Source organism: Camellia sinensis, chromosome 5 (genome assembly GCF_055761805.1).
Source record: "Camellia sinensis isolate YWXY chromosome 5, ASM5576180v1, whole genome shotgun sequence".
In the NCBI taxonomy this organism is placed as follows: Eukaryota; Viridiplantae; Streptophyta; class Magnoliopsida; order Ericales; family Theaceae; genus Camellia; species Camellia sinensis.
In genome coordinates this window covers 151,595,407-151,656,354 of record NC_138965.1, presented here as the reverse complement: position 1 = coordinate 151,656,354, position 60,948 = coordinate 151,595,407, and the positions used below count along the sequence as shown (strand labels likewise).

Sequence of the window (60,948 nt, the reverse complement as noted above, 5' to 3'; positions counted from 1 at the left end):
TATTTTATTAAATTGACGATTTTGCCCTTAAAATTAAACAATGGTAAATTCAATTGTCTTTATTTGGAACAAAATTCAGAATTCAGGGTCAAATGTGTCATAATTGAAAAGTCAAAGATCAAAGTGACACAAATCTCAAACTACAAGGACTATTTATGTAATTTGTCCATATATTTGGTTTCTTTAGCATTTTGTGAAAGCTTCACAATTCCAATTGGTGGAAAACCAATCTGGCGGATCGCCAAAGTGTCATAAATCTCAGGCGTGCGATAACAAGACCAAATTCCCATAAACTAACCTAGATCCCACGGATCGCCAGCGTGTAAAATCTCACAGCCGCACGATCTCATCAAAACATCGCGAGGCGGGGGCTATAAATACCTCAAATTCGCAACCTCCAAAAATTCAAATCCGAAACGAAAGGCCCACTCACCAAAATCCACACTCTCTCCCTCCAAAAACGCTGCGATTTTAAAGGTTTCTTCTGAGTTTGTAGAGAGAGATCTGAGAATGGATTCAACTGCGAAGACGGCGACGGCGAGGGGTGCAGGAGGAAGGAGAGGAGGAGAGAGGAAGAAGTCGGTGACGAAGTCGATCAAGGCTGGACTTCAGTTCCCCGTTGGCCGTATCGCTCGCTATCTCAAGAAGGGGCGTTATGCTCAGCGCACGGGCATCGGAGCTCCCATCTACCTCGCCGCCGTTCTTGAATACCTCGCCGCTGAGGTACATCCCAAACTACGCCTCTCTTTCTCTGTCGATCTATGTATTGTATGCATGGAATTGTCGTTTTTTATGTAGATGTATGTGAATTTGTTTTCACGGAAGCTTGGGCATTGTTTGATGTGATGTTTTTGATCGGAGACAGAAAGCCTAAACATTTTTCATTTTTTCAATTTTTTTTTTTTTTAAGTCCAATTTTTATCAAATCCAGGAAGGAGGAAGTTTTTCACCAAATCAAGGATGAATCACTCATATTTTTACTCGACGTTTAGAAGAAAAAAAAAAGGGTTTTCTTAATAAGTTTGTAATTTTTGAAAAGATTGATGAAAAAAGTGAGTAATGATTGGGGAGTTTGATATGAGATTAAGTTTTTAATCAAAATTTTACTCTTAGATCGGAAAATCTCTCTATTTTCATGTTTTGTAAATTCGGAATCTCTCTCCTATGTATCACTGAATAAAAAATAAATAAAAATAAAATTGAAAATGTAGGTGTTGGAATTGGCTGGGAATGCAGCAAGGGACAACAAGAAGAACAGGATCAACCCTAGACACCTTTTGTTGGCGGTGAGGAATGATGAAGAATTGGGAAAATTGCTTCAGGGAGTCACCATTGCGCATGGTGGAGTACTACCCAATATTAATCCTGTCCTCTTGCCTAAGAAATCTGCTGCTGCTGATTCTGAAAAGGCCTCTAAGTCCCCCAAGTCCCCCAAGAAGGCATAAACTAGTGCTATGTGTTTTTTTGAAGTTAAATTTGTAATGACTAATGTGACTAGTGGGTTTTTGTTGTTTTGTTTTGTTTTGTTTTGGGTTTTAGGGGGTTCTACTTATTAGAACTGTTGGTAGTTTGGCATAAATTGTAGTTTGGTAAATCTTTAATAGAAAGTTTCTTTTATTTCAAAAAATCTTCTTTTGAAATGTTTTTAATCAATGTTTTCAATTGCTTTCAGTGGTCACCCAGCAAAGTTCCAAAAAGAGTTAAGGACTTCGTGAATATTGGATGATCAATTTGATACTTTCTTCATAACAAAAGCATCTATGAATTGTAAAATTAGTGTTAAAAAAAGTTGTATGTATATATATGTTAATGACTTTTGGGGTAAGAAGTTGGTATGCTTAAATGATTCATAGCCTTTATATATATATACATATATATAAATAAATAAATAAATAGGTGCTTTTATTTTTATTTTTAAAATCCATTTGATTGACTTTTATTTCTAAGAGATTACCAAAAAAGAGAATATTTTGACATTTGTTAATTTGTTGTCCTTCATTTGAATTTTTCTTCAACAAACTTGCAAGACTTTAAAGTTGAAATATTTTTATGAAGGTGGAAGTGATGATATTTGTTTGGGTGAAATATTTTTTTTTGTATTTTATGATTTTTTTAGATGGTATTTTTTGATGTTTAATGGAAAATATTTTTCATGATTAATAAAAAATAAGTTTATATAGATATAAAATGTTTTTTATTTTTAAAAGGTAAAAAGTATTTTTCAAATTACAATTTTATTAATGTCATTATACTATTACTATCATTATTATTATTACAATGGTTATTGTCACCATTATTGTACTATTATGCCACCACTTCCACTTACATTTTTGTTTTATCACCACCACCACCACTAAACATGGAAAAATATTCTCTTAAAAACATTTTTTGTATTTTTTTTTATTAAAAATATTTTCTATCTAAATAAATGTAGCATTAGCTGAAATTAATTTAAAACTTATAAATGTTAGATTTGAATACATTTTAAAATTTGTACATTTATTTTAAGTTTAAATTTTAAAACAGGTGTTGGTGTGTTAACATATCCCCATCAAATTAGCTTGCAAATGAGAGTGAGTCTCGTGCAAGTCAGATGGGCCGGGCCTCAACAGGAGCCTTGGAGTAGACTTTGAATGGGCCAGTAGATTGATCCTCAAAACAGACAGTCTAAACCCAATTTCTCAGATTGGACTTGGGCCAATAGGCCAATTTTACACCCTTGTGCACTGCCCACATCAACTCTTAAACATCTATACTGTATATTAAGTAAAATAAGATTTTTAATTCTAAATTTTGTAGGAGTTTTAATCTTTCCATCTAAATTTTTTGATTTTTTGATTTTAAATTTTTTTTTTAGCATTTATTAATTTCTCGCAATCTCCAAGTCTTACCCACATAATAACACTTTAATGCATTAAGAACAAGTATAAATTTTTTTTTTTTGAAATCCAACATATATGAATTTTTTGAAAAGTCTCAACACATATGATTATTATCCCTTATAATAACATTTTAATGTATTAAGAACAAATATAAAAAAAATTCTTATAAAGTTCAACATATATGATTATTATTAAAATATTAAACTTTAATATAATATAATTAAAAAAAAGACATTTAATTTTTGAAAAGTTCAACACATATAATTATTATCAAAATATTAAACTTTAATATAATATAAAAAAGGAAAAAAAGAAGACATTAAAAAAAAAGTCATTTAAAAATCACAATTTACATATATAGATAATTGTAAATATATTAAGAAAAAGGGGGTTTTTAACCCAAGCCTTATGGGAGTTCCAATTTCTCAATTTTAATTTTCTAAATTTTTTATTTAAAAAAAAACTTCAGTATTTATTGATTTGGTCAAAATTTCCAGATCAGCATTTATTAACTTTTTTCAAACTACATGCCTGTATTTCTTGATTTGGTCAAAATCACTGATTAGCATTTAAAATCCCTCATACAAATAATTATAGATACAGCTCGTGCATAGTTACTGTAGTAATCTTTTTAATTTCTCCTGCACACTATAGTTAGTGATAAAATTATTAAATTATTTTTTAAAAAAATCTTAAAAAATATAATTTATTTATTAAAAAAATAAATAAATATAAATATTTATAATTATTCCATGCACAGCACACAGGTGATAGACTAATTTAATAATAACCAAAATGAACTCATGTAGTTTTGATCTCCACCTGCCTACCTTCCCTCTTTCTGTTCAATTTGACCGAAAATTTATTACATGCACCTATTTTGAGAGTAGGCATGAATGAACCCCCCAAAAAATTGAAGTCGAATTACTATGCAAAAAATATAGGGTAAATTACACTGGCGCTCCTGAGGTTTATATTTATTAGTCTCTTTCTCACTTTTTGAAAATTACATCTCCCTTCTTGAACTTTAAAGTTTTATTACAGATTGTTCCTTTTACCAATTTAATTTTTTTAAATATCAATTTTACCCTCATTGGGTAAATTACATTGACACCCCTCACATTTTAAAAATTACAATCCCCTCCCCAAGATTTAAAGTAGTATTACTAATTGCCCCCTCGGTTAATATTAGTTGGAAAAAAAATTATTGAAAAAAAAAGTTAATTGAAAAATAAATTTTGTTTGTAAAATTTTTGTTTAAAAACAAACGTAAACTTATTTTTTGAATTTACTTTTTTTCCTCAAATTTACAAACTGAGACAACTATTTATAAACCAAAAAAATTATCAAACAAATTTTTATGTCAGTTTTTAAATTTTTGAAAATATAAATTGAAATCTGAAAATGAAAAGGTTACCAAAATGCATCAGATGGTAAAAATATCGTAAAATCAATAAATAATTAAATAAGTTATTAACGTAAGAAATGACTTATCAAAATATTATTAGGTTATGTATAGTTTGATTTTTAGATTTTTTTTAAAAAAATTAAAAATTAATTTGGTTAAGAAATAAAAAATAAAAAATAGTTATCATTTAAGGGTAAAAAATAATTATCATTTTAACTTTTGGGTAGGTTATATACATACGTATGGCTGTTTCAATTTAATTTGTAAAAAATTATTTCTATCCACTCGAAAGAAAGAAATTATATAAAAATGATAATTATTTTTTATTTTTTAACCAAATTAATTTTTAATTTTTTAAAAAAAAAAATCTAAAAATCAAACCATACATAGCCGAAAAATCTTTTGATAAGTCATTTCTTACGTTGGTAAATTATTTGTTAATTTTACGACATTTTTACCATCTGAAACCTGTTTGGTAACCATTTCGTTTTTAGTTTTCAATTTATATTTACAAAAATTTTAAAAACCTGTCATAAAAACTTGTTTGATAATTTTTTTTGATTTATAAATGGTTGTCTTAGTTTGTATATTTGAGGAAAAAACGTAAATTAAAAAAATGAGCTTACGTTAGTTTTTAAACTGAAATTTTAAAATTTTACTAATAATTTTTTTTTTCAACTAATTTTTTTTTTTCAAATAATTTTTTTTTCAATGAATTTTTTTTCAATGAATTTTTTTTTCCCAACCAATACTAACTGAGAGGGCAATTGGTAATGCTACTTTAAACCTTAGGGAGGGGATTGTAATTTCTAAAATGTGAGGGGTGTCAATGTAATTTACCTAGTGAAGGCAAAATTGATATTTAAAAAAATTAAATTGCTGAGAGGGAGAATCTGTAATAAAACTTTAAATCTCAAGGAGTGAGACGTAATTTCCAAAAGGTGAGGAAGAAACTGTAATAAATATAAATCTCAGAGCGTGTCAGTGTAATTTATCCAAAAATATAATTATAATCTTGCCTTCATCTACTTCCCTAACCATATATTATATATATATACATATTTTTTGAACATAAAAAAAAGTTTTGTAAAATCATCATAACATCTGTGAACCTTGATCCCGAAATAATCGATTGTTGGTTAAATTCAGCCAAATCTAAAGGAAAAGACCCACCATCAGGACAAGAGAGGAATGCACTAACTTTCAATACAAGAGGTAGAGTCACGATCGGAATATAGTGCAGTCAGCTTCACCGTTTGAAAACAAGTCACTAATTGTGCCTTCCAAGAGTCAAGTCATGCTCAACTATGTAAAAGGAAAGCACTTTTCCAACTCACCACCACCCTTGGTGGTCCCTAACCATAATTTGAAGTTAACAAAAAGAAGAGAAAGAAAATGCTAAAAGTAAGGCCGCAGACGAGCAGAGCTAAATTTTAGTATGTTTTGATTTGTTTATTAAAATTTTAACGAGTTCGAGTTCAATAAAAATTTAATAAACCGAGCTCGAGCTGAGTTAGCTTAGGCTTGACTCAAGCTCGAACTTGTTCACGAGTTAAAAAATTTATAAATTTATACTTACGTATGAGACTAAAATTACAGTTAAAACTTTAATTAAACAATTATATATACAATATATACAAACATTCTAAAAAAAAGTTAATATTTATCAAAATAATAATATTTACTACCACTATTACATAAATGTACTATCTATAGTTAACTATTATTTGCATTTATATTTTTTAAATATATAAATAAGATATTTATCTTATTTTTTTACATATTTTTACATTATTTAATATATAAATAATAAATATAAAATGAGCCAACTAACGAATTGAGTTTTAGAATATTTGGACTTATTTATTAAAAATTTAACAAGCTTGGGCTCTTGAACGCAAAAAAAATTTAACGAACTGAGTTTGAACGAACTCTTACTGAGCTAAATTCGAGCACGTTCACAGATGGCTCTATTCTTTTATAGCCCTAGCTAAAAGGAAAAAAAAGAACGTAGGGTAATAAGATAAGGGAGAGGCTTCTCTCTAAGTAGATATCTCAAGTAGAAGGTGTTGTTAGGATCCCGTGGGCTCACCACAGAACCCGTATTGATGATTTGAACCGTTGAACATGCAGAATTTATCAAGTACTTTATTCCTGTAAAAAAATCATATTGATCGAATATCGATAGTCATTTGATTAGATCACATTTGTACAAACAATTTATTTTAAAAATTATACTTACCATTGACACAAATGTGATCTGATTAAATGTCTATTGATATTCAATCAACATAATTTTTTGCAGGAATGAAATACTCAAAGAATCCTATACATTGAATGATTCAAATTATTAATATGAGCTCCGTATTAGGCCCACGAAACCCCAATAGGACTCTCCAATCCGATTTAGAATAAAGAGAAGCTGTAGCCTTAAGATAATTTTACACTGTTAACATCGGACTTCACTTCCAAATCACATGAGGTGACGGATCACTTTCAAAGTGAAATACTCCACGTCAAATTACACGGGGTAAAAATGTATGAGAAATGTTTGAGAGCTCTATGGAGAGAATTCTAGTAACTCTAATTTGTGTATGAGCCTCATTTGATGTAATATTTTGACCTTGTATATATATATATATATATATATATATTTTTATTTTCCACATCACTAGAGCTCAATTAGAGCTCTAGTTTTAGGGAGATGAATCGCCGCTGAATATATATTTTGCCCTAACGAGGTTAAAAATCTGATTTTGCAAGGGCAAGATGCAGGAGATAAAAAGCACAGGCATGAAACATATATATGCGAAGAATGAAGAACAAGTAACTGTTAATATTTAGAGCATATTACCCGAGGTAGAGGTAGAAGTAGAGGTAGAGACAGGTACACTCATAACACACATATATATATACAACAGACCATAATTATTGTAAATTCTATATTTACAACTTATTGTTCCCCCCTAGTAAATATCTAAATAATATCATTGCACTAAAATCAACCAGCATAAATTAAGGCAAATGAAAAGAAAAAAAAGCTTCCACCTTGTCTTTAGAATGTTTCTTCCGGCTTCAAGAAATCATGATATTCCAGCTGAGTCATCTCTCCCCCAGCCACTGGATTGAACTGACAGCGGTAGAAGCTGCATTATAAAAATTAACTTCTGATAGTTAATTTGGAAAAATGTTTGGGGGCCCTAATTCTGTGGCTCAAATATGGCTCAAATGGCCAAAACGACGTCGTTTTGGCCATTTTGATGTTGTTTTGTACTCAAAACGACGTTGTTTTGGCCATTTGAGCCACATTTGAGCCACAAAATTTGGGCCCTCTACCATTGCTGGTTAATTTGAGAGAAGGAGATGCCCTCATGAAGTAAACCTAAAAATTAAACCCATACTAAAGATAATACAAAACTTTGCATTTCAATCAAATAACCTCCCAATCTGACATTTATGAAAAATAATATAAATTATAAAAATAAACAAACAAATTATGTCCTACAATTACAAAGTTCAATTTATTCTCATCTATTTTCTCCCAAAGATTGGGCAGTAAGATTATTGTATCTATTGGCTAACAAATCCAAATTATTATGGGTTCACTGAGTCTTCTGTATACGACCATGGATAGACCATCGTTAATGAATTCAAAATATACTCTGCTTATAGCCCTAAACATGCACTAGAATGTTCTATTGGAAACTGTCAAGAACCCAATCAACCAAGGAGATTCACTTTAATCAAAAGTGTTTTTATAATTGAAGACCAAGATGCACCAAGACTCATTTATCAAAACAAAAAATTGAGTGCACAGCTAAAGAAAAAAACTATTTGGAATTATGACAAAATGAGGTGGCATGGCACTAAACATGATAAATCTGTAATGTCTGATGATGAGGATGCTTTGACTCGGCTGGCTTTGATGGAACAGCACACAGCATAATATATATGCAGATGATGAGGAGTCGAAGCATCTTTGTGCTGTTTTTTTGTTTTTGTTTTTTTCTTTTTAAAAATGAAAAAAGATTCAAGTCGAATGTGACTAATGTGACTCCAATGCTATACACGGCTGGTAAAGAATTTGCCTTAACCCAAATGAAAAAACCTAAATGAAAGAATTTAGATTTCTCTGGGAATATTTTGCTAGGAATATTTAATTTAACATACACTACAATCAGGAAGCTAAAAGAGCCTATGATGCCTCAATTCAGATAAGTTGCAAAATAGTCAGATTAAAATTGTGTTTTAGTTTCGTTACAAGAATTTTAACTTCTTACAAGAACCAAGAAATTGATAAAGTTGATTTTGGTTTTTTTATTTTTATTTATTTCTTCATATATTTATTTTTTGTACTTACCTCCCATCCATGCCAACAATCACCACTGTGTCCTTTTCGTGACCAAAAGCAACAATGTACTGAGAACCTTCCTGCAAGCGAAACTGAGCAACCGACCACTCTGAGCTGAAATATTTTGGCAGCACACCTGCAAAATAAGAGCCCCATAGAATTTTCAGTGCCAAAGAACTGTCCTAAATTTGTTAAAAACATCAAAGAGTGAGGAGTAATGCAAAGACATGCCACCTTTAATAAAGGAAAGAGAAGAAACAGCGGACGGAGTAGACAGATTTGGATCAGGTCCGCTGCGTGTTCTTTCAATCCCCAATGATCCTGAATCAACCTTTAAGCTGAAGACATGGACAGTTCCCTTATCACTTGAAACAGCAAGCCATTGTGCAGTTGAAGAGAAAGCAAGACTGTAAATCTCAGCCCTATCTGCTCCTCTCCTTACCTAAATTAAATATTTATAAATAAATAAAAAAGGAAAAAAGAAAAAGCGATCAACTGAGACAAAATTCAGAATGATAAATGCAAAAGTTGGCATTAAAAATCGTTGCCAAAAACTTGTACATAGAAATGAGAACCATCTAATGATCTAGAGCATTCAAAAAAATCAATTGGTGTTAAATGATAAACAATAGTGTTAAGACACGTTAGGCAAATGCTTTTTTGAGTTGAGAATGATGTTATACAAGTACTTCTGTAATTTTATGGCTCTAAAACAGTAAATTGAATTCTAAGAACAGAATCAGGAAATCCAGAACTAACCAAACCAAACTAAGCCTTGTGTCCCAATCAAGTGGGGTCAGATGTATGAATCTTTTTTTTGCCATTCTACTCTATTAAAGAATATATGCTTAGTTAAATTAAAGAAGTCCAAGTGCACTGTTTTAGGGATGAGATGGGTGATGCCATATTCAATGGAAGAACTCCTTGTTTTTTGGAGTTCTTGCTGCTCCAAAAAGTCAGATACGAAAATGTTATGTTCTACAGAATGTGTGGAGGCAGCACAATAGATCTATCAAAGTTATGTTCTAATAGGTTTTTTTTTTTTTTTTTTTTTTCTTTTAAGTTTTTCATTTATTTTGGAAATCTGTGTGTTTGGTGCAGATTCTAATTACAGCTTGCGATACAGAAAAAAATAAGCTGAAAACAAATTGATTATTGAGAAGCATAAAGAGATGTGCTTTTAGCTTTTGCTTTCTAAATAATTAACAGCTTTTAGTTTGCTAGAAGCTGCAACAAACAGGCCCAACCACCCCGTGAAATGAATTGGGCCAATAAAATTACAATTAAAAACAACAATAGAGGCTATAGAGCCTGCTTAAATCAGGCCCTTCAAAAACACTCATAACTGAAATGTTGAGGAGCTGACATGTTAATCAGAAAGTGGGTCACCAAAACAATATAAAAAACAAATTCTCCGCTTTCATCTTCTCCCAACTCATTACCGGCTTAAGAGAGGTTGCTAGTATTGCCAACTTATTCCAACTAAAACACGTCACAAGTATGGTTTATTCTTCTTTTCCTACACCGTATTTGGACAGTGTCTAAGAAAAAGAAACAGTGTTGTGAGAATGTCCAACACACGTTAGCAAACATGGTGACTTATTGCATCTTAGTTTATCTATGTAGTCCTCAATTTGCTAGATAATTATATACTAAATTTTCCCAGGTGGAAAACATACTCAATGCAATAAAGAACTAGATAACACATGACTTTCTTCGAGCATGTGGTGTGCAAATAAAGTCCACTTGGGGTACTAGTCGTTGCTTCTTAGTTTATTTATGTTGTCCTCAATTTGCTTAATGTACTTAATGTTATGAAGAATTGGATCTCACTGTGAGAATATATTAGTGCATCTTTCATACATATTCTGAGATTGTGTAAATATTCTTTGTAATTAAGAGTTATTTGTATTTCCTATTTAGGATTTAGGGTTAGAGTCCCTATATAAAATGATGCACTCTCTGTATTTGATGGATATATTGAATATACAGTTCTTATTCAGAAAAGCTTACATCAAACATGTGCACAAATAAAGATCATTGATTTTTGGGCAAAATTCACTTTACCCCAGTCTTTTAAAAAAAGCAACATACCCTAGGCATGGTTTTGCACTAAGTGCACAAAAATCCCTGTTAAAATTATACTTTCTCATTGTAACATTTATCTTCCTCCCTCTCTTCTTCCCCTGTTAACGAAAAATACAACCACCACCACCATGATTATCATATTTGTACAAGGAAAAATTCCAACTCAAATTATAATTGATAGAGCAAGCATATCTCCAAACATGTTTAGTGCATCATCAAACAACAATGAAGCATCACAACACTATAATATTAACCAAAGTCATAAAACATGAATATGAAATGGAGGTTTGGGTTCATAAAATTACCTTAACAAGGCAATGATGGAATTGCATTTCTAGGTTCTTTAACCATGGTCTCCTTGATTACATTGTGGATTATATATTCAGCGTCCAAGCATATGTTTCTGAGAAAAATCCTAACTGAAGATTGGGGAGGAGCGATGTGGTGGAGTGGTAGATTGAGGAAGGGGGAGATTGGGGAGGAGCGATGTGGTGGAGTGGTAGATTGAGGAAGGGGGAAAGAAGTAGCGGGGGAAAGAAGTAGCAGGGGAGGTCTGGGAGGGGTAGGTGAGTTGGGGTTAAGGTTAAGAGTTTGAGGGTAGAAGGTGAAGGGAAGGACGATTTTGTCTTTACAAATTGAGATTTGACTTTTGAAACAACTTTTTTTTTCCTTTCCCACTCTCCAAAAATGCACATGTAACACAACTTCTGTCGATGTAGACAAAAAATTGTAACGATAACACTTCAATTCAAAACCACACGAGGTATATGTGGCTATTTTTAAAAGATGAGGTAGGTAAAGTGTTATCGGGCTACACCACAAGGGGTAAAGTATATTTTGCCATTGATTTTTGCGTGAGAGAAACTAAAAAGCTAGTTTTTTGACTAAAATATGATGTAAAAAAAAATTAGTATGTTTGGGATGACTTTTTGATTTTTTACAAAAAAAAATGTGCAAAAAGTAGAGAGAAAATGAAATCTTTGACTTTTTGATATAGGTTGTTGGCTTTTTTTTTTTTTTTAGAGACTTTTTGGCTTTTAAGTTAAAAAGTGATGTTGCCAAACGAGACCAGCCTACAAAAAAAGCTAGTGCTAAAAAAACTAGTTTGTTTTACACATTTCTAGCTTTTTTGGCTTTTATAATGACTTTTTAGAATAGCTTAAATAGACTGTTTGGCAGGAATTTGCCTAATGAGCTAAGGTACTGGCTTTTAAGCCAGAAGGGGTAAAGTGGATTTTATCCTTGATTTTTGTGTGTAAGAGAGAAACTAAAAAGCTAGCTTATTGGCTAAAAATAAGCTTACAAAAAAGCTAACACTAAAAAAGCTGGTTTGTTTGACACATTTCTAAATTTTTTGACTTTTCTAATTGGTTTTTAGAGTAACTAAAGGCCTCGTTTGGGGACTTACTTTTTTAGCCAATTAGCCAAAAAGTTACTAAATTAGTCAAAAAACCAACAACTCATACCAAAAAGTCAAAGATTCTCTTTTCTCTCTACTTTTTGCACATCTTTTCGTAATTAGCCAAAAAGTCATCCCAAACATACAAGTTTTTTTTACCTATCTTTTTAGCCAAATAGCCAAAAAGTTACTAAATTAGTTTGTTCCCAAACGAGGGCTAAAGTACACTTTTTGGCAGAAAATGAGTTTGCCTAATGAGCTAAGGTATTATAGCAAACAGAGTTTCTTTTAGCAAATAAGTTGGCTTTTAAGCCATAGCTAAATGAAGCCACATTGGCTAAAAAATCCCATTTAGCTAAAAAGCCATTAGTCTTATTTGACAAACAATTTTCCTGCCAAAAAGCCCAAACTAGCCAGACTTGCTTATACTATAATGACAAAAAGATAGAAATGTATCAAACAAATTAATATTTTTAGCATTACCTTTTTTGTAGGCTTATTTTTAGTCAATAAGCTAGCTTTTTAGCTAACTCCCAATAGAAGCCTAAATAGAGAAGATTGTAATGGTAGTCGCATTGGGCCTCCAGCTCATAGAAGTTAAAAAAAAAGAGAATAAAAAGAGGAGAGCTCTTCCAAACATTCTTTCATCAGCCCTAAAGGCTCAAATTCTATAGTTACAATTCCTAACAGTCCTAAAAGAATGAAATAGCTGCATCCCTTATCAAACGAAAATTAACATAGCCATAAATGTAAATCACATACACATCAATTAACACATCATGTCTTAGTGACTCCTACATCAACTTCTTCTCCTTCTTTTCTTTTTTCTGAGCCCAACTATTCATACTTTCCATGATTTACCATTATTTCTCTCTATTTGGATCATGAGGTAAGAAAAGAAATGCTTGTAATTGCTCACGTTTTGTTTGGATGCACAATGATTAAAAACAGATACATGTGTCTTTGTTTTTGTATTTAGAGTAGTTTAGGTGTCATAATTTTTTTGTAAAGAGTAATATTGGTTTCTCATCAAAGCTCCCCCACTTTTGGTGAGAAACAGAACTTAAGTTCTGAGGGATTTATCTTTCTTGTCATCTCTCCTCTCTTCCTTTCTCACCATTTCTCATCTCATTAATCATTCAAATAACTGATGAGAAACCTCATTATCTCCATTTCTTTTCATTTCTCACCAAACCCATTAATCCAAACGGAGTGATATGTTCTCCAGGGGTTCAATATTATTCCATTTTAGTTCATGAAACCTAATACTTGCTCAATTCATGCTAGGTTGTGACCATAAGAATTCATAATACATATGAGAGCATACATGTGCGCATACATATCTATGTGTGTACATATAATCAGCCTACCTCTTGAAGTAAAGAGCCATCCAAAGTATTGAAAATCCGAACCAAAGTCCCCTTACTACTCGCAGTAGCTAGCAACCGCCCATCGTGAGTAAGCGCAAAGCACGCAATTCTCGAATCATGAGCCATCACAAACTTAGTCCTCTTCGACGCGTAATGCTCAACCCTAACCTGCCCTTTCTGCAACCCCGGGCACACCAACACCATTGACGCCGACAAGTGCGAAACCTCACAAAGCCCCTTCGGATTGGCAATCGTCTCAATCTGATGCAGCAACTTCAAATCCGAGAAATTATACACAAAAATCTTCTGCAACAAAACCACCACAATCCTATCTCTCCTGAGCCGAACCGACTTAACCTCCGAACGAAACGACAGCTCTCCGATACACCTCCCCTGATGATCGTCCCAAATCATCACCTTATTCAAGGGGTACTGAGGCTCGGAACCACCGCCGACCAAGGCGAGAATATTGCACCGGAAAAGCATCTGAACGACGCCGATACCGCCGCCGTTTTCGAACTCCCGCCGGAAGATCTCGCGGAAGGGGTCGCAGTTGTAGATTCGGAATCCGCGGTCGGTTCCGGCGGCGAAGCAAGCGAAGTCTTGGTTGAATGAGAGGTGGATGAGAGATGGAGCTGGAGAGAGAGAATCGGAGAGATTGGGATTGTTAGGGTTAGGGTTCGGAGCTTCGGAGAAGGATGAGATGATTGAGGAGGCATCTTCCGAGAGATCGGACTGCGATTGTTGATGCTCGCCATCGCCGTCGAGGTCTCTGTAGAGAGAAGAAGGCATGTCCGTGAGAACGGAGACTGATTGGGGTTCGTCGTCGGGGTGGTGGAGGGTTTGGGAAGGAGGAGAGGAAGAGGGAGGAGGAGGAGAGCAGTCAGCCATGGGAGGTGAGGATAAGGAATTGGAGAAATTAGGGTTAGGGTTTGGGGAAGGCAGGGGCCAAGAAGAGGAAAGAGAGGGTGGTTGTTGTCATTGGAGAGAGGAGGGAACTTCCATATCCAATTTTGTCGCCCACTGCTCTGGTGCTAGACTCCAGCTGATTTTTATTTTAGGATTAATTACAATTTTTTTTTTCTCAGTTTATTTTGACAGAAAAGAAAATCTTATTTTTTTAAAGAAAACATTATTCATTGTGTCCAATTTCAAATTTTTAAATTTAACTTTTTAAAATTTGAGTTTTTTTATTTTTTTTATTTTTTATTTTTAATGAATATTTTTTAAATTTAAATTTTTTTTTTTTACTTTTTATATGTACCTTAGATGTATTTAAAAAGTAAAATATTTATAAAAAATATTTTTAAAAAAATTAATAAATAAACAAGAATACAAAATAATGTATTGAAATTTTATATACTTTTATATATTTTTGATATTTAGTAAATTATTTAAAGATTTTTTTAGTAAATATTATCATTTTTAAATATATTTATATTAGGTATATCTAAAATTTTTAAAAATTCGCTTAAAATATTTAAAAAACTTAGTGAAAACAAAAAATAAAAAAAATTAATTTTCTGAAAAGTGAATTCACAAAATTTAAACCAAATAAGCTGATTAATGTTTGGTGACGGTGGTGTGCTGGTCGAGGTCTGTAACAAACAATACAATGATATTAGTAAGATTTTAATCTAAAAAATGTTATTTGCCTAAAAGTAAAAAACACTTTATATTCAAATATATATGTTTTCTATTGATCATAGAAAATATTTTCAGTTGATTTTCATTTTCTGTTGCACCAAACACTAGAAAATACCCAAACAAATAGAGCATAAATCTTTTATTTTATTTTTATTTTTTAAAATTTAATTTCACTTTTAATTCTTTAAATTATTATTATTTTTTATTTGATTGTTACATTTTAATTTCTATACAATGGACGCAGTTTGCTTTATAATTCAAACCTCAATTTTTATATGGATTATCATGCAAAAATTAAAATTAATCGGATATTGATATCTATATGATTAGATAACAAAATCATGCATACAAAAAAAAAAGAGATAATTTTTTTTTTATTGTCAAAATCATGTTTGCTGTCTATTTTTTTGAATAATTTTGTAATTCGAACATGTGAATACTGATATCAACTCAACTTTATTTTTTACATAATTTATAAGATAAATGATTTAAACTATCAATATGAATCTAATATAAGCCCACATAAAGCAAACTACATACAATATGCATTAGAAACTCACGATATAAAAGAGACCCATTAAATCAATATAATAATAAAGTAGCTAACAATAGGGGTGTTTGTTTCAGCTTTTCAGAGTTAACTTATGGCTTTTAGTTTTGAAAAAGTTATTTTGGACTGTTTGGTTAAACTTATTTCAAATAGCTTCTGATTCTAACAGCTTATTTTAACTCAAAAAAGCTGATTCTGACAAGCTGCTCACCCCTTACTTCTGATTATCAGCTTCTGCTGTGAACATGTTAATTTATGGTTATACTCTTAAATTTTTTTATTTTTTATTTTTTTAAAAATAGAAAAAGACTCAAATGGACTATAGATTATTATTATTATTATTTTTTATGAGAAATGTAGACAAACAAAAAATAAAAATTAATTGAAAAAACTATTTCACAGCTTATTTAACAAACACTACTCAGCAACTTAAATTTATAATCCAACAGGTACACCAAATAGATTAACAACTTCTGATTAAAGTCATAATTTATAATCTGTTAAGCTATAATCTATAAGCTGTTTTAACAGCTACACCAAACGGGGCCAATATAATACAATAACATGATCATTATAGCATTATTATCATCAAAGTCTTCTCACACTCCTATCCCATATAAATCAGTTCACTTGAACATATTTGAACTTAGAAAGGGCATTTTAAACAATCATTCTACTTGCATATAAGCCAATTACAAAATCAAACACAATCATCTTAAATTTTGTAAACCTAAACTTTTTATTTTAAAAATCAAAATCATTATTAGACATATGATTCCTAACATCCGATGCCTCCGTTTGGGAAGTGGGTTGGCTTTTTGGCTTTTTGGCTTTTTTGGCTATTTTAGCCTGGGCTTAAAAGCTTGGTTTAGGAAGGGCTTTTTGACTTTTTGGCTTTTTTGAGTTTTTTTGTGAGAGAAAAATGTAATGATTATGGGTTGAATGTGATGTTTTGTTTGTTATGGCTAAAATAGCCTATTTTGTTTTTTGTGGCTAAAATAGCCAAAAAAACCTACAAACCCACTTGCCAAACACAGGCGATATCATGTCATTTAGCAACAGCCCTCCTATCAATTGGAAATGTTTTAGAGCTCTAAAACAACTTTAATTTGTCTTTTTCCTTGCTCATTTTTTTTTTATTTTTTTTATTTTTTTTTATTTTTTGTGTTTGCGCGCGTGCATTGCCAACTCAACAGAACTGCTTTTAGAGCAGCTCCACTAGAGCTCTGTATCATATCCTCCTACCAACCTATCTCCTAACTCTAACCCTCCAACTTTTGGCAGTGGTATGTAGGCCATGGTCGCACTGGCCTATGGTAGTGTTGGTTTTTTGGCTTTCGAAGGTTATTATTGTAATTGCGAGCGTGCCAGTAAGGATCAATCAGTCATTACAGAAATTTAATTGCTAACCAATTATCAGACGATTGTGTTTTAGTTCTCTCAGCCTCAATGAAGAGAACTTTTACTGGTGGCTTGATTTAGGAGAATTATCACGACCAAAACCCGCCCCTATGGGTTTAGTACCGTAACCGGCCAGTAATCTAAGATTACCGAAGGCCTGCTTAACAGTAATACAGTAAAACAGAGTACAGGGGCAAACAGTAAATAAACAATGTCTAATGAGCTGTGACAGTCTGTATGCCAAAAAAGACTTTTCATACACATATGCATGAACAGTACAGAACAGTATGTACATATATACAATCATTCAGTTCAGGGACCTAATCCCTATTAAACAATCCAGTAACAGCCTATACAGTTATACAAACAGATACAGAGACAGACGGGGAAATTAAAATACCCCTAAGCCATAACTTGACGGGCTCAGAACCTCGCAGTGAGGCACAGTGATTGGCTTGACAAAACTGGAGCTTACCCCGACGCTTCTAACCACGGTCTGGTGCCTGTACACCTACATATATATATGAGCAGTGAGCTAAAGCCCAGTGAATAACGTAATGTGTAAAAGGGTTAAGAATGAATGTCCTTACAGTAATGAAAATAGTTCGTTAATTCAGTATATCAGTCATTCAGTCATATGTGGTACGTCCATTAGCATAACAGTACAGTAAATAGTAGGTCTTAAAAGACCGAACAGTAAATGATGGCCATCAATCAGTAAATAGTAGTGGTTCCAACAAGGGAACCGACAGAGATCTCTGTAATAGTAACGGTAAACAGTAGTTGCTAAGGAAGCCACAATACAGTTCAAAATATAGGACATACATTCATTCAATTAACAGTATCAGTTCAGAAAGCAATACAGTTCATTTGTTCAGAAGATAATCATTTTGAACATATCTTTACACAGTTGTTACTCACAGAGTTCTGGGCTACAGTAAAGCTAGAGCGCGTCCCCAGTCGCCAACCCTACACAGTTACAGATTGAACACACATTAAGCTCCACAGTTGGGAAAGATAATAACTTAATCCTTAATTTGCCTCGGTTGTGGTTCTCCATCTATATCCTCATTAAGATGCCTTAAACTAGGCCTAATAATGCCTATGATGAGATGAGGATGCAAAGATGCACTTTAAAAGCATTTTCAGAATTTTCAGAAACAGGGGTCACGCTCGAGCGTAGGTTACTCCGCTCGAGCGGACATGCAGACAAAGGTTTCCGCTCGAGCGTAGAATTACCCGCTCGAGCGTTCAGCAAAACAGTCGAAAGTGCTGGATAGGTGAAAATCACGCTCGATTGGGCGCTCGACACCCGCTTGAGCATGAGACACAATGTCCCGCTCGAGCGTCAATTATTCTGCTCGAGTGGACATCAAAACAGTGCAAAGTACTGGGAGTACGAATTTCGCGCTCAAGCGCCAGTCACCCCGCTCGAGCGTGAGTCCAAATTCTGGAAATTCCAGATTTGAACCTTAAGCTCAAAACCAAGTTTTAAAACATAAATTTCGATCCTCTTGGGCTAGTTTGCTGGAAAACACATCAAAACTCATAATTTAACATGACTCAAAGCTCAATTGTAAAATCAAAGACCTAAAGGAAGATCAATTCAACTCAATTTGAAACCAATTTTCATGAACATAAATCAAGCATAACATGCATGAATTTAAACCATTTCAAAGCTTCAATTTCATGCTCTAGTGAGCCAATTCTTCAAGGACAAGATGAAATCATGGACTTAAACACAATATGAACATGCATATAACATTTTACCATGAAATCAACTCATAACTCAACAATTCAAACATGCATGCATGGAATGAGCTCCAATTCAACATTATTAGACTAAGACATGACTTGGCTCCTCAATTAGACATGAACCATGCAAGAATCAACTTAAACACAACAATGAGAGGTTGAATTTCCTTACCTAAGTCTTCAATCACAAGACTAGAAGCTTAATTAGACAATTATCCTTCAATTCTTCAAGTTCTCTAAGCCAACTCTCAAGAACACTCACTTCTCTCCCTCTCTCCCTCTTGGTCGGCAATAACAAGGGAAATGGCTGATGAAATGTTTTGATTACATGTATAACAAGGCTCAAGTATGTTGGCTAAGCGGCCCACTCAATGGTGGCAAAATGGTAATTAAGTCTACTCATGCAATTTGGCTTAACTTAACCTAATTTAATCACACCAAATCACATTTTAACTGAATATGCCATAAAATCACATTAATTCTAAGGATCACAAATCATCAATCAATTTCAGATTCAGCCGCCGATAAGGCCTTCAATTCACAATTTAAACACAAAGGCATGAACAGATAATCAAACAGTCAACAGATAGACATACAATTAAACAGATATACTTAATCAATCCAGTCCCAGATCTCAATCAATCAGTTCAGTACTTCAATCAATTCAGTTACCAATCATAATCAGTCTCAGTTTAGCAGTAGTCAGTGGTTAATCGATAAACAGTGACGAGGGTTGTTACAAGAATTAAGCAAAATATCAATCAAATAAAGAACAACTGAAGCATTTCATCAGAATGAAAAACTTACAATGATTCAAACTCAGCCTCATAGAGGTTTACAGCGACAATCTACTTGAAACTACTCCTATGAATGAAGTGCAGTGCAGAATTTAAAGTACTGGAATGTAAAGAAGAGGAAATGTAAAACTAAGTAAAGCAGAATAAGACTGGTTTTTGGATTTGAGTCTGGGGGCTTTTCTGGGGCCTTCTCTGCTATTTATACTGCTTAAGGATGACCATCGAACTGTATTTCCAACCGTTGAACTGCTGCTCCATGATCGCTGATCATGTTGTCTCAAGATTAGCTCCATTATGCCATCACTTGTAGTTAGGCTTCCTTCCTAAATTTGAATTCAAATGTGAGTAACCGATGATGCCACATCACTTTGTATCTCTCTGCTGATCCACTGCTACTCAGATCTCGTAACAACCAATACTAACTGCCACGTGTACGATCAGGATCGAAGATTTGAATAGTCTTCCTGTACTACCCTTACTTTGCCACGCGTCGAATTGTAGTTGGCTTGTACAAAATATGTAGCCAACATGTAGTATACCCAACTTTTGGTGATAGTTTGTAGGGTGTGTACGTGCCAGCCGACAATGAAGTGTACCCAACTTTTGGTGGTGGTATATAGGTCGTGATGGCACCAGTCGGTGGTGGAATGTACCCAATTTTTGGCAGTGGTGTGTAAATCCTAATAGTACTCACTAACGGTGAAGCATACCCAACTTCTGCTGGTTGCGTGTAGGCCATGGTGGTACTAGTTAGTGGTGGAGTGTTCCCAACTTTTGACAATGGTGTGTTGGTCATAGTGGGACTAGTCGGCAGTACAGCGTACCCAACTTTTGGTGGTGGCTTGTAGGCCATGGTGGCACCAACTTGTGATAGGTGCGCTTCACCACCATACTTTTCCCCAAACTTGTAAGAGGATTTCAGGACACCTTTAAGCTAGTTAGAGGACGACGTGCAAATCTAGTATTAAACAACGAGCTTGGAGTCTCCGTGGCTACTGCCCACTATAGTAGTCTCATGGTGGTTTTTGGTTGTATTTGTTTAGGAGCTCTTTCATGGGGAGCTCTTTGATGGGGACGGTGACGGTAACAGTGCCAATGACCTTGTCGCTGAAAAGGTCTCGAGACTCGAGTATGAAGCAGAAGAATAAGGCAAAGGTAGAGTTGGCAATTGACAGCTTTGGCAGTGACGGAGAAGGTGATGCAATGGTGCTTGAGGACAGGAGTCATATGTTTGATATTGGGGTTGTTGGAGATCGACACCACCACAAACACGTTCATTTTCGTGATCAGATTCACATCTCTTAAGTCCTCGGTATAAATGACCATGACATCCAATGGAAATTACTCCATTGATAGATTGTTTCACAGACTGTTGTTGTTGTTTTATTGTTTTGTTGAGTGTTTGGTGAGAGTGGTTGTTTGGATTTGACAAAATATTATTAGATCTTATATATAGAATAAAAAATAATTAAAAAAAATTATTAGAGGGAAGAAAGGTTCTTTGAAATTTTGAGTGAAGTTGAAAACGAATAACCAACCAACCAACCAAAATAAAGGTAGCGTATCATGGGCCGTTCTTTTTTTAATGGCTTTTCGTCATATTAGAATCAGAATAGCATCTCTTTTGCTTCTCTTGTACCATAGTTTCCATTACATAACTTTTGGCACAAAATGTCATGGTGTTTTACTTGAAAATTACAAGAGGGTAAAAAGGAGGATATATCTCTATACAATGTAAATTACGCTAACACTTCCTATAAACTTTTAAAATATTACTAACACCTTTCTTATTATCTAAAATTTCACTACACTTCTTTACTTGAAAAAATTGCGCAACAATTTAAAACAATAATAATTCAAACTTTTAACCCAACAACTAGTCAATCAATTATTTGTAAGATGAAAAAACATGACATCAGCACAAATAATACTTGAAATGCCAACTTTGCCCTTCTATGCATCTCTCTTCCTATTTTCTTTATCATCTCACCCCCCACGTTGGTGCAATGAGTCACACTTTTCATACATTATGTCACTAAATAAATGACATGTAAAGTATTCGATCAAGCAAATTTAGTTATCTTAGCATTACTCAATAGAGAGAGAGAGAGAGAGATTCAAACAAACATACGACATTAATGTCTAAATAAAATGCTTCAAAATGAGAAAGGGAAAGGAAAAAAAAAAATAAAGAAAGAAGAAGAGCGGAGAGAAGAGAAGCTTTATCACTATCACCAGTACACTAGGGACTATTCCCACTTCGATACACATCCCATTCATAACAAAAATTGTTCATTGTTTATTTTTTTTTGGGTTTTCTGAAAATTAAAAAGCCCCGTTCCACCCACTTTGCAGTGAATTCTTCCCCAACTTAGCTATCATTCGACTGCCCACACGGGAAAGCACCACATGTTCGATCTTCTGACCATCCTATTTTGATACTATTCCTCATCAGAGGGGATAGTATGGCACATAGCCCAGAGAGCTCTTGATGTTGGTTACTACCTCATTACACTTTGTAAGAAGGCTAAGCATCTTCTGTGAAATGTCCATGTTGCTTGCCCTCGGCACCGGCGGAGCCGGAACCAGGGCCGGTGTAGGTGCCGGAGAGATATAGGTGTTAAAATTATGAGTATTTCTCGGAAATTGGGCCTGAATTTGAAAATTCTTACTATTAAAATCTATTCCATGAGAAGAAGTAATTGTACCACCATCACCAAAACTAACATTGTTGAAGTTGTTCTTATTACCAACCATCAAATTCTCTCCTCCACCACTACTTTCTCCCTCCACCACCGCAAATTTTACACGAGGCGTCCCTCTGCCTCCAGTGGGTCCCACCTCATCGCCCATTGGTTTCTTCAGACATGACTTGAGCTGGACTGATGGCTGCTGTGCTGGTGGCAGTCTCTGTTCGACTGAAGAATCACGGGTTTCTATAAGGGCATCTTCTCTTTGGACTTTGCTTTCTGATTCGGGTGCTACTGCCGCTCCCAATGGCCGGATGTGGCATCTCACATTCACATTGCCGAATAGAGTATTGTTTCCAGAAAGATGCCTATGTGCTGTCTCAGCATCAACTCTGTAAATGAAGACAACGCGGCATGTTGAGGATTGCCAGAAAATACGGGTAGATGAATGATCCAATGGTCCAAAACGAGCAAGCCTAGCCTTCAGCTCAGACCCAGATGGAAGCGTTGTCTCGGGAGGAAACTTCATCACCAGCATTGTTGGTTCAGGTGTCTTTCCTGGGGACTCTGTTTTCTTGGCCAAATCTGGTTTGAGAGATTTTGGATGCCTAAGAGCCACTGTTTCTTTTCCGTCTTTTTGAACAGCTTTCTTTTCTGCTGTCAGAGACTTCAAGTCATTGATTTTCTTCACCCTCTTTGCAGTTAATTCTTCTTGGCGATCAGATGGGCCACGTTTCAGGCCACCTTTTGTCAGATCACCAGGCCTTACTAGAGGTTTTGGGGGTTTTGAAGATGGCAAATTTTTTATGTTCCCATGGGGAGGATTATCAGAACCCATTTCCACTGGGATTGACAGAGCCAAGCTCTTTTGGTAAACAACAGACCGAAATTTCAAGAAGGCCCGCTGTACAATTTCAGAATCATTCCTCTCCGCACTGTCGAACGGATCAAGGGCAAGAGCTTTCAAATCACCCAGTAAACGTGGAAGCTTGAGCTCCATATTTCCCATCACAACCATTGGCTGTGTTTTGAGAGAATCAGGCAACAATGAACTACTGGCCCCATCATCTTTCCTCTGATGCTCAATTTGAAAATCTTCTCTTGGAGGCAGACCAACCTGGACTGTTTTTTCTGTTACTCTCCCCATCGATACACCAACTTTTCCAGTAGCAGTCCGCTTAGGTATACGATCAGAGCTCATTTCCGACCCCAGTTCTTTCTTTCTCTTTTTCTTCTCCACAGGGACAGATTTCTCAGCACCCAATTCCCCAGCAGGATGTTTAAGAAGCTTGGCCTTCTTTGCTCCCTTGTCAATACGTATTCTTGAATCCTGATTATGAAACTTAGCATCAATTGTTGGCAAAACACGTCCACCATTGCCACCAATGTGAACTTGTTTCTGTCCAGGCACTACTTCAACTATAGCTGGTAAAATTGGAGGTTGCTGGAAGCCTTCGTCAAATTTCAATGGACTTGCACTCGGCTGATCGTTTTCCAAGTTAATTGTCGCATCATCTTCTTGCTCTGAAGTAAGAAGCACACCGTCTATTCCACCATGGAAAGTCTCTTTCTCTGACAAACCAGAAGCACACATGACTGTGGGATCAGCTAATGATTCAACTTTCACACCAGTTGCATCTTGACTTGAAAGTGAGCCGCCATCCATCCCAATCCTTGCCATCTGCTCAAGTTTTGCAGGAATCTGATGCTTTGCAGAGACTGCTGGAGGCCTCTTTTGCAACATATAATCACCAGCTGCTAATTCTGCAGAGCCCACTACATAAGCCGGTTGCATAGAGGACATCGTTTGCCCTGTTTGCTGGAATTTCAACTCATTTGGCTCATCTCTCCGTTTAAAAAGGTATCTATCTTTGTTTGCTTGGTCCTTTGCTTTATTAGGCTTTGAAGAGTTCTTCCTCTTACCCAAAGTTTCAGCAAACACCAGTGGGCCACTCAATGGCGCTGTGAAAATGACAGATACATAATAACATGAGCAAGAAGGCAATGTTCATAAACAAGTGAGACATGATGCAAGCAGGATTTAAGAAACAAACTCAAATATTAAATGATACATAAATTACATCCGACAGCAAAAATTGGTGCTAAACTTGGGGATCTGCAGAATAAGAGTTCTACTTAAGATTATGCTACCACCATCCTGTAGTAAGACTGTATTTTTGAACTTGATAACATGTTTTGCACAAGCAGAAACCAAATGATATGAAAGCCTGATTATTAGAGAAGACGGACCAAATTACAAGCATAACAACTGAGATTTGGCTGCCTAGCTGGGGGAAGACTATTGGGTAATGTGGTATGTACTTAACAATTCAAAATTTAAAATTGAGAACAAGAAAAATTAATTAGTGTGTTTGGTTTTAGTTTTTTTAATTCAATTTTCTGAAAATTGAGTTTTTTTGTTTTTCGTGTTTTTTGTTTTTAGTAAATATTTTTAAAATTTTAAGCATTTTTTTTTACTTTTTGAGATGCACCTTACTTAGATGTATCCAAAAAGTAAAATATTTGTGAAAAACTATTTCAAAAAATTAATAAATACACAAAAATACGAAAAATATATTTATTTTTTGTAATTTTTTTTTCGTATTTTTGGTATTTAGTGAATTTTTTAAAGATTTTTTTTACGAAAATTATAATTTTTAAGTGAATTTATGTTAGGTGTGTCTAAAAATTAAAAAAAAAAATTGTTTAAAATATTAAAAAAATTCAGTAAAAACAAAAAAAAAAAATACGGAAAACAAGAAAGTAAAATTTTCTGAAAAGTATTTTTAGAAAACCCAGACCAAGCAAATGGATAGTACCCCAAATGATTTGACCCACTTTTCTCAGAATTAGGAAAGCACAAGTAAACCAGGCAAAACAACATCAGCAAAGATTACATGGGGCTACAATCTAAACTAAACTAACAGGCTCAGTAAAGAACGAACTTATCCTCTAATGTCTATCTTCCCCTTGAATTAGCCAAAGGCCCCATACACATTTCCTCGTGGGTTTTTGAGTTCAAAGGGACTTCTAACAATTATTCATCTGGCAAAACGTAGCAAAGCTCAAGACTAACGACCTTGAGAATTATTTTGTATGACTACTGTCACCACTGGGTAGAAAGGAAAAAGAAATGATCTTTAGAAGTGGATAGATGCTCCACTATAGAACTCAAACAGATGTCTCAACTGCAACAGCTACCAAACCCCATTGTGTGTGCGTTTTGTTTTGTTTTGTTTTGTTTTTTTGTGTGTGTGTGGATAAATAAGCAACTTTATTAATAAAGCATCAAGACGATGCAAATAATACAACATGGAACAATCCCCATTGTTTTATAAAGGCATAAACATTTTTTTTGGGGTCACAATTTAACTAAACCAGGTTCTCTCTTATATACGATACCACCAGACAAAGTCTTTCCATTTCTCGACATTACATAGAGAAAGATAACTAAGCGTACGCAACCTCAAGCAAGTATGAAAAAGAAAACTTTGTGAACAGACGCTTTCAATTACTTACGACTTCCCATCGGTCTTTTATGACGAATTGATGAGCTGATTAAAAAGAGGGAAGTGATACTAGTTTGGAACAGGTTCCCTGACACCATTTAATGCAAACTCAAAGCAGAAAAGTCTAAAACTTAGTTGCAAGAAAAGTCTAATGCTGAGAGTAGTTGAAGGACTTTATGTATTTTATATATAAATATATAGCAAGAAATAATTTTCTTTCCTAGTTGTAATATATATGTGAAATTATAAATGTCAACATTACACTACTACATTTGTTGTTAAACAAAAACATATTGAATTCTTATAACAGCTCATTACCAACAAACATATATCTTTACTCCCCAATCACATAACCCAATTTGAGATATCTATTGAAGTACCAAAACCTAGAACAAATATATATTCTGTACAGATATCTTTTTCCTTGGTAGCTTTTCTTTTATTTGTTTGAGATTCATAAGTTTGGGCGATCCCATCCCAATTGGAATCACGATTTTATCAGAATGAGATTCTAACAAAATTCTTGGCCAAGCACTACTATATAACTGGGCTAAATATGTGCAATTATTGTAATTACTGCATAGACGAACTATTGCTGCTTTAATATCATGTCGAATTGTTGACCATCATCTCATCTAAAATCTAAAAGCTTAAGCAATTACAGAGAGATGTAATTTTATTATTTATCCTCAATGAAAACAAGCCTATATACGTCCACTACTTTTATCGACTCCCCAAATCTTGCACACTATGTTGTCATTCTAAATGTGCAAAAGAACAACATTATGATAGACCTATGGTGAGTACCCAATAAAAACAGCAACCAACAAGTCATGTAAAGAGCAAATAACAAAATACCTCTAACAGGCTGAACCACAGCTTTCATTGGTTCACGACAAGGGCGTACAGGCTGTGCCCCAAATGCTTGAGCATAGGTCTCATCGAACTCCTCAAACACTGCTTTTCGATAAGCCAAAGCAACAGTCTTATTCATAATAAAATCAAGACTACTGCGCCCATCACTTATAGGCATCAATGCCAATTGCTTTATAAAAGCAAGAGTATCCTTAGGCCGAAAACTCTCCCTCGCTTTACTAATCTGGCTCATGGGGTACATCGCTCCAGGCTCATAGTCACTCAAATCAACAGCAAAGTAACCTTCAACTTCAGTTGGCCGAAAATTATACGGGTTCCTGCACCGACAAGCCAAAGCCAGACAACGAATCCGGCTTGCCTCATCAACTGCTTCTTCCACAGCCTTAACAAATGTTCTTGAACTTGTCTGCCTCGACTTCTCAGCAAAATTAGCATCAAATGGGATGAGCTCCGCTGGATCAAACCATCCATAACTACTATCACCAAAGAACGCAACCAACACATGGCCCGATCTCCTTGACCTACGAACCGAAGGCGATGCAAATGCTTCATTATATATATGGCCCGGCCACCATGGGTGTGATTTCACTTTCCCCCAAACCATATCCCCTATTTCATATCCATAACCCACAGAGCTTGACTGCCCAGCCCCTATGGCTTTACACTTCCCATTTGCTGAAGATTCCTGACACATCGAAATCGTAGAATCACTCTGAGAAACACTAGATTTACCCAGTTCTACACGTCCCTTCCCCAACCCACCATTCCTGCTGTCATAATTATGGTCACTTTCTCTAGGAGACGATTCTACAAACACCTCTTCCGCAGAATTGGGCACATCCTTTTCGACCCTGGACTGCCATTGTTCGGAATCAGTGTTCTTATCACCCATTTTATTGTCATTCATAATCTGTATCATGTCTTCGTTTCGAATATCAGAAGTCCGAGATTTCATTTCCTCATCAATCTCTTCAACCAACGAAACCCTAGTTTTTTGAACCCCCGAAACCCTACCATCAACATCAGTCTCCGCAGCTTGATTCCCCAGCTCCGCTGAAATCCTGATTTCTTTAGACCCTACAAAATCCAAAGACTTATATTCGTCAGTTGCAGCATAGATGGCTTTCTCAAAGCTACCAACAACACGCCACCTGAAACCCTAGATTTTGATTGAGACTCGTCTCCAATCAAATCGATAATTCGATCTAGCTCGAAATCGTTGTTGTTCATCACTGAAATCACTGTACGAGTGAAAACAAATTCGAAACCCTAGAAATCGAGCTCTGGAGGGTTTGGGATATCAAAAGATAACATACCTTATATTACTGCAGAGGTTGAAAAGTCACCAACATGAAGCGCCTTCACGAGTTTAGATTCCAGGAAAATGCGAGAAAGGGCGAGAAATTTGTGAAGCAATGGGGCACTTTTTTTTTTCCTTCTTTTGTTCCCTCGATTGAAAGATCTTCGGCGTTTGGAGATTAGGGAGTGACTGTGAATTTTAGCTTTTGTTTGCAATTTGCGGTTTGATTTACCGAATTTCGTACGGCTTTGTAACATTGCGATTCTCATGCACCACGTCACTCAACGGGGGCACATGCGTCATTCACCTTTGCAATTCTAATTTGGTGTTGAGAAATTCTAATTACACAATAATTTCAACTTTTTACACCTCTTATTTTTACTATAATTTTCTCTTTTAATAAAATTACTTTTTAAACTTCCAACCTTAGAAATTTGAAACCCCAATTTCTTTACATACCCAACCCTTTGTACGTCATGCCACCATAACCGTCGGTACTATCCAACTCATCGTTGGCACTATTCCATTCAACTCGCCGTTGATATTCACATTTCTTTCTTTCACCGTCGTCGTCCTCTCTCCTTCATCTTCTCTTCGATTTGGGTGGAATGACAATCCATGCGTTCGTCAACAACACCCATGGAGTGATTGTCATTTTGATAGAACTAAAGTAAATAGGTCATTGATAGACTATTCCTCCTCCACTCCCGAAATCATCTACAAAGAAGAAGAGGGTCGGTACCCACCCCTAAAACCATCTTCTTTGGCCACCACCTTTAACCACCGTTAACACCTTCCACAGGCCTCCGCTATTTCCATCTCCTTTCTTCCTTTCCTTTTTTTTCAGAATCATTCATTTCGGTACTTTCTTACTATACCTTATCTTTGTGCTTATATTATACCTAATATATATATATACTATAAGAATTACTTGCATATTTTGAAGATTTGTTTTTTTGTTACCCATTTTATCTTTTTATTTATTTTGACTACTTTATTATTGTTTTAGGTCTTTTAGATGATTTGATTATTTTGTTGGATTTCTTAGTAAATTCACTTTTTTGTTATTTAATTGACTTTAGCTCCATGTATGGATTAATGATTACATTTGAGGAAATTTATTTTATTATCCTTTCTACTTTGAGGATATTACAACTCCACCTTTGATGGATCTATGGTACTTTTTTTTTAGGTTTTGAAGGTTTTTTTTTTATTAAATTTGGCTTCTCTCATGTTGGAAATTCAACTTGAGAGATCATTTGGGTTTAGTGGGCTTATTGTGAGCCAAATCTTAGTGATTCAAACCGTTCACTTTTTACTACTTATTGAAAAGAATATTCATATAAAAAAATTATATACTTCAATCACACTTATCTTTGAAAATTGAATATCTACACTACTATAAGAAACACTTACACTTTGGGAACAGTGCAATGGGTTGTATTACTAATTTGGAAGAAGACTTTATGATAATTATGATATGAATGTTGGTCAATTTTGAAGTATTAATATTTTGTTTTTGGCTAAACTATAAACATATCTTTTAAATTTGTTTAAAATATAACTTGTCCCTTATAATTCTAGAAATTAAAAATATTAATTGTTAGAATTTTTAATTTAACAGAATTAAAAGGGAAAATTTAATTGCTAATTACTCTCTTATGCAACACTAAAATTATCAAAATTGTTAATTGAAAGATATTTATGATATCATTAATAAATATTACATGATTTGATTATTTATTTATTAATAAAATATTTTTTTTCCCTTTTAAGAAGCAACATAATTAGATATATCTAAAAAGTAAATATATATATATATATATATAAGTTCATTAAAAATAAATAAAAAACTGAAAAAAATATTTACAGATTTTTATTTGTTCTTAATGATTTTTTTAAAACACTTTTGTTTTAAAAACTGTGTCATGGTTGTTTTTTACCACTTTCTTCCATTGTTGCCTATGTCTCGTTTGGTTTGTGTTCCTCAAAAAATTTTAAGAAAAATTCTTTACAAATAAATTTTTAAAAGTAATCAAATCAAACAAATTTTCTCAAATTTTTTTTTTCAAAACTTGTTTGGTTTACAAGTTTTCCAAACAAATCTCTCTCTCATACACATCAAATCAATCACTTTTTCCAAAACTCTCTCTCAAAATAATTTTTCAAAACATCTTTTGAAAAAAACCAAACTAAACAAATTTTCATACTTTTTATCTCAAAATATGTTTCTTAAATACAAACCAAACAAGCCCTTTGTCTTTCTCTTGTTGTCTTTATCTTCATTATTTGTCTTATTGTACCTTTCATTTGCTACCCCTATGATTTTTTGGATTTCTATATTTATCTACTTAATATATATATAAGATAGAATAATATATTAGTATTTATTTAGAAAAATAATTTTAGATGAATGGTAAACTTTATTTGATAAATAATGTTATAAACTTTTCTGTGAGTATGTAATAATTTTAAGAAAATACAACTGTATTATGATTTTTCCTATAAATAACAGTGCATATTATACTATTTTAATAATAATCTCAAATAATATATACAAATAAGAGGCACCTGGTGTTTGGTATGTTTTTTTTTTAGTTTCCTAATTTGCCCTTCCACTTTGTATTATTTACTCAGGGTAGCTTATGTTTTAATTTTTCCATTTTACCCTTTTTTTGGGTAATATTTACCACTATTGGTGATTGTAATTTAGATGAAGGTTTTATCATAATTATGCAAAAAATCGTGGTCAATTATGAAATATGAATATTGTGTTTATAATTAAATTACAAATACAGCTATGAGATTTGTTTAAAATATGAGCCGCCCCTATAATATTAGAAATTACAATTACCGCTTGTTAAAGTTTTTAATTTAAAATAATCCCAAAAAAAAAATCTAACTACTTTCCTATGCAACAATAAAATTACCAAAATTATTCATTGAAAGATATTTTCTAATAATTAGAAATGCTAATTATCTTAATGATTTATTTATTAACAAAATGGATCATTTGTTATATGACCATGATTTATTTACCAAAAAAAAAATATTAATGTTGTATACATATCAGAAAACAAGTTTTAAATTAAATATTAAGATGTGTAAAATATATAAAAATGCTTCATTTTAATTTTAATTTCTAAAAAGTTAAGTATTCTATACTTCAAATAAAAGATAGTACACAAGTAATCAACTTAAATAATATAATTAATTTATATTTTTCCATACAAACTTTCTATTTTAACATTTGACCCATGTCTTGCACGAGACTTTTTTCTACTTAGTGTATATATATATATATATACTAGTTTAAAAAGTTCCGTGCGAGGCACGAGTTATTATTACAGTATGTTTAAGTTTTATATTTTGATTATTTTTTTTAAAATTAGAAAATTGTTCAATAAAATTGAATAGAATAAATCATTAGATATATGTGGTATGATATGTATCATTTTTTGATTTGTTATACACCTAATGATGTGGATTTCAATTTGGCTTCTCTCATGTTGGAGATTCAACTTGAGAGATCATTTGGGTTTAGTGAGCTTATTGTAAGCCAAATATTAGTGATTCAAACCGTTCACTTTTTACTACTTATTGAAAGAATATTCATATAAAAAAATTATATACTTCAATCACACTTATCTTTGAAAATTGAATATCTACACTACTATAAGAAACACTTACACTTTGGGAAGAGTGCAATGGGTTGTATTACTAATTTGGAAGAAGACTTTATGATAATTATGATATGAATGTTGGTCAATTTTGAAGTATTACTATTTTGTTTTTGGCTAAACTATAAACATATCTTTTAGATTTGTTTAAAATATAAATTATCTCTTATAATTCTAAAAATTAAAAATATTAATTGTTAGAATTTTTAATTTAACAGGATTAAAAGGAAAAATTTAATTCCTAATTACTCTCTTATGTAATATTAAAATTATCAAAATTATTAATTAAAAGATATTTATGATGTCATTAAAAAATATTACATGATTTGATTATTTATTAATTAATAAAATATTTTTTTTCCCTTTTAAGAAGTAACATAATTAGATATATCTAAAAAGTAAATATATATATATATATATATAAGTTCATTAAAAATAAATAAAAAACTGAAAAAAATATTTACAGATTTTTATTTGTTCTTAATGATTTTTTTAAAACACTTTTGTTTTAAAAACTGTGTCATGGTTGTCTTTTACCACTTTCTTCCATTGTTGCCTATGTCTCATGGTTTACTTTGTCTTTCTCTTGTTGTCTTTATCTTCATTATTTGTCTTATTGTGCCTTTCATTTGTTACTCCTATGATTTTTTGGATTTGTATATTTATCTACTTAATATATATATAAGATAGAATAATATATCAGTATTTATTTAGAAAAATAGTTTTAGATGAATGGTAAACTTTATTAATTTTGATAAATAATGTTATAAACTTTTATGTGAGTATGTAATAATTTTAAGAAAATACAACTGTATTATGATTTTTCCTATAAATAACAGTGCATATTATACTATTTTAATAATAATCTCAAATAATATATACAAATAAGAGGCACTTGGTGTTTGGTATGTTCTTTTTTTAGTTTCCTAATTTGCCCTTCCACTTTGTATTATGTACTCAGGGTAGCTTATGTTTTAATTTTTCCATTTTACCCTTTTTTTGGGTAATATTTACCACTATTGGTGATTGTAATTTAGATGAGGGTTTTATCATAATTATGCAAAAAATTGTGGTCAATTATGAAATATGAATGTTGTGTTTATAATTAAATTACAAATACAGCTCTGAGATTTGTTTAAAATATCAGCCGCCCCTATAATATTAGAAATTACAATTACCGCTTGTTAAAGTTTTTAATTTAAAATAATCCCCCCAAAAAAAAAAATCTAACTACTTTCCTATGCAACAATAAAATTACCAAAATTATTCATTGAAAGATATTTTCTAATAATTAGAAATGCTAATTATCTTAATGATTTATTTATTAATAAAATGGATCATTTGTTATATGACCATGATTTATTTACCAAAAAAAAAATATTAATATTGTATACATATTAGAAAACAAGTTTTAAATTAAATATTAAGATGTGTAAAATATATAAAAATGCTTCATTTTAATTTTAATTTCTAAAAAGTTAAGTATTCTATACTTCTAATAACAGATAGTACACAAGTAATCAACTTAAATAATATAATTAATTTATATTTTTCCATACAAACTTTCTATTTTAACATTTGACCCATGTCTTGCACGAGACTTTTTTCTACTTAGTGTATATATATATATACTAGTTTAAAAAGGCCCGTGCAAGGCACGAGTTATTATTACAGTATGTTTAAGTTTTATATTTTGATTATTTTTTTAAAATTAGGAAATTGTTCAATAAAATTGAATAGAATAAATCATTAGATATATGCGGTATGATATGTATCATTTTTTGATTTGTTATACACCTAATGATGTGGACTTCAATTTTATTACCATATTATTTTGAGTGAATTTATGAGTCTTTGACATTTCTTCCAAATTTATAAAAAAAAAAAATTATGGCATGTAGCTTTTCTTAACAAAAAAATATAAAACAAATACTAAAATTCTCCCATCTAAAAAAAACTATTAAGATAATTCATTGAACTAATAAAAAAGTAGAAGAAAATACATATATATATATATATATGTATATTTTATTAATACATAAATCATACTCGCATAACAAATGACCAATTTTATTAATAAATAATCATTAAGTAAATTAACAATTTTTAATGATATGAAAAATATTTTTCAACTAACCATTTTGTTAATAAAAAACCATTAAGTCAATTAACAATTTTTAATGATATGAGAAATATTTTTCAATAAACAATTTTGATAATTTATTATTGCATAGGAGAATGTTTTTTTTCCCTAAGTACTGTGTTAAATTAAAATCTATAACAAATGATAGTTGTAATTTCTAATATTATTGGACCGATTCATATTTTAAACAAACCTTATGGATGTTTTTGTAATTTATTAAAAAATGAAAGATTTATGTTTCATAATTGACCAAGAATGTTTGTGTAATTACAAAAAGAAACATATTTCATAATGGACCAAGAATATTTGCGTAATTACGAAAAAATTTTCACTCAACAACCATTGGTAAATTATTCAAAATAGAAAAGCAAAATCAAAAAAAATCAAAAAAGAAAAAGAAAAGACAAACCTCAAGCAAGTAAACAATTATTATATATATAGATATATGTATCTTTGAACTGGCAGTTTGTTGATTGAGAATCTCTTCCTTCCTCTTCTTCACGTGACCATTTCCCCACCACCGTAACACCCAGATGCACCACCTCTGAAACTCTTAATTTTTTTTTTTTTTCTCTCTCTCTCTCTCTCACGATGGTTGGGTTGCAATACAAAGTTCACAAGGTGGATGGGTTGCGACAGAAAGTTCGCACGACAGAGTGTTTAGGAGTCGGTGGCTAGGTTGCGGTAGAATGTTCGCGCTGTGAGATCACAGTGCTGTGGTCTAGATGATGATGGTCGCGGTTAGGGGTGAGCAGCGGATATACCGATCCACCAAAACCAACTGAATTGAACCGAACCGAACCGAACCGCCGCATTTTAGACGGATGCGTGATGACGAGCGGACAGTTGCGGATTGATTTTCTCAATTCCGCCAATTTGGCGGACGGATAGCGGATTTGAGGTCCCTTTGACCGCAACCGAACCGCCAAACCGCGAGCACCCTTAATAATTTATAAGATTTTGTGTTTTCAATTTGTTTAAATATTTTGCTTATGTTTTCAATTGAAAAAAAGTTTAAATATTTTGTTGAAAAAAATTTTTCAACTTGAATATATTTTTTGAATTGAAAAAAATAAACGTATTATTTATTTATATTTTTTGGTTTTTAAATCTAACTCTAAAAGTAATAAATAGAAAATATGATATATGCTGGTTGGTTTTTGTTTTCAAAAACATATATAAATGTAACAATACAGAGACATACAATCTCTACTACTGCTCTGTTCATGATTTTGGTGGTTTGAATTGTTTTTATATTTTAAGAACCATATATTGTAATACTTTATATGGATAAGGCATGCTGTGATTGTAATATGTGGATGAGGCATGCAGTGATTTTGATATTCTAAAATTTCAAACTTTTTTTCTTTGGATGAGAGGCATGCAGTAATTGTAATACTTTTTTAAGTCATTGACTGTAATACTCTTTTTTTTTTTTTTTTTTTTTTTTTTGAGGAAGTGCACAAGTTGAACTATGTTGAAAATTTATAAAATTTCAAACCGCCAAACCGATTCGCATCCATCTGCCAAACCACCGATTCGCATCCATCTGCCAAACCACCAATCCGCTCAATCCATATCCGCCGGATTGGCAGACGGATGCGAATTGATTTTCTCCAATCCGCCAATCTGGTAGACGGATGGTGGATTGGAGGTTTCGTGGCCGCAATCGACCAGCGCCCACCCTTAGTCGCGGTGGGGCTATGAAGGTGGTGACAGTGGCAGTCGACAATAGTGGTAGTGACAATAGCGGCCGACGACAACCATGGAAAAAAAATAAGAAGAGAAGAGTGAAGAAGAGAGAGAAGAGATGAAAATATGTGTGAGGAAAGGTAGGGTTAAAGAGGGGGGCAAAATTGATATATTGAAAAGCGTAAAGAGAAAGTAGAAAGTTAACTGATTATAATAAGAAAATTAGGTGTAACGAGATAGAGAAGTGGTGTAAGTAGAATTACCCTTTTCGTGTGACAGTAATTCTATTTACACAACACCACTAACTCCACCATTCCTATAGCCACCACTTTTACCGCCTCTTTTTCATTCTATTCTTCTCATCACAGGAAATATTTTGTTGTATAAACAAAAAAGAGAAAAGGTATAATGATATTAGAAATGATAATTATTTTTTTTTGCTCTCCATCCTAGTCCCATTCCATGCAAATTTTTTCCGCTCTAATAAGGAAGTGAGATTGAGACGAAGTTTGTTTCTTATGGCCCATTTTATTTCGCACCCATCTCGATTATATTTAGGGTAAATTACACTTTATCCCTTTTATAGGGGAGTAAATTTGGCCTGGCCGGGTCCATGTCGGGCCTCACATGCTCTCACCAAAATTCGAGCTGGCCCACGGGCCAGAAAATTAGGCCTAAGCCCAGGCCTAGGGAGTATTCGGGCCTTGGAAGGGCCAGTGGGTCGAGCTCGGGCGGGGTCAGTGGGCTTGGGCGAGCCTGAACAATTTTTTTGTTTTTTTTAAATAAAAATTTTTGTCAAAATTTTATTATTTTCTACTAAAAAAGACATTAGGCCTTGGGCGAGCAAGGCCTCAAGTCGGGCCTTAAGTGGGCCAATAGGCCAGGAAAGATAAGCCGAGCTTCAAAATGATGGCCTAGGTCCAGCCCCAGGGTCTCAGGCTGGGCTCAAGCCAGGGCCTAAATGGGCCGGGCCCACCTCGAGCTGTGAGCCATTTTTACACTCTTACCCTTTTATGTTTGACCATTTTCCTACTTTGGCTCTTAAAGTTTTTTTTTTTCCTTTTAATTTGGCCTTTTATGTTTTAAGTTTTTCCTGTTTACTTGTGACGCCCCCAAAATTGGGAATATTAGAGAATATATTTACAATTAAATACAGGGTTCATTAAGGTTACAAGAGTAGGAAATGTCACTAATAAGTCCTTTGGCTAATAACTAAGCAAGATCCCAAGAAGGTCAGAAGAGTCAATATAGCCTCCCTTCAAAGTCCAACCACCTTAGATAGCAAAACTACCATTTTGACAAATCTTAACATGATATTAACATAAGGCCTACATGAGTTGATGAGACAATAAGGAATAGGTAACATAAAAGATATGCATAGATATACAATAATTTCAAAATCATGTCTTAAATACAACATGTGATCTATCACTTACAATCTCAAAACACGTTTACAAATAAGTTTCTAATCCTCCTAGGGTAGCCGTTCGTCCTCAAATGCTTCAAGTTGAACCTTGTGTTACTATCATGTTAAGATCTGTCAAAATGGTAGTTTTGCTATCTAAGGTGGTTGGACTTTGAAGGGAGGCTATATTGACTCCTTCAACCTTCTTGGGATCTTGCTTGGTTATTAGCCAAAAGACTCATTAGTGACGTTTCTTACTTTTGTAACCTTAGATAAACCCTGTATTTAATTGTTAATATTTTATCTGATGTTCTTAATTTTTAAGGCGTCACAACTTGGTATCAGAGCCTACGTTCAACCGTTACTCACGCTTTTCGACCTGCGATTAGAGGCTGCCTTGCCCCAACTATGTTATATTATTATAACATTACCTATTCTATCAACTAAAAGACATCAAAAATAGAAATTTTCTTGACTTACCTTAGGGAGTTTCTTCGAATTCCGGGCATAGCATCATCAATTCATGAGGACATATTTTAGGATCGAGAAGTGGTTTTAACTCTGGATAAGGCCTCACATTGCGTAGTAGGGGTACTATTAGTTCTATTCGTCTTCTATCGATCATCGTACCATCACCTCATATTCATAACCTTTATTCGATGTCATCTTTTTCCAAGATTAAGTCATGACCATCTAGTCCTATTTTATATACTTCCATTTCTAAAATTGACCTCTTTCGAGCCCTGATTATTTAGTGCAAGGCTTTTTGTAAATAGTTTCATTTTATTTACTCAATGATGAATCTTGGACATTCAGTTTGAAACGCAGATGGCTAACGCAGTTTCAAGTTAAATAACTAGCTTAGTCACTACCTCTATAACCTTGATCAATAAAAAAAATCAAAACATGTAGATTGTCCAAGAACGGCTGAGAATGGTGACGGAATCAATAGCTGATTAGAACTACGTTAGGAAGCATATTAGGAGTTACCCGAATTACAAGCATTTCACCTTAGTAATTCCTTTGACTAATCGCGATAGCAAAACCCTAACCTGCACCTAACTATACGTTAGTAGATAGTGAACCATACAAGAGGAAACAATTACATTGGTAACAACGACAACACCAACCACAATAATGACGTCAATATTAATAGGAATGGGACACCCAGGGTCCATAATCACATTCCAGCACCCACAGCCAACTTACCTGGGAATATCAAAAATTGAATTTTGGAAGAATTAGGAAGGCTGAAGAGCACACGTTAGAATGAGAGGACACATCTATTCTCCGAATTTCGCAAACAGAGGCCGTCGATATTCACTGGTGAGCCTGATCCTGAGATCATTAAAAACTGGATTCAACAAATCAAGAAGATGCTGGAGACAATGGGAATAGTCGAGCATACAGACAAGATTGTTGTCACGACCCAAACCAGCCACTATAGGTTTAGCGTTCTAACCGGCCAGTAATCTTTAGACTACCAAAGGCCTCTGAACAGAATAACATATAATCAAGGGACTGTGGAAGTAAATATACAAAATACAACGTCTATTGAGTTGTGCAGACATACATATGACAAAATAATTTTAAACTTTATAAGCATACACATGACGTCGCATAGATACAGTAATTATACTTCATCCCATGTACAGATCACCTATATATATATTATATAGACAGTGAGCTAAAGCCCAATGAATAACATTAAAGTAAAGGAGTTAGTGAACGAATTCCAAATATATCATATCCGTAAAACAAATCATGACACAATCATTTATATCAGTCTCATATCAGAACATAACATAATGGTACATCTCACAGAACATATCACATATCGTCTTCCAACTAGAGTAATCAGTTCTGGATACCGATTAAACACATATGACCACAATGAAGTGGCTAATGAGATCTCGTAATCACATATATGTCATGGACTCGCATTAACATGTCGTCCCCCATGACTTGGGACTATCTATGGATGCCATAATAGATTTCAAACATAGGATATTCGTTCACGTAAACAAATATCATTTCAGAAATCATAACTTATCAAATTTCATTTAGAACATAATTCATATGAACATATCTTTAAAATGACGTTACTCATAGTGGGCTTTCAGAACAGTTAGTCAAGCAGTCCTTGACTCGTGACCTACAATCACAAATATGCATAGTACGATACACACTCATCTTAAACATATGTAGTTCACTTAAGCTTTAAGCTTTTAAATATGGATGACAAGAGTTATGAATTAGGCTCATACACATTAAATTACAATTATTCAGTCATGTTTAAATTACTGAATCAGAAACTCATAAATATGCACATTTTGCAATTTTGACTCAATTTTCAAGAAAATCAAGGCCCAAATAATTAATCTTCACATTTACTTCCATAATCTTAAGCCTAACTCAATTTCAATTCAATTTAATTAATTCTCAATTAATCACTTGGCGCATGTCACAATTAAAACTCAATACATAACTAATCACTGATAATTACAATTAACATTTTGGGGTCGTCACACTTCCGCTCGAGCGACGGTCGAGCAAGAATTTCATACAACCAGTACTTTTGCCAAGTTTGCAGACCGCTTAAGGGAAGGAAGTTATGCTCGAGTAACCACTCACATTTTTCATGTCCGCTCGAGCGAATAAACCTACCCTCGAGTGGGGACCATGTTTTCAGAAATTTAACCAAGTGTTTTCCAATGCATTTTGGCATCCTCATTGCATCCTAGGCATTCCTAGGCCAAGATTAGGACACCCTAATGAGGATAAGAAGAAGAACAAGTGAAATGAGTTATGTACAAATCAAGTATGCATTACAGTGTATGTATCTGTTATGATTGGTGTAGGTCATGCGCCATGAGCGATTAATCCATTGGTTTGCTGCCAAGCTATCTATGAAACTATCTGTGAGTAATAACTTAGTAAAGCTATGCTTGATATGAAATACTTTCTGTACTTTATGATATGATGTGAACCATTTTCGAATGATATAAGGCTAATATGTGATTACATGAATGATGATTCATTTCCTTGCAGTGTTATGTAGTATCCTTAGCAGAGGCCCTTACCTAGGGGACATAATACTGTGGTTTATGGTCATGAGGCCCTCGCCCGGGGGAAACAATACCGCAGCTCATGTATGAGATATGTTACCCGGCACTGAAGGTTCCAATGTGGAACTAAATAAGCTTGACCAAAAAGTTATGTTTAATGCTAATGGATACACCACTCAAGATAAGAATGTGACTATGATTCTGTTTCTATATATAAGCATGATTGTGTTTCTGTTCAGTAAGAGATTTGAAGTTAAATTGCGATGGGCATCATTTATCTAAACCCTTTATTCTGTTATTATTCACTAGGCTCCCGCTCACTATTTATATTATGTATGTAGGTGACCAGGCACGTAATCAGGGCTAGAGTTGATGGCCTAAAATTCTGTTTTGTCTGTTACCCTTTGCGCCTCCCGAGGAGGTTCCGGATCGAGTCAAGACTTGTGGCCATGTCTTTTTGAAAGTTCAAAACTTTGTTCTCTCTTGTTTTATGAACAGTTGACAAGTCTAGAAAGAGTCTTTAGTAGAGCCACCGTTTTGAAGCCTACCACGTGGTTTTGAGTGCCTCAGAGTTGAGGCATGGCCTTGAAGGCCGTTGTCAAGCTTTTGATCGTGAAGTAAACTTTTATTATGTACATATGTTATGTATAAGATGTTAAGTTACAAGTTATATACTGAATGTAGGTAAATTTATGTTTTTGCATGTAAATATTTGTTCATATAGATGCACACCTCATTGGACTATTGGTGTTTTTGAATATTGTTTCCGCTAGCCTCGATTATTTTTGATTGTATAGGAAGGCCTTTGGTAATCTCAAATTACTGGCTAGTTATGACACTAAACCTATAGGGGCGGGTTTGGGTCGTGACCGAATGGTATTAGAGCACGAGTTAATTTACCTATATACGTGTCCATATGAGCTGCAGGGTGTCTTAGAAAAGAAATAAGGCATTGCATAGTCATGTGTGAGTATGTTTGCATTTTTCTGTACATGTCTAATAAGGAAATGAAAATGAAAACGAAAACCATGAAGAGTATGAATAAGGGAATTAGGTGAATTAACATGCAAGTTTGAATCTAATGAACATGATTATTGTTCCTGCATGAATAAGAAAGTATGTGACTATGTGATAACATAAGCAAAGAAGTTGGATATAATTTGACTTCAATATTGACTATGTGACTTATGTGAACATGAGATCTATCAGCATTATTCTCCTATGTTTATTATTACCCACGTGTATATAGACCGATGGAGAACACAAGACATACAAATGAGACTGAATCTTCAAATGCAAGAATAAACCGATTATAAAGAATGGTGGAAGCATTAACTGAGCTAGTGAGACAACAACAAGAGCAAAGGCAACAACCTGTATCTCCTCTGCCGCCTCCAGTCCAAATTAAGCTAAATAATGATGACATCATTGCTCTTACACAGAAATACAAGAAAATGAAGCCACCGAGGCTTGGGTACTTGAAACTGAAAGGATATTCGAATTATTTCTGTGTACTGACTTACATAAAGTTTTGTTGGCAACATTTACTCTGAAGGAAGAAGCTAGGAGATGGTGGATGCTCGTCCGTGAAGAGAATAGACACTTGACATGGGATCGGTTCAAAGAAATTTTCTACGAAAAATACTTCCCGCAATGCATTCGAGATAGAAATGTATCAGAATTTGAACAACTAAAACAAGGTGATATGACTGTGGCCGAATATGAGGCAAAACTTACTAAGTTAGCCCGATATGCACCTCATATGGTTGACACTGACTATAAAAAGGCAAGGAAATTTGAGGGCGGATTGGAAGTCGAAGTGCTTGATCGGGTAAATGTTTTGAAATTGGTAAAGTATGTGGATGTACTTGATAAGGCTTTGATGTCCGAAGCAAATATTGTTGCCTTGAAAATGCCTAAGGCAACAGTAACAACCGAAGGAGAAAGTAAGAAACAAAAGAAACAGAGAGTTGAAATGACTAGAGATTCCACGATTTCCATGAAGGAAAGATCAAATGCAAACAATATTGACAACAGAAGTCGGGGAACTAATAAAAACAATGACACACCCATTTGCAAAGATTGTGGAAAACAATACTGGGGTATCTGTCGCCGTATATCAGGAGCTTGCTTTAGATGTGGGCAAAAAGGACATTTAGCTAAATCATGCCCACAAGCTCATCTGAATACTGATAGACTCACTGCTAGTATGACTAGACCTACGCCGGTACTAAAAACAAATGCAACTACTGCTTCAGAGGGGAGTAATCTTAGACAGGGAAGGGTTTACACCCTAGTGTCAGAAAACAACAGAAACACTAAGACAACTAATGTAGGTACTCTCTTATTTATATGCAAGATGTAACCATGTTGATTGAATTAGCTGAACTATGAGAATCATGAACTCATGTGTTATGCTCTGCTTGCTACCAATGTGAAATTAATGGAGTATAGAATTGATGGATAAATATTGTGCGGGGAGCAAATATTCAGGTAAGCCCGCACTCCTTTCTTCCAAACTCCTGTCTGTCCAATCAACCTGCGAACACAACGGCGGTGAGCTACCCGGCGGTGTGTGGCCAGAAAACCCCTCCGACAATCAAGTTAGAACACACACACATGGGATAGATAGAGAGAAGGGAGAGTGTTGAGTGTAAGAATTTCCTTACAAAGTGTCCCTCTATCGCGTATGGGGGGCGCAGACATGCTTATATACCCTTCTGCGCCCCAAATCTACTCCCATTGGTCTTTTGACACGTGGCTCTGTTATCCCATCTGTCAGCACAAATCTTGCTATACATCATCTAACCCAACTGCCAGCCCATTCTGCTGGGAGCACGGCAGCCGGGCAACATTATCTCGGCTATCAACGGCCAAACTGAACATGCCCAAGTGCAGTTGATGTCGTAGTTTCCTACTGTCGGGCTTAATTCCAGCCGTGCTCAACTGTATTCCGGCGAAGCTGAGCTGGAGATTGGTAACGCTGATCAGCCAAAGACGTTCTCAGCCAAGCTCCAAGCACAGGTCTTCCTACCGGGTTAAGGTGTGTGCATTACAACCTTGCAACGCGTGAGCCGGGGAGCCTCATCTAGGCTGTTCCTCCACCTGTCCAGCCTTCGCGGAACCTAGATCAGATAACTCGGTTTCACGTGGGCTTTGCCATTACCGAGCAATATCACGGCCTGATCTTGGAGCCCAATACCTCGGCCCAAATCTGTCCGGCTAACGTCACGGCCCAATCTCAGATCATAAATCTCCCTCTCAATTGCCCCTTAATTCCGTCCGCAAAAGCGTGACTAGGATTACTTATTTCGACTGGGATAACACTTCCTCGGTCCTCAGAATGCGAAATGGCGACCGGGCTAGTTGACATTCCTGTCTGCAAACTTGCCCGGTTATACTCCTCGGTTGACGTCATCTTCTTCAAAAGTAGCCCGGTTGACTCAACTCTTCAACCTGTCTCTTCAGTTCTGACGTCGTCATAAATGGGGACACGTGGCGGGCTGCCATTGGTTCTCGAGCAACCAACCCACCATTTTTCCAGAATTTTGAATTTGGGCAGTCTTGTCTCCTCTATAAACATTCCCCTCCTCATCTTCCTTGAGCTCTTACTGACTCACTGCCATTCCAAGCAACCCAGAGCTCTTGCCTCTCCTCTGCCATTCCTGAACTCGCGCTCGAAAAAGAAGCAGCCATTGCTACATATTGGTAAGCCCTCCAACCCTTGTTATTGTTATTTTCCTTGATATTTCACACAATAGGGCAATAAAACGTAGTTCTTAGGACATAGGCAATAGAAATCGTCCCAAACCTCCCACTGTTCATGGTGTTCATTTTCGCTGATGAACTTCGAAGAACTGGGGTGGACCGGGCTCCAAGTCTTTGTTTGATCCAAAAAACCATCCCGACCGAGCAAATAACCTGTTAGACTTAACCATAGTAAGAACCGGGATAACAAAGGTCTTGGCCGCTCAACTGGGCTAAAATCTGGTCTGCTTGGGCGGCCGAGTTCCTTGGTTAGCCTCTACAACCGAGGTGGTTTGGCACTCTAGACACCCGAGCTAAAGTCAAGCTCGCTTTGCGCGACCGTGCTCCCTCTTACACTTGCCCTCCTTTTCCTGCAGAGTCCAAGGGGACCACTGACCATTCCTGAGGCTCCCAAAGACCGAGCAGCCACAAATCACCTAACAGTGCCAAACCATAGCCGAGCTAATTTAGCCGGTCGTAAATGGGGAAATTCCGCTTCCTCGTAGATACTCCGGCTGCCTTGGCCGTGTTCAGGGAGGAGTACGGCATCCCGGCCGACGTCCACCTTGAGCTTGCAGAAGAGCAAACAATGCCTTGGGGCAGATCAGAACAATGCCTCTTCACCGTGCTATCTATCATCGAAGGAGGCCTCCGCTTCCCACTCAACCCACTTATCACCGAGTTCCTCCGCCGCACCGGGCTGGTAGCCACACAAGTGTCCACCAACACTTACCGAATTATCAACGGCGTCCATGAACTGAACAACCGGATAGGCACCAACTTAGGTTTAGCCGAGATATTAAGGCAATACACGATGGGTCACACCGGTGACGACCTAGCCTATTATTTGAAAATCAGACAGGGCAAGGAGAAAATTGTAACCGGCACCCCGGATAAAGACTTACACGACGACGATTTTTTCTGGGTGTCGGGCAATTACAAAATAGCCGACGTACCGGGCTGGTTTATAAGCAAGAACTTCGGTTCCTCATGTAAGCCGCTCAAACTTGCTCGGTCAGCCTACCTTCTTTATTCTGTAATTAACCAGTTTTCTTGTTTCTTTTGCAGCGATCCAAGCCTTGCAAGCCAACTACCAATTTCCCAACGTAGAGGCAATTCGGACCGTGCTCCGCTGTCGCCACCGAGATTGCAACGAGCTGCTCAGTTACACTTCAATCTACAGATACTCAGCTCCACGCCGGCGTAAAGTCACAGACTTTCTCCGCGCTCCAACTCCTCCTCCAGACCCAAATCTGCCAGACGTTCTGCTAATCCGACTGACCGAGGAACAAGAGATGGCTAAAAGAAGCCGCATCAAGAATCTCCTCATAGCCACATCCGCCGAAATACCAAGCATTTCTCCCCCGTCTCATGCTGCTGGTCAATCCAGCGGCCCTGTGGTTGCCCTGGCATCTCTAGCTGTCGGGCAATCCAGCCAACCCCGCCGGGCAGGCAAAAGACCTCGCGCAGATCCAACTGCCGAGCTGGTTGTCGAGCTAACAACTGAGCAGCCCACCAACACTGATGATCCCATTCCACCATAGCAGCCTCAGCTCAAGCACCGGGGCCAAGATATCCCGGCAAATGCTTCTGTCAAGGGCGATAAGGAGCACTTGTTGGCCTTTGACCTCTCGAAAGCTCTCTTGCTGCCAAGTGACGTGGTTGGCAGCGATTACGTCCCTGACACCCGGTTGGTGAAATCAGCAGTGAAATCCATGACCAAGGTAAGGATCCAACTTACACTGAAATTTTACAAGTGTTTGCCCGGTTCCTTCACTAATAAAATTCATTTCTTGCAGGCTATCCAAAAGCAGCACCTGGTAATGGAACGTATCCACAGACTTCGGCAAAAGGCAAATGACACAGCCAGCCAAGTCCAGAGCCTCCAAGCCGAGTTTGGCCGGGCAAAAACATCTCTCCAAATCGCTAATGCTGACAACAATAGGTTGCACGGTCAGCTTTACGAGGCCGAGAAGAAGCGCGATGAGCTCCAGGCCGAGCTGGATGCTCTGAAAAAGTCAAGGAAGAAGGACTGCCGAGATGCAAACAACGCCGGCTTCCTAGAAGCCGAGGGAAGCTACAAGAAGCAGGTCGTCACTACCCAATACATCTACTTCAAAGCGGGTTGGAAGTCTGCCTGCGAGCATCTCGGTCAGGGTCCTAATACTAACGTCTTTGCCACCCCGCCGCCTGTTTCCTTGCCGGCCTACCTCGTGCCATATGCCAATGACGTCTTCAGTGCATTGCAGGCTGAGGCCGAGGAAGGGCTTGAAGAGGAAGAGGCCGAGGAAGATACTGACGAAGAGGAGCAACCAGAACAGGAGCAGCCCGGCCGAACTAAGCCCGGTGTTGAAGACCGATCTCCAGCAGTGAACTTAGAGACAACTCCGGATGATGAATTCACCAATCTCTCCCCCTTAGCTTAGTTTTCTTTTTTCTATTGCTTTTTTGCTTTGCACATGTAACCGGGCTCTCTGCCCCTCCTTTTGTATTAACTTTCTATCAATGAAAAGCTTTAATTTCATCTAGTATTTGCACGGTTTTCTCGAACTCTATCTTCAGCAAAACATCTCGGTTTAAATCACTAAGTTGCACAAATCACCAACTAACTTGACCGGAGTTAACATCTCGGTAAATTTAGCAAAATTGAGGAACTTCTTTAACCGGAATAAACATCTCGGTGGGAACAACAAAGTTGAACAAATCACTAATTCTTTCAACCGGACTAAACCATCATGGTTGAGCATGCCTGAACTGAACAAAACATCTTGTATAACCGGAATACACCATCTCGGTTTTAATTCTGATAGAATTGAACAAAACATCTACTCCCTCAACCGGAGTAGGGCATCTTGGTTGGAATCTCTGAGTCGAACAAACCATCAACTCCTTCAACTGGAGTAACTCATCTCGGTTGGAATCCTTGAGTTGTAACCATCAACTCCTTCAACCGGAGCAACTCATCTCGGTTGGAATCTCTGAGTTGAACAAACCATCAACTCCTTCAACCGGAGCAACTCATCTCGGTTGGAATCTCTGAGTCGAACAAACCATCAACTCCTTTAATCGGAATAACTCATCTCGGTTGGAATCCCTGAGTTGAACAAACCATCAACTCCTTCAACCGGAGTAAATCATCTCGGTTGGAATCTCTGAGTTGAACAAACCATCAACTCCTTCAACCGGAGTAAATCATCTCGGTTGGAATCCCTGAGTCGAACAAACCATCAACTCCTTCAACCGGAGTAAATCATCTCGGTTGAGAATCTCAAGTATTCAAAGCAATCAATCAAAATGCTAAGGCAAAGAAGACACTTCTATATATTGACAAAAAGAATTACATTCTGAAGTGTAAGGCAAAAAATTTCTTTGCACAAAAAGAAAACAAAAGCTAGAAATAGTACAGTTTGAGATTGGCCGCATTCCATGGCCGCGGGATTGCTCTACCATCCAAATCCTCCAAGTGGTATGCCCCCTTGCCCGCCAGACCGGTTACCTTGTAGGGTCCTTCCCAATTTACACCTAGCTTGCCTTCTCTTGGCACCAGGGTATTGCCCATAACTTTCCTCAAGACCCAATCACCCACCTTGAACGGTCTGGGGTGCACCGTCTTGTTGTACTTCCTGGAGAGCTTTTGCTGGTAGGCGGCCACATGGATAAGAGCCTGCTCCCGGCGCTCTTCCACCAGATCCAATTCCAGAGCAATGGCCTCGGCGTTCAGCTCGGGCTCAAAGCTTTTACTTTTGAGAGTGGGCATGCCAACTTCTAATGGAATGACCGCCTCCATGCCATAAGCCAAAGCAAATGGAGTTTCCCCGGTTGACATCCGAGGGGTCATACGGTATGCCCAGAGGACACTGGGAAGTTCCTCAGCCCACTTTCCCTTCGCCTTCTCCAGCCGTTTCTTCAGCCCGTCAAGAATGGTCTTGTTCGACGCCTCGGCTTGACCGTTGGACTGTGGGTAAGCCGGTGTGGAGTTGTAGAATTCAATCTTCAAATCTGCATAAAACCCTCTGAATAGGAGACCGTCAAACTGGGTGCCATTATCAAAGATCAAAATTTTAGGGATGCCGAACCGTGTTACCACATTCTGCCAGACAAACCGCTTCACGTCTTTCTCCTTAATTGTCGCCAAAGGCTCAGCTTCAACCCACTTGGTGAAGTAGTCCGTTGCCGCGATGAAGAATTTGCGGTTGCCTGGTGCTGTTGGGAGCGGTCCCACTATATCTAACCCCCACATTGCAAAAAGCCAAGGGCTGGTGAGGGGAAGAAGTTCTCTGGCCGGCTGGTAGATTTGATGTGCAAACTTCTGGCACTTTTCACACTTGCGAACATATTTTTGGGCGTCGGCTTGCATGCACGGCCACCAATAGCCTTGTGAAATAGCTCGGTAGGCCAAGGACCTGCCCCCAATGTGACTGTCACAGATGCCTTCGTGAATTTCATACAGGAAGGTTTCCACGCTACTTGGGTGCACACACGTCAGGTAAGGACCGGTGAAAGAATTTTTGTACAAAACGCCTAAAGGAGAGAGCCAAAATCGTTTTGACTTTACACGCACTTTGTGTGCTTCCTTCTTGTCGGTTGGAAGAGTCCGTTCTCTGAGAAAAACGATGATAGGGTCCATCCAGGAAGGACCTAGCTTGGCGCAGAATACTTCCGTCTGCCTGGTTTCTTCAATACTGGGTCTCGGTAGGAATTCAATCAAAAGAGGGTTGGGAAATGAGCGGTCGACCATAGAGGTCAGGCCGGCCAGCTCATCTGCCTGGTCATTTTCTTCTCGGTCGATCTGTTGGACCCTGATCGCCTGGAATAGCTTGATGTGGTCCCTGACCAAAGCTTGGTACTTTATCATTCTGTCATCCTTTGCCTGGTAGACCCCAGAAACTTGGTTAACCACAAGCTAGGAATCACTGTAAACCATTAACTCTGATGCCTGCATCTGAAGGGCGCTCTTGAGACCGGCCAAAAACGCCTCGTACTCGGCCTCATTGTTGGATGCTGGGAAGCCAAGGGTGATAGAGTGTTCAATTGTCAACCTGTCTGGTGATATCAAAACTATACCTAGCCCGACACCGTGACGGTTCAAGGCTCCATCAACAAAAAGTTTCCACATCTCCCCTACGAAAAGCTTCCAGCATTCTGAGGGGTCCTAAGAGGCTTTAAGGTTGATGGGGTCACGACTGCTCGGCTGTTCGGTTTCAAGTTCTGTGTTGATTGGTTTCAATTCAGTCACCCTTGATGATTCGGCACCGGACTCAGCAAGTTGATCTACAATGCTCAAGTCTGTAGGCGAATCACCAGGTTGTGGTATTATACCGGCCGCAGGTTCTGAGCTATGTGGTTTCATTTCTTCCCCCCTTGGTGATGCGGGACCGGACAGAGCAGGTTGGTCGGTGATACTCAACTCCGTCATCGCATTACCGGGTGGTAAAACCGTACAAACTGAGGGTGCTTCAGTGGTGCGCGCAAACTCCGCATCGCTACTTCCACCAACTGGTTGTATCTCGGATGGTTTTACGTGCACCTCATCATCTGCCGCGGTAATATCGACCGGGCATACCGGATGAGTTCCAGGTGAGAATTCGGCGACGAAGTCGGCCAAAGTCTGGGCTTTGATGGCAGTGTGCGGCTGGAACTTCACATCAAATTGTCCCAACTCGACCGCCCACTTAAGAATCCGACCGGAGAAGTCTGCCCGCTCGAATAAAGCTTTGAGGGGGAACTCGGTCAAGACGATGACGGCATGTGCATGGAAATAGTGCGCCAACTTTCTTGAAGCCATCATTAATGCCAAAGCAAGCTTCTCCAACGGCAAGTATCTCGACTCTGCCGGTAGCAAAGTTTTGCTAACATAAAAGATGGGGAGGTGCTTGATTCCTTTAGCCCGGACAAGCACCGCACTGACTGCATGCTGCGATACGGCCAAATAAAGATAGAGTTCTTCTCTAGGCTCCGGTGTGACCAACAGTGGCGCTGAAAACAGATACTCCTTGAGCTCGGCCAAAGCTCGGTCACACTCTTCATCCCAGGAGAACTTTGATTTTAAGGACTGAAAGAAAAGGCGGCAGCGATCTGATGACCGGCTTATAAATCGATTAAGCGTGGCGGCCATTCTGGCCAGATGCTGCACGTCTTTCGCCGAGCTAGGCTATTTTAACTCTTGCACGGCTTGGATTTGTGTAGGGTATGCTTCGATACCTCGGTTCGTGACTAGGAATCCCAAAAAATTTTCGAATCCCACGCCAAAGGCACACTTAGACGCATTCAGGCGTAGCTTGTGCTTTTGAGAATGGCGAACATCTCGGCCAAGTCGGACAAATGATCCGCCTGATACCGGCTTTTAACCACCATATCATCAATGTAAGCTTCCATTGTCCGGCCCAGCAAAGGAGCAAACATCTTGGTCACCATCCTCTAAAAAGTTGCCTCAGCGTTCTTCAAACCAAAAGGCATGACTCGGTAGCAGAAGAGTCCCCTTAGTGTAGTAAATGAGGTGATTTCTCGGTCGGGGCCATGCATGGCAATCTGATGATAGCCGCGGTAGGCATCCAAGAAACTTAGCCTGTTATGTCCAGTCGTCAAATCCACAAGCTGGTCAATTCTAGGCAAAGGAAAGCTATCCTTCGGACAAGCTCGGTTGACGGTCTTGTAATCAACGCAAACCCGCCACTTCCCATTCTTCTTCGGTACCACCACTGTATTTGAGATCCACTGAGGATAGTGCACTTCTTGAATTGCTCGTGCCTCCAGCAAATTTTTGACTTCCTCTGCAACTACCTCGGCGTGATGCAGCGCCGATCTCCTTGTTCGCTGAATGACTAGCTTGGCTCCGGGAAAGACATTGAGATGATGGCAAATAAAACTTGGATCAAGGTCGGGCATGTCGTAAGGCGACCATGCAAAAACTTCGATGTTGGCCATCAAAAACTCAACCATCTCGGTCCATTCTGTGGCTGTAAGGCTTGAGCCGAGCAAAAAGAACTTGTCCGGCTGCTCTGTATCAATTCGCACCTCCACCAATTCCTCGATAGCTTTGTCCTCGACCTTGGTGCCCACATCATCCAAGACACCCTGGTCCTCCGGTCCTTCAATCATTTGAACAAATCCTTTGGCAGCCCGACTCCCGTTGACTGCCATGAAGCACTGCTTTGACATGACCTGATCACCCTAAATCTCCTCGATTGCCCCCATAGCCGAGGGGAATCTCATTACTTGGTGAAAAGTCGATGCCACGGCTTGCATAGCGTGAAGCCACCCCCTTCCAAGGATCAAATTGTAAGTAGATGGCACCTGTAACACCCAGAACTCCACCTGTTTGACCACGGATCCCGCTTTGACCGGCAGGATAATCTTTCCCAAAGGCCACTCTGGTTATGAGTTGAAACCAACCAATGGCGATGTCGCCGGGGCCAATTTCGTATCTCGGAGCTTGAGCTGTTTGAAAGCGTCATAGTACATGATCTCGACCGAGTTTCCCTGATCGATCAAGATCCGTTTGACTTCAAAATCTTTGATGCGGAGTGTAACTACTAAGGCGTCATTGTACGGTGTCTGAATGCACTCCAAGTCCCTTGAGGAGAAACTGATCACATCTTTCACTTCCGTCTTCCCCCTCTTGAGCGCAGGCTGAACTGACAAAACTTCCCTCATGTGCTCTGCCTTTTTGATCGTACCATGGAGCTCGCAAACACGCGCCGGTTCCACTATGCCGTGGATGACATTCACAACCCCTTGAGGAGGTGCATCTCGATCATCCGGTCTCCGCAGATCAACCGGAACCTGATTTGCCTTAACACCCCCATCAATGTAAAGATCCAGGTGCCCGGCTGCGACTAGCTCTTCCAAGTGTTGCCTCAGAGGCAAAGAGTCCTCTGTTCGGTGGCCTCGCTCCCGGTGAAATGTACAACGGTATTTCAGATTGATGCCCTTCTGTCCATCGCCCAACTTAGCGGGAAACCGGACATACTCCTCGTCACGGATTTCGCTAAGTATGCGATAAATTGGAATCTTAAAGACTGTGGTGATGCCGGTCCTTGCTTTCAATCTCCTGTTTGCATCGGCTGCGTCATCCCGTGGGTAGTCATCCCGGTCATTCTGACGTCCTCTACCCCGGTTTTTTCGATTCGATCCACGGTCCGATTCCTCAACGCGGTCAGTAGATCGGCCAGACTCCTGTCCGACTGTATGCACTTTTCTAGCCTTCTTGTCTGTCGCTGCCGGAACTGACCTCGCGGTAGACGCCGACGCATCATCCTCAACTCGAATATGCTCATTGATGCGTTGCATGAGTTGGCCCATGGACGTCGGCTGGTGCATGGTAAGCGAGTCCCGCAGTCTATGTCCAACAGGGAGACCACGCTTGTATTGCATGATTGCAAGGTTGATCGGGCAATCCAAGATCTCGTTGAAGGTCTCTCAATACCTGGAGTTGTATGCCTTCAGTGTGTCGCTCGGTTCCATCTTGACACTTAGTAAGTGATCGACTTCCTTTGGTGTTTTTGTGTTGGTTTTGAAGCGCATCACAAAGGCTTCGGCCAACTAATGCCACCTTTGTATGCTCCCTTCCAGCAACCTCTCGAACCACTTCAAGCCCAGCTCGCCTAAACTTGACGGGAAGATTAGGCACATAAGTCCGTCATTTCGCCTATGTCCGGCCATAACCTGTCGGAAGTGGCTTACATGCATGTAAGGATCGATTTTTCCGTCGTAGAGTGTGAACTTAGGCTGGTGGAAGCCTGCCGGAAGCGGTGTTGTTTCTATTTTCAGGGAAAAAGGGGTGGCGCTCAGCCTGGCCAAGTCCGTATCTACAAAGAGTGGCGCTGCTTGGCGGGGTGGAGGCATTCCGACCTCCTCGCTGGCGTGAACCCCATAGGATAGCCATTGAAACGCCGGCATCCTTTGAGCCTCCCGCCGGCGAGCTCGTTCCTTCAAGACTGCACGCAAATCCTCTGAGTGAGCGGAATATGAGTACCTCGACGTTGTCACCGGATTCGAGGGCTGGTAGGTGCTATCCTACGCGCTGGAATTTTCTGCGCGCACACCTGAATCACCAACCTTGTAACTTCGGGTAATGGAAATAGATGGAGTGTGTCGCTGACTCTGACTGCCTGAACGGCGGGATTGGGTGCACTCACTGTGGTCTACCACTCCATCTACACCCTTCCCTTTGACATGCCGCTTCAGCTCCTCCATCTCCGCCGCCATTCGCCGAATGACAATGTCTTGGTCCCTCAACTTGTGTTCCAAACGTCGGGCATGTGATTCTCTCCGCCGCCGATGACCGTCTGGACTTCGTGAATGACCATAACTTCTTCCGCGCTTATCCCGCACGTCTCCTGACTGTCCTCCGGTGGGTGTCTCCAAGTCCGCCATTGGATGGATGGCGGGAGGTCCTTCTCTCCTTCGGGTGAACTCCGGGGTGGCTCCGTCTATGGAAGACAACGGAAACTCGTCGTTGTTCGCCATGGACGGCAATCAGACAAGCCTGGAAGACAAGGTTTTGTCTGTCAAGGTTCCCACCGACGGCGCCAATTGTGCGGGGAGCAAATATTCAGGCAAGCCCGCACTCCTTTCTTCCAAACTCCTGTCTGTCCAATCGACCTGTGAGCACAACGGCGGTGAGCTACCCGGCGGTGTGTGGCAGGAAAACCCCTCCGACGATCAAGTTAGAACACACACACAGGGGATAGATAGAGAGAAAGGAGAGTGTTAAGTGTAAGAATTTCCTTACAAAGTGTCCCTCTATCGCGTATGGGGGGCGCAGGCATGCTTATATACCCTTCTGCGCCCCAAATCTACTCACATTGGTCTCTCGACACGTGGCTCTGTTATCCCATCTGTCAGCACAAATCTTGTTATACATCACCTAACCCAACTGCCAGCCCACTCTGTTGGGAGAACGGCAGCCGGGCAACATTATCTCGGCTATCAACGGCCAAACTGAACATGCCCAAGTGCAGTTGATGTCGTAGTTTCCTACTACCGGGCTTAATTCCAGCCGTGCTCAACTGTATTCGGGCGAAGCTGAGCTGGAGATTGGTAATGCCGGTCAGCCAAAGACCTTCTCGGCCAAGCTCCAAGCACAGGCCTTCCTACCGGGTTAAGGTGCGTGCATTACAACCTTGCAACGCGTGAGCCGAGGAGCCTCATCTAGGCTGTTCCTCCACCTGTCCGGCCTTCGCGGAACCGAGATCAGATAACTCGGTTCCACGTGGGCTTTGCCATTACCGAGCCATATCACGGCTTGATCTTGGAGCCCAATACCTCGGCCCAAATCTGTCCGGCTAACGTCACGGCCCAATCTCAGATCATAAATCTCCCTCTCAAATATTGAATACCCTTAAAACTCAATAGATTTGGAATATAACGTATGCTATGGAAATGTTTGAAACTGTATCGAGACAATTTAATATGAACCATTAAGCATGATAAACCGAATTATAATGAAATGAATGGATACGGGGATATATTATAGTTGGGAACTAATGAACATCGACTAAATTGAGAAACTATTGCTTAAGTACCCATAATGACTTAAGTGTGACTGATAGAACTGCATTTTAAAGAGAGTGATGGGGCAAAATTTTGTTAAATGTGATTTAGAAAGACCTATATTGATAGAATCCCCATTTGAATTGATTTTGGTTTATAGGGAAAATTATGAGTTGACTATAAGTAACTGACCAAAGTATGTTTGTTAAAGGAAATGATAGACTAGGAACTTGAATCTGACTTGGAACACTTGCCTTACTTTGGAAACTTTATGTGAACTCAACAACAAACTGATTTATTTATGGATATGAGAATTATGTATGACGTAGAAACAAATGTTTTGGTACTACTTGTGCTATCGTGTAATTGATTGACGTAAGGAATGGTTGCTTCTATATTACTGCAATTTACAGTTGGTTTATGGGACATGTGAATTATGATTATTGCCCGAGTAACTAGTTCAATACTACAATCATGATCATGGGATTGCTATTTGGAATTGCTTTATACTTTGATGAATGACTTTGGCTATGCTGGCACTTTGGAATGAATACTAAATTGAACTGCAAACTATTGTGTTGGGGTAAAAGAGAATGACATGAGACCGAAATGTATGATCCGTATCGGGTACCAAGTAATATAATTTTGGAGGACCAAACTTTTTAAGGTGGGGAGACTGTGACGACCCCAAAATTTTAATCGTAATTATAAGTGATTAGTTATGTATTGAATTTTAATTGTAACATGCGCCAAGTGATTAATTGAGAATCAATTAAATTCAATTGAAATTGAGTTAGGCTTAAGATTATGAAAGTAAATGTGAAGATTAATTATTTGGGCCTTGATTTGCTTGAAAATGGAGTTGAAATTGCAAAATGTGCATATTTATGAGTTTCTAATTCAGTAATTTAAACATGACTAAATAATTGTAATTTAATGTGTATGAGCCTAATTTAGGCTTGATTGTGTAATTAGTGAACTTAATAAGGATTGGTTTATGATTAGATTATTTATATTTAATTAGGTTCGTTAATACATGGCTAAACATGTTTTAATTAGAGGTTAAAGGAAATTAATAATTTAACTAATTCATAATTCTTGTCATCCATATTTAAAAGCTTAAAGCTTAAGTGAACTAAATACGTTTCAGATGATTGTGTATCGTGCTATGCATATTTGTGATTGTAGGTCACGAGTCAAGGACTGCTTGACCAACTGTTTTGAAAGCCCACCGTGAGTAACGTTATTGTAAAGATATATTCATATGAATTATGTTCCAAATGGAATTTGATAAGTTATGATTTCTGAAATGATATTTGTTTATGTGAACGAATGTCCTATGTTTGAAATCTATTATGGCATCCATAGATAGTCCCAAGTCATAGGGGACGGCATGTTAATTCGGGTGCATGACATATATGTGATTACGAGATCTCGTTAGCCACTTCATTGTGGTGATATGTGTTTAATCGGTATCCGGAACCGATTACTCTAGTCGGAAGACGATATGTGATATGTTCTGTGAGATGTACCATTATGTTATGTTCTGATATGAGACTGATATGAATGATTGTGTCATGATTTGTTTTACAGATATGATATACTTGGAATTCGTTCACTAACTCCTTTACTTTAATGTTATTCATTGGGCTTTAGCTCACTGTCTATATATATATATATATATATATGTATAGGTGAGCGTTCTGGAGGACAAGTCTAGAAAGAGTCTTTAGTAGAGCCACCATTTTGAAGCCTATCACGTGGTTTTGAGTGCCTCAGAGTTGAGGCTTGGCCTTGAAGGCCGTTGTCAAGCTTTTGATCGTGAAGTAAACTTTTATTATGTACATATGTTATGTATAAGATGTTGAGTTACAAGTTATGTACTGAATGCAGGTAAATTAATGTTTTTTGCATGTAAATATTTGTTCATATAGATGCACAGCTCGTTGGACTATTGGTGTTTTTGAATATTGTTTCCGCTAGCCTCGATTATTTTTTATTGTGTAGGAGGGCCTTTGGTAATCTCAGATAACTGGCCGATTATGACACTAAACCTATAGGGGCGGGTTTGGGTTGTGACAGAAAGACTGAGTAAAAAGGGTCCTCGCTCGAGCATCACTTTGGTCGCTCGAGCAACCTGTAAAATTTTGAAAAACTTTTGGGAGCTTGATTTTCACGCTCAAGCGACATTTTTCTCACTCGAGCGGACGGTATGAATTTTGAAATTTCCAAAATTGCCTTTAAAACTTCAAAATCGCAAATCATATTCTTTTAGGCCAAAACTCAAGAAAACTTGTCTAAACTTAAAAAATATTAAAAATCAAAGATCATTGCATGAAATCAAAGCCCAAAAGTATGTCAATTGTGCAAACTTCAACTTGAAATGTGAGAACATGAGGTGGACATAACATGTATGTACTCATTTGAGTTCATAGCTCCCAAAACATGATCAAATGGAACACTTAGGTCATAATCATGATGAAGTCATTGACCAATACCAAAATATGAACATGCATGTGGAAGTTCTTGAGGAACAACTTACAAATCTTAGTGAATTATGCATGCATGGTTGAATTCTTTCTATATTCATCTTCCTTAGCTTAAATCATGGCTTGAATCTTTATATTCTTTTGAGTTCTTACATTAGCCATCTTAAATACACAACCAAAGGGTTGAATTCTCACCTTAGTTCTCCAATCTAGCTCCAAACGGTGAATTCACTAAAGTCCCATACCAAACCTTTAAACCCAAAGCTAATTCCTTTCACTCTCTAGTATTTCTTTTGTTTGATTACAATTCTCACCTTCTCTTTCACTCTCAACATTTTTGAGCTCAAAGGGTAAGGAAAGGAAGTGTAAAATGTATACAAGATGGTGGTGGTGGCTTTATGTGAACTTACTTAGGAAAATTAATCAAGTTAAGTTAAGAATAACTAAGTGAGATAATTTATTCTAATTATTTGGTTCCGAATCGAATTTCAATTGAACCTACTATAAAATTCTAAAAATTCTAACTAACACATAATTTAATTCAATTTTGCGATCGGATGCCGATAAGGCTTTCGATTTATAGAACAGAACATAAATTCAAACAGATATGTCTACGATGAACAGATAAAAACGCAAATAATGCAACATATATGCAATTAATTCAAAATCTGATCTTAATAACTTATTAAGCATATTAAATCATGGATTAACATTAATCTTGGGTTGGGGTTATTACAATCTTTCCCCCTTAAAGAGTTTGGTCATCCAAACTCGAATTACCTTCATTTTGAAAAAATATCGGGTCTAAAGGAAACAGCTCAGGGTATCTTTTCATCATATCTTCCTCTGTCTCCCAAGTTGCATAGGTTCCTCCATGATTTTGTCAATCGACTTTCACCAATGGGATTTCCTTGTTTCTCAATCTCTTGATTCTTCGGTTAACAATCTGTATCGGCTTCTCTTCATACATATAGTCATCTTTCAGAAGCACATGAGTTGGTTCTATCACATAGAACGGATCTCGTAAGTAATCTCGAAGCATTGGAAAATAAAAAATGTTGTGCATGTTTTCCATCACCGGAGGTAAGGTTACTCGGTATGTTACTGAATTGATCTTCTCGAGAATTTCACATGGCCCAACATATCTTGGTGCCAACTTGCCTTTCACCCCAAATCGTGTCTGGCCTTTCATTGGAGTTACTTTAATGAACATATGGTCACCAACTTCGTACTCTCTATCTCTTCTCTGGACATCCGCATAACTTTTTTAACGGCTTTGTGCAGTTCTTAGGTGTTATTGAATCAATTTCACTTTCTCCGTTGTTTTTTACACAAGTTTCGGTTCCAACAACGGTTTATCACCTATTTTAGCCCAACAGATCGGAGATCGACATTTTCTATCATATAAAGCTTCGTAAGGAACTATACCGATACTTGAATGGAAGCTGTTATTATACACAAACTTGGCCAACGGTAAGTAGGTTTCCTAACTGCCTTGAAAGTCTAGAGCACACATCCGTAACAAGTCTTCCAACGTTTGAATGGTCTGTTCAGATTGACCATATGTCTGTGGGTGATAAGCGCTGCTTAGCCTTAATTCAGTTCTCAAAGCTTACTGTAGACTCTACCAGAATCTTGAAGTGAACTTAGGATCTCTGTCAAATACAATAGATACTAGCACGCCATGTTATCTCGCAATCTCATTAACATACAAGGTAGCCAACTTATCCACATTATACAGCGATTTAACAGGTAAGAAATGTGCGGATTTCATTAAACAATCAACAATTACCCAGATAGAATCCATACCTCGATAAGAGCAAGGTAATCCCACAATGAAGTCCATCGTGATATGTTCTCATTTCCATTATGGTATTGGAAGCGGCTGTAGCAAAACAGTGGGTCGTTGATGTTCGGCTTCAACTTGTTGGCACTGTAAACATCTAGCTACAAAATCCGCAATGCACTTTTTCATCCCCGGCCACCAAAAATTCTGTTTCAAATCGTAATACATCTTTGTGTTTCTTAGATGCATAGCAAATTTTGAGTTGTGAGCTTCAGTCATTATGCGTTTCCTCAAGTCAAAACAGTTCGGCACACAAAAGCGATTATGAAATTTCAACACATCGTTGTCAAACACAAATCTTGGTTTCGGTTTTGAATCAATTTCATCAACAATTTTCCTCAGAAACTCATCTTCGCGTTGTTTCTTTTTAATCTCTTCAATGATTGCAGGTTAAGCAGAAATGGCGGCTAAGAATCCGCCCTATTCACGCAACACAATTTCAATCTCCTTCTTTGCCAAGTCACATAACAACTCTCTCTAACTGGTAAGCAAACATGACAAATTGGCAATAGATTTTCGGCTCAATGCATCTGCAACGGTATTTGACTTTTCTAGATGATACAAGATTTGCAAATTATAGTCCTTGATCAATTCTAACCATCTCCTCTGTCTCATGTTCAGCTCTTTTTGGGTAAAGAAATATTTAAGGCTTTTATGGTCTGTGTACACTTCACAAGTCACACCATACAGATAATATCGCCAAATCTTCAAAGCAAAAACCACTGTGGCGAGTTCAAGGTCATGGGTTAGATAATTCCTTTCATGAGGACGAAGCTGCCGAGAGGCATAAGCAATTACCTTTCCATTTTGCATTAAGACACACCCCAAGCCTTTGTAGGAAGCATCACTATAAATCTAGAGCCCATCAGTACCATTGGACAGTGACAAAATTGGTGCAATTACTAATTTGGTCTTCAACTCTTGGAAGGCAGACTGTCTTTGATTGTTCCAATCAAATGATACATTTTTCTAGCTTAACTGGGTCAATGGCATAACAAGCTTTGAAAAGTCTTTCACAAATCTTCTGTAGTAGCTTGCAAGTCCTAAAAAACTTCTCACTTCTGACACATTTGTCGGTTTAGGCCAGTCCACAATAGCTTCAATTTTCTGTGAGTCAATAGAGATGCCATCCTTGTTAATTATATGCCCCAAAAATGCCACACTGTCAAGCCATAATTCACATTTGGATAATTTTACATACAATTTCTTTTCTCTCAAAATCTGTAGGGCAGTTCTAAGGTGGTTCTCATGTTCTTCCCTGTTTTTAGAATAAATCAGTATATCATCAATAAAAGACAATAAATCAGTATATCATCAATAAAAGACAATAATAAATTCATTCAAGAATTGTTTGAACACCCTATTCATTAAATCCATGAACGCCGCAGGTGCATTAGTTACCCCAAATGGCATTACCAAGAATTCATAGTGCCTATATCTGGTTTTGAATGTGGTTTTCTTTATGTCTTCTGTCTTGACTTTTAACTGGTGATACCCGGATCTAAGGTCAATCTTAGAAAATACTTGGGCTCCTTGAAGTTGGTCAAATAGGTCATCTATTCGGGGTAGTGGATATTTGTTTTTCACGGTTACTTTATTTAATTCCCGGTAATCTATACATAGCCTCAAAGACCCATATTTCTTTTTGACAAATAACACTGGAGCACCCTAAGGTGAAGTGCTTATGCAGATAAATTTCTTGTCTAGTAGTTCTTGGAGTTGAGTTTTTAATTCTTTCAGTTCTGAGGTTGACATTCTATAAGGGGTCTTAGAAATAAGTTGTGTTCCTGATATCACATCAACGGTGAACTCAATTTCCCTATCAACTAAGTCTCCAAGTAAGTCATTTGGAAACACGTCGGGAAATTCACAAACAACAGGAATAGTTTTCACATTAGCACTATCAGATGATACAGTCAATACACAACACAAGTAGCCCCTGCATCCCTTCCTAAGCAATTTAACAGCTTTCATGGCAGAAATCAAGTATGAGAGAGGAACTATCCCATTCCCAACAAACACAAATTCTGGTAACCCGGGTGGACGAAACACAACAGATTTATTCACATAGTCAATAGATGCACATTACTTCGTTAACCAGTCCATACCCAATATGCAATCAAAATGATCAATTCCTAGAGGCAATAAGTCAACATATAATATCATGCCACCAATCACGATGTCACATGCCGGATAAACATATGCGCATGCCATAGGGCTTCCAGATGGTGTAGATACAGATTACAAATATTTCATAGGTTCTAGTGATTTGGTTAATTTCCAAGAGAAAGCATGCGATACGAAAGAATGCGTAGAACAAGAATCTATCAATACACATGCATTTTGAGAACATATAGGGAG

At 37.0% G+C, this 60,948-nt stretch overlaps 3 protein-coding genes across 3 annotated transcripts; 1 reads left to right on the top strand and 2 right to left on the bottom strand.

Moving 5' to 3' along the window:
- The first annotated feature begins 397 nt into the window (after positions 1 to 397).
- LOC114313134 (putative histone H2A.1) lies at positions 398 to 1,754 on the top strand. Its single transcript, XM_028259483.2, has 2 exons — positions 398 to 723; positions 1,212 to 1,754. The coding sequence occupies exons 1-2, from the start codon at positions 511 to 513 to the stop codon at positions 1,443 to 1,445; spliced, it is 447 nt and encodes a 148-aa protein (XP_028115284.1). The 5' UTR covers positions 398 to 510; the 3' UTR covers positions 1,446 to 1,754.
- Positions 1,755 to 7,178: 5,424 nt separating this feature from the next.
- LOC114313133 (autophagy-related protein 18a) lies at positions 7,179 to 14,589 on the bottom strand. Its single transcript, XM_028259482.2, has 4 exons — positions 13,499 to 14,589; positions 8,876 to 9,083; positions 8,651 to 8,777; positions 7,179 to 7,436 (listed from the first exon to the last, which is right to left on the bottom strand). The coding sequence occupies exons 1-4, from the start codon at positions 14,387 to 14,389 to the stop codon at positions 7,346 to 7,348; spliced, it is 1,317 nt and encodes a 438-aa protein (XP_028115283.2). The 5' UTR covers positions 14,390 to 14,589; the 3' UTR covers positions 7,179 to 7,345.
- A 7,175-nt stretch (positions 14,590 to 21,764) lies between these two features.
- Positions 21,765 to 28,248, bottom strand: LOC114313131 (PWWP domain-containing protein 1). Its single transcript, XM_082870162.1, has 3 exons — positions 28,040 to 28,248; positions 26,706 to 27,800; positions 21,765 to 24,300 (listed from the first exon to the last, which is right to left on the bottom strand). Exons 2-3 carry the CDS (start codon positions 27,676 to 27,678, stop codon positions 22,100 to 22,102), a joined length of 3,174 nt encoding a protein of 1,057 aa, XP_082726288.1. The 5' UTR covers positions 27,679 to 27,800; positions 28,040 to 28,248; the 3' UTR covers positions 21,765 to 22,099.
- Between the last annotated feature and the right edge of the window lie 32,700 nt (positions 28,249 to 60,948).

What these genes read in the sequence shown, in the direction of transcription:
- LOC114313134 (XM_028259483.2), top strand. Translation starts at nt 511, where the DNA reads ATGGATTCAACTGCGAAGACGGCGACGGCGAGGGGTGCAGGAGGAAGG. An exon ending in TTGAATACCTCGCCGCTGAG is followed by an intron (nt 724 to 1,211) that starts GTACATCCCAAA and finishes TTGAAAATGTAG; the next exon opens with GTGTTGGAATTGGCTGGGAA.
- LOC114313133 (XM_028259482.2), bottom strand. Translation starts at nt 14,389, where the DNA reads ATGGCTGACTGCTCTCCTCCTCCTCCCTCTTCCTCTCCTCCTTCCCAA. An exon ending in ATGGCTCTTTACTTCAAGAG is followed by an intron (nt 9,084 to 13,498) that starts GTAGGCTGATTA and finishes TATTTAATTTAG; the next exon opens with GTAAGGAGAGGAGCAGATAG. An exon ending in TTCTCTTTCCTTTATTAAAG is followed by an intron (nt 8,778 to 8,875) that starts GTGGCATGTCTT and finishes CTTATTTTGCAG; the next exon opens with GTGTGCTGCCAAAATATTTC.
- LOC114313131 (XM_082870162.1), bottom strand. Translation starts at nt 27,678, where the DNA reads ATGAAATCTCGGACTTCTGATATTCGAAACGAAGACATGATACAGATT. An exon ending in TGTGGTTCAGCCTGTTAGAG is followed by an intron (nt 24,301 to 26,705) that starts GTATTTTGTTAT and finishes TCATTTTCACAG; the next exon opens with CGCCATTGAGTGGCCCACTG.